Source organism: Schistocerca americana, chromosome 7 (genome assembly GCF_021461395.2).
Source record: "Schistocerca americana isolate TAMUIC-IGC-003095 chromosome 7, iqSchAmer2.1, whole genome shotgun sequence".
Taxonomy (NCBI): Eukaryota; Metazoa; Arthropoda; class Insecta; order Orthoptera; family Acrididae; genus Schistocerca; species Schistocerca americana.
The window spans coordinates 438256004-438328092 of record NC_060125.1 but is presented as its reverse complement, the minus strand read 5'-3'; positions in this window follow the sequence as shown (position 1 = coordinate 438328092).

Genomic DNA, 72089 nt, shown 5'->3' with positions numbered 1-72089 from the left:
GATAATGCGCGACCACACGTGGCACGCATTGTCCAAAGGTTCTTCGTCAATAACCAGATTGAAGTGCTTCCCTGGCCGGCTCGCTCTCCGGATCTTTCGCCGACAGAAAACGTGTGGTCCATGGTTGCTCAACGAGTGACCCAGATTACATCCCCAGCTGCCACACCAGATGATCTTTGGCAACGTGTGGAAGCTGCTTGGGCTGCTGTACCCCAGGAACACATCCAGCGTCTCTTTGACTCAATGCCGAGACGTGTGGCAGCGGTGATCTCCAACAATGGCGGCTACTCTGGCTACTGATTCTGGCAGAAACCACATGTCACAGACGTCTGTAAACGTAATCATTTGATACTTGGTCAACATGTTATCTACAAAATAAATTTTGTTGTGCTACCTCTTGTCTTTCTTGGTGTTGCATTTACGGTGGCCAGCAGTGTAATTTCAACAACGAAACTTGAAACCTGGCAGAAAATCCAAAGAGAATCTAGGCGTACGTAAATTATGCTAGCGGCAAGACACAATCACTGCCTTCTTTGCGCAATAGCAATGAAAATACTCTCAACAAGAGCGCTGCTAAAGCAGAGTTACTAAACACAGCCTTCACAAAAGAAGACTAGATTAGATTATTTTAGATTAGTACTTGTTCCATATATCATGAATACGACACTTCGTAATGATGTGGAAAGTGTCAGGTTAATAAAAGGTGTCTATACAAGATATTACTTTACACAAAATATTGCATGAAGCTTAATTTTTTTTGGGTGGGGGGTGGGGAAATTACCCACTTACTATATCAAAAAATTCGTCTAATGAGTAGAAGGAGTTGCCATTCAGAAATTCTTTTAATTTGCTTTGAATGCTATATGGCTATCTGTCAGACTTTTGATGCTATTAGGTAAGTGACCAAAGATTTTTGTGGCAGCATAATTTACCCCCTTCTGAGCCAAAGTTAGATTTAACCTTGAGTAGTGAAGATCACCCTTTCTCCTAGTGCTGTAGCCATGTACACTGCTATTACTTTTGAATTCGTTCGGATTGTTAATAACAAATTTCATAAGTGAATATATATATATTATGAGGCTACAGTGCAGATCCCTAGCTCCTTAAATAAGTGTCTGCAGGATGATCTTGGATGAAATCTAACAATTATTTTGATTACACGCTTTTGTGCAATGAACACTCTTTTACTCAATGATGAGTTACCCCAGAATATGATGCCATACGAAAACAGGCGAGGTAAGCTAATTTACTGAGATGTATATCGCCAAAATTTGCAATCACCTTAATAGCATAAATATCTCAACTCAAACTTTCCAGCAGATCTTCAGTGTGTTTTTTCCAGTTCAACCCCTTATCAATGCATACACCTAGAAAATTTGAATATTCTATCTTAGCTACCGATTTCTGATCGAAGTCTATAATTATTAATGGCGTCATTCCATTTACTGTGTTGAACTGTATGTACTGTGTTTTGTCAAAGTTTAATGAGAGCCCATTTGTAGAGAACCACTTAATGATCTTCTGAAAAATATCGTTTACAATTTCATCAGTTAATTCTTGTCTATTGGGTGTGATAAGTACACTTGTATCATCGGCAGAAAGTACCAGCTTTGCATCTTCGTGAATATAGACTGGCAAGTCATTAATATATATTAAGAACAGCAGAGGACCCAAGACCGAACCTTGCGGCACCCCATTCTTGATTCTTTCCCCGTTTGAGAAATCACCAGTTTTTTGCATGTTATGTGAACTGCTTATTTCAACTTTCTGCATTCTTCCAGTTAGGTATGATTTAAACCATTTGAGCGCTGTCCCATTCAGACCACAGTATTTGAGCGTATCTAGAAGTATTCCATGATTTACACAATCAAAAGCCTTTGAGAGATCACAAAAAATCCCAACGGGTGACTTCTGGTTACTCAGAGCATTTAATATTTAATTAGTGACAGTATATATAGCATTTTCAGTTGAGAAACCTTTCTGGAAACCAACCTGTCATTTTGTTAAAACTTTATTTTTACAAAGATGTGAAGCTACTCTGCAATACATTACTTTTTCAAGAATTTTGGATAAGGTAATCAGAAGAGAGACTGGGCGGTAGTTGTTGACATCAGATGTATCCCCTTTTTTATGCTGTGATTTAACAATGGCATACTTCAGTCTATCTGGGAAAATACCCTGCTCCAGAGAGCTATTACATATGTGTCTAAGAATCCCACTTATTTCTTGGGAACAAGCTTTTATTATCCTGCTGGAAATGCCATCAATTCTAGGTGAGCTTTAATTCTTAAGAGAGTTTATTATCTTCCTAATTTCAGAAGGAGAGGTGGGTGTATCAAATGGTGTGGGTAAGGCCTCTTACATTAACTGCCTTGCTTCTTCTAATGAACATTTATATCCTATTTTCTCTACAACATTTAAAAAATGATTATTCAAAATGTTTTCGACTTCCGGTTTGTTGTTTGTCAAGTTCCCATTCTCTTTGATGGTAATGCCGTCATCCTGTACTCTTGGTTGCCCTGTCTCCCTTGTAATAATATTCCAAATTGTTTTGATTTTGTTATCAGAGGTGTTGATCTCAGACATGATGCACATGCTTCTGGACTTTTTAATAACCATTCTTAATGTAGCACAGTGATTTTTATAATATTTGGCTGTTTCTGACGAAGTAAATATTCAGAATTCTACTCCAGAACGGCTGCCAACGTGAGTAACGTAGAAGTACGTAGATACCCCCGGAGTAGTGAAGCAACTTAAATCACTTAATAAAAGCAAGTCTTCTGGTCCAGACTGTATATCAGTTAGGTTCCTTTCAGAGTATGCTGATGCATTAGCTCCGTACTTAAGTCATATACAACCGCTCGCTCGACGGAAGATCCGTACCCAGAGACTGGAAAGTTGCACAGGTCACACCAATATTCAAGAAAGGTAGTAGCAGTAATCCACTAAATTACAGTCCCATCTCATTAATGTCAATATGCAACAAGATTTTGGAACATTTGTTGTGCTCGAACATTATGAATTATCTCGAAGAGAACGATCTATTGAAACTCTGTCAACAGACATTTAGAAAACACCATTCTTATGAAACACAACTAGCTCTTTGCTTACATGAAGTATTGAGTGCTATTGGCAAGGGATTTAAAATTGATTCCGTATTTCTAGATTTCCAGAAGGCTTTTGACACTGTACCACACATACAGCGTGTAGTAAAATTGCGTGCTTATGGAATATCGTCTCAGTTTTGTGACTGGATTCGTGATTTCCTGTCAGAGGAGTCACAGTTCGTAGTAACTGACGGAAAGTCATCGAGTAAAACAGAAGTGATTTCTGGCGTTCCACGTGGTAATTTTATAGGTTCTCTGCTGTTTGCTATCTATATAAACGATTTAGGAGACAATATGAACAACTGTCTTAGGTTATTTTAAGATGATGCTGTCATTTATCGTCTATTAAAGTTATCAGAAGATCAAAAAATTGCAAAAAATTTAGAAAAGCTATCTGTATGCTGCAAAAATGGTCAATTGACCCTAAATAATGAAAAGAGTGAGGTCATCCACGTGAGTTCTAAAAAGAATCCGTTAAAATTCGAATACACGATCAATCTATCAAATCTGAATGACTTAAATTCAGCTAAATACCTAGGAATTACAATTAAGAACAACTTAAATTGAAAAGTACACATAGAAAATATTGCGGGAAAGGCAAACACTTAGAAAATGTAACAGATCTACAAAAGAGACTGCCTACGCTATGCTTGTCCGTCCTCTTTTGCGCTTCTGGGTTTATTACCAGGTAGGATTAACGGAGTACATCGAGAAAGTTCATAGGAGAGCAGCACGTTTTGTATTATCCCGAAATAAGGGAGAGAGTGTCATGATACAGGATTTGGCGTGGTCATCATTAAAACAAGGGCTATCCTCGTTACTGAATGATCTTCTTACGAAATTTCAGTCACCAACTTTCTCCTCCGAATGCGAAAATATTTTGTGGAGCCCGACCTACATAAGCAGGAACGATCATCATAATAAAATAAGGGAAATCAAAGCTCGCACGTAAACATATAAGTGTTCGATTTTTCAAAGATATACGTGTAAGTGTTCGACTTTTCCGCGCGCTGTTCGAGATTTGAATAATAGAGAATTATTGTGAAGGTGGTTCGATGAACCCTCTACCAGGCACGTAAGTGTGATCTGCAGAGTATCCACGTAGATAGAAAGGAATGCCATTCGAAGGTTGAGATTCCTTTCATGGAAACCCCTATGTGTGAAGTTGGTTGTGGAGAGTGTGAAGAGAGATTTGGTTTTAAAGTTTTAGTTAACGTGTTTATTGGAATAATAAATACATTACTCGTATAACGTATAAATGTTATTTTCACATTTGCAAGACAGACCAAAGATATAAAACGTAGATCATTGATTTACAATTTATCGCTTTCCATTCCTTGGCATGCCCTTCCTAATTTGTATCTGACATTGTATTTAGCTGTGTTCTTCATCTATTCCCAGTTACTTCCTAGTAGAACAAAAAACATATCTGTTTACTTGACCTCCAGTGAACCTTGCTATGACCTTGAATAATGTGTCATTTTATATGGAAAATGCGCCGCTCTTTTAAAATCTTAAATGAAATATTAGGGTTCCTATTAAGAAAAGTCACTTTAACCTCCAAATCACGTTGAAAATCACGTTCAAAGTCACTGCCGTTAGTAAAAATGCTTGACTCTTTTTGTCACCTACAACTTTTATGCAAAACATTTTGCTGTAATTCATATCTGTCCCGAGTTGTTCCCCATTATGGATTAAAATGGTCCACCATGTATTATTTGACCATGTATACATGTGAACGACTGTGTCCAGTACACTATAACTCCCCGTAAAGGAAAATCTGCCTCGATGACAGTAATTTCTAGAGTCTGTGCCTCTCACTGTGTCGTTGTTACGGTGTTAGGCGTGAAGACTGGTTTGATGCAGCTCTCCACGCTATCCTGTACAAGCCTCTTCGTCTCCGAATAACTACTGCGACACACATACATTTGAACCTGCTCACTGTACTCGTCTCTTGGCCTGCCTCTGCAATCCCCACACCCCACTTCAATCCAATACTAAACTTGCCGTTCTGTGATATCCCAGAGCGTATCCTATCAACCGATCCCTTGTTTAACTCAATTTATGCCACAAATTTATTTTATTCCCATTTCTATTCAGTACCCCTAATTAGTTACACTATCTATCCATCTAATCTTCGGCATTCTTATGTAGCATCACATTTCAAACGCTTCTGTTCTCTTCTTGTCTAAACTGCTTATCGTCCACGTTTTACTTTCAGACTAGGCTACTCTTCAGAACAAATGCTTCCCTTAACACTTAAATTTACGTTCGGTATTAACAAATTTCTCTTCTGAAGAAATGCTTTTCTTCTCACAGCTATTCTCATTTTATCCGTTCTCTACATCGGCCAACGTAACTTATGTTGATGCCCAAATAGCAAACCTAATCTGCTACTTTCAGTGTCTCATTTACTAATATAATTCGCTTGGCACCGCCTGATTTAATTCGCCTGCGTTCAATTATCCTTTCGTGCTTTTGTTAATATTCATCTTATATCCTCTCTTCAAGACACTGCCCCCTCTGTTCAACCGCTGATCCAAGTCATTTGGTGTCTCTGACAGAATAACAGTGCCACCGACAAAGCGCAACATTTTTATTTCTGAACTTTAATTCCATATTCAAATTTCTCCTTGCTTTCCTTCACAGCTTGTTCAGGATACACATTGAATTTCATTGGGGATATTCTACAACCCTGTGTCACTCCCTTCTTAACTACTGTTTTCCTTTCATGTCCTTCGACTCTTCTAACCGCCGTCTGGTTTCTGTACAAGTTTTAAATAATCTTTCGCTCCATGTATTTTACCCATGGTGCCTTCAGAAATTTAAAGAATGTGTTCCAGTAAACACTGTCAAAAGCTTTCTCCAAATCTACAAATGCTGCAAATGTAGGTTTGCCTTTCCTTAGTCGTAGGGTCAGCATCACCTCGCGTGTTCCAACATTTCTCCGGAACCCGAACTGATATTCCCTGAGATGGGTTTCCGCCAGTTTTTTCATTCCTCTGTAAATAATTCGCATGAGTATTTTGCAAACATGACTTATTAAACTCATAGTTAGGTAATTTCCACATGAGTCAGCACCTGCTTACTTCGGAATTGGAATTATTACAGTCTTCTTGAAGTCTGAGGATATTTCCCGTGTCTCATATATCCTGCACACGAGTTGGAATAGTTTAGCGATGGCGGCCTCTTGCAAAGATACCAGCAATTCTGACAGAAGTTGTGTATTCCAGGTGCCCTGTTTCGCCTTGGGTCCTTTACTGCTCTGTCAGATTCTTCACTCAGTATCATAGCTCTCATCTCGTCTTCATCTACTTTCTCTCCCCTTTCTATAATATTGCCTTCATTTCCCTTGTGTTGCCTCGCGACGTATTTCTCCCACCTTACAGCTTTCCCTACTTTGTTTAATACTGGTTTTTCCATCTGAAATCTTGATACTGGTACAGCTTCTTCTACAAAGGCGTCTTTAATTTTCCTGTAGGCAGCATCTATCATTTCCCTAGTTATGCTTGTTATTATAGATTTACATTTATCGTCTAGCCACTCCTGCTTAGCCAGTTTGCCTTTCGTATCAATAAGTGTCTGTATTGTCTTTTGTCTGCTTCATTTCCTGCATTTTTAGATTTTTTCCTTTCATCATTTGAATTCAATATCTCTAGTGAAATGCCATGATACACTAGGCTTTGTCTTTTATACCTTTTTAATCCTCTGCAGCCTTTACTGTTTCATGTCTCAAAGCTACCCGTTAGTCTTCTACCTTATTCCTTTCTTTAGTTTCAGTCAATCGTTGGCTAATGCTCGTTTTTAAACACTCTGCAACCTCTGATTCTATCAACTTAAGCAGATCCCGTCTCCTTAATTACCTACCTTTTTGCATTGTTGCAAATTCTACAGTTTTAGTCTATAGTTCATAGCCGATAAATAACGGTCAGCGTCCACATCTGCCGCCGGAAATGCTTACAGCTTAATATATGGTACCGAAATGTTTGTCTTACCGCTATATAATCAATCTGAATTCTTCCAACGTCTCTAGGTTTCTTCCACGTATACAGGCTTCTTTCATGATTTTTAAACCAAGTATTAGCGATGATTAAATTACGCTCTGCGCAAAATTCTACCAGGCGGCTTCCTCTTTCATTCCTTCCCTCACTGTGTCTCTCCATGATGAAAGCGGTCTCCCACTCCTTTTCCGTTGTTGATTTCTGTCTCTGGAATCTCCCAATTCAATTCTTCTGTCAATACGCTCATTCTTCTTTGTCTTGCTACTTTCTTTCAAAATAAATCATGTCACGTTACACCTTTCTTTCTCGGATACCCTTGTCTGTATCCTTCCACGTCCCTTGTTACCACTTCTCGCAGCCCTAATTTGTCCCCACTTTTTATAATTATTTTTATTTCTAAACCTAACTAGAACGTAATGAGATTATTTTAACTTTTTATATTTCCGCTGTTAGTACAATACGTAGAATGTAATTGTTCAGCTCGATTGCAAGGAACTGTGTTTGATTTTATGGGTTGCACTATCATTTATATCACGTAATCATTGAGCGAATCTAAATTATTTTTTCATGTCTGTTGGGCTACAAACAATTTCTTAACACAAAACTGAAATGTGTTTACCTGTGTTTGTCTTGTTCTTTGATATGTATCTTACGCATTTTTATCACGTCGATTTTAAAGAACAAAAGCTGGACGAACCCTTGGTTTTATGAGTTAACTACAGTGGAATAGCGACTAAGTTCTTCAAGGTAATACGAGCACATGTACCGTACTTTAAGGTAGATTTCTCTGCTTCACAGAATGAGACCCTATGCGGAAACAGGAGGGCACAGTTTATACAGTAGTTTTCAGTGACTCGTCCTGACAAAAGCACCAGTATACAGTAACTAGGAAGACGTTATGGTGCTCATAAAGAGGAACACTAAACGCGAAACTGTATTACTGTTGCTGGTAAAAACGAGATTTCTCCTTCAGAAATATACAACATTACGTATAAGGCCTTATGAAGACGAGAATTAAAAAGTATGCCGATGTCCCGTTTAAGCTTTCACAAAGATTAAAACCGCAGGGAAAGGTAATACTGTGCTAATACGAGAAAAGAAAACAACGCCGTGTGCCGATTCGATAAATGAACTGCCGCGGGGCAGCACGAGAACACGAAACAGAAAAACTAAAAGCCGTAAACGGACACGAAAACTCACTCACTTCTGGCAGCTCTGACATTACGAGAAATTAAGAGTCGTTATTGTTGCAGCACATTTCAGTTTAGGGACACACTTTTTGCACCTCTTCAGAGTAGTTTATGTAGTTTATTCTGTGCAGGTAATTCATTTCTGCGTAAATACTCGTACAACCTACATCCCTTGCAACATCCTCACTGTATTCAGTCCTGTACGATTTTTACCACCTAAACTTCCCTACAATACAAAGGTACCTATACATTGATGCTTCCCATTAACCACCACGGAGTCAGACTGCTAAATTCAGCAAGACCTTAAGTCAACAAAACACTGAATCATTTACTATGCAATTCCAGTCTGTACTTTCTGCACTATGTGCCACACATGTTCAGTTTGGTATAGATCCCATGAGAGCACTGTAAATCTGCGATGACTTGGAAAAGTTTCACGGAAATGCCAACACTATGAAAACAGCAATTGTTCGTCATCGGAAAGCTAACCGTAAGGCTGAGTATCCTGCCATCATGCAGGGGGTGGAAAAAAAAAAAGGTATAATCCACTCTCTTCTTCCTAGTTGCGGCTATTGTCCACAATAAGCAAAAACTTTTATAAAAAATTTGAGAGGAGCGAACATTACAACAAACTGTCTAGTTTACTTGGCTTGCAACGTTGAGTTGTCCACTGTTATTCTTGTCTAGGGGTCTGATTCTTGAAGCTGAAATTCTCGTATTTTAAGTCCTCACGGTTGAATTGAAGTATATAAATTTGAAGATTGTTGTTGCAGAATTTTTGTTTTTACTGAAATATATTTTGTCACATTTTAGTATATCATACAGTCTTCTGATTTTTCATATTAATACAGCCGAAATTACATTGTCCGCACAAAATAAAAAAATACGTCCGATCACATCAGAGGCAAGCTTACGACTCTCACGCTCTCCAGAAATAACCATATTCCAAACGGTTTACAATTTTTCTTAACAAATAATTTTCTACTACTTTCAGTTACATTATTACTTTCGATTCTTATTTCAGAAATGAATCCAGAAATAAACGTAGTAACCAGTACAACATTGCATAATTAATAACAGAAATTTTAAGTGTGCCAGTAGTTCGTAATTTCAAATGTTTGTAAAAAAATAATTTTAACTGTACATTCAGAACAATGCAATTCATTTTCATAAATTTTAGCTTGAAATATAAGGTGCTGTGTATAAAATTAAATTACAGTTTTCAGAAAAATCATCTCAGATAATACTGACCTGTCTAAAATTCGAAAAATAGTACTGGTATCAGAAACTGCTGTTGAGGAAAAATAAAAATAGGGGAGGATGTCCTGTTACAATGGAAACACCAAAATACATCACCATTCCTAATACAGAGTATGAAAGCGCTGGCACACAACAGAGCTTCCATTCGTTTCGGAATGGGTAAATACAGATCCCGTATGGTTTTCAATTGAATATTGAAGATGCGAGCTGTGTGAGCAGGGGCCCGGTCATCTCGGAACACAGCATCACCACTGGGGAACAAACATTATACCATGGGGTGGACCTGGTAATGTGTAATGCGATCTCGCAGAGTAGCCCAGAGGCTCATGCAATGCCGCATTATGCCTGCACAAATCATCGACGAACCCTCCCCCGCACCATGCTTCTCTCTTGGGACGTATACTCAGTCTTCAATTGGAAACAGTGTGAAACAAGAATGTTGTTGTTTTTGTTGTGGTCTTCAGTCCTGAGACTGGTTTGATGCAGCTCTCCATGCTAATCTATCCTGTGCAAGCTTCTTCATCTCCCAGTACCTACTGCAACCTACATCCTTCTGAATCTGCTTAGTGTATTCATCTCTTGGTCTCCCTTTACGATTTTTACCCTCCAATCTGCCCTCCAATACTAAATTGGTGATCCTTTGATGCCTCAGAACATGTACTACCAACCGATCCCTTCTTATTGTCAAGTTGTGCCACAAACTCCTCTTCCTCCCAATTCTATTCAATACCTCCTCATTAGTTATGTGATCTACCCATCTAATCTTCAGCATTCTTCCGTAGCACCACATTTCGAAAGCTTCTGTTCTCTTCTTGTCCAAACTATTTATCGTCCATGTTTCACTTCCATACATGGCTACAGTCCATACAAATACTTTCAGAAACGACTTCCTGACACTTAAATCTATATTCGATGTTAACAAATTTCTCTTCTTCAGAAACGCTATCCTTGCCATTGCCAGTCTACATTTTATATCCTCTCTACTTCGACCATCATCAGTTATTTTGTTCCCCAAATAGCAAAACTCCTTTACTACTTTCAGTGTCTCATCTCCTAATCTAATTCCCTCAGCATCACCCGACTTAATTCGACTACATTGCATTATCCTCGTTTTGCTTTTGTTGATGTTCATCTTATATCCTCCTTTCAAGACACTGTCCATTCCGTTCAACTGCTCTTCCAAGTCCTTTGCTATCTCTGACAGAATTACAATGTCATCGGCGAACCTCAAAGTTTTTATTTCTTCTCCATGGATTTTAATACCTACACCGAATTGCTCAATATACAGGTTGAATAACATCGGGAATAGGCTACAACCCTGTCTCACTCCCTTCCCAACCACTGCTTCTCTTTCATGTCTCTCTACTCTTATAACTGCCTTCTGGTTTCTGTACAAATTGTAAATAGCCTTTCGCTCCCTGTATTTTACCCCTGCCACCTTCAGAATTTGAAAGAGAGTATTCCAGTCAACATTGTCAAAAGCTTTCTCTAAGTCTACAAATGCTAGAAACGTAGGTTTGCCTTTCCTTAATCTAGCTTCTAAGATAAGTCGTAGGGTCAGTGTTGTCTCATGTATTCCAACATTTCTACGGAATCCAAACTGATCTTCTCCGAGGTCGGCTTCTACCAATTTTTCCATTCGTCTGTAAAGAATCCGTGTTAGTATTTTGCATCCGTGGCTTATTAAACTGATAGTTCGGTAATTATCTCATCTGTCAACACCTGCTTTCTTTGGAAACGAGAATAGTCAGACCAAATGACTTTCTTCCATTGCTCCATAGTCCATGTTTTATGTCTCCGGAAGACAGGTTTCGCGTTATGGGCATTTACAACACTTATGAGTGGTTCGAAAATCCAGCGCGCTCTGCGATTACCTGCTTATGGAGCTCTCTTCGTGCTTTTGGTGCAAACAGGGTTCGCGAGTGTGACATTCAGTTGGGCGGTGACTTTTGTAGTTGCCGTCCTCTTATTGTTTGTCACAATCCTTTTCAATGACCTTCTGTCTCAGTCACTCAACACGCACTTTCGTCGGCGTTGTGACTCAGTGGGTGATGTTTTCCCGCTTTCCCTGGTATGCGCTGTAAATCTTCGATTCAGTGCCTCTTTAAACACCAAAAATTTTGGCTCCTTTGGTTACTCAATCACCCACCATCCAAGCACCTACAATTTGATCACGTTTGAATTCACTTAGCTACGACATTATTCACTCACAACTACACAGAACACTGTTGTCACACGACTGAAACATGCAACGTACTGAGCACATTGGACAGGTGCCGTTCCTGGTCAAATACAACAGCCCAGCCTGCTGGCTCGGATAGCATTTGCATTTGTGTGCAAGCACGCATTTCTCGCCGTGTTGTCGAGAGGTAATAGTGTCGAGAGGTCCTGGTGCCTTCAACTTTGACAACTAATGATTTATCCTTAAATCTATTGTCCCACAATGCATGAACCGAGGTATCCATTCTATGGGTTAAGCACAGCTGTTCCCAAATAAGTGGTGAACATAAACTGAGCCTGTTTTGTCTCAAAAGCAAAGCATCCAAGATGTTAAACGTTTCCCATGGACTTGGCAAGAAAACTGAGTTATTGTATTCATATCAGGGAGTGGATAATGTTCCTTCACTGACCCAGTTGGGATTCTTACATAAGGAGTAACCATAATGTTTTAATTATCATCTACAAAAAAAGTTACTTCATCAATTTTTTGCTAGTACATAAAATAATGCCAAGTAACTGCTAATTCAGGCATTATCCTAGCATAAATGGTTGCTATAATGTATGGACGACTTTGATATCATTTTGTGCACAATTAAGAGGAGCCTTTTGACAAAATGATTCAATTTATACTTTGGCTCAAAGATCAAACGTACGTTTTCATTCGCGATCAGGGATCCGTAATCGCACACGTATATTACGATAAACAACCTGTATTGCGTGCGCAGTGTTACGATTCACCCCAAAAAACGTTTACTTAAGGGTAAATATAGGGTTGTATATCTATTAAAGTACACCTTAAAAAAATAATTCCTTTAAGGAATTACTGCTTTCCACACACATAACTGTACGTTACGTAACGAGTTTCTTAACCGTGTGGAACTTTCTAAATTTAGGAAGTATAGTTGGAAGTCACGACATGAACATCTCGGGTATTTAGAGTATATAAGGAGGCTTGTAACCACAAATGATTAGTCTTCTGCTGTAGTGGAAAGTATTATCATGTCTTGCTCCAGAGTACTAAATAACCCTCAGCTATTAGAGAGGATGACACTTTATTGTATGGTGATTTTTAGACGGGGATAATCCCATTACTAACATTGGTAACAGAAATTGCGCTGATAATGGCATGTTCCTTGGCAAGAAAAATTTAAATGTCCTTCTACCTACTACAGAACCAATCTGTGACAGCACTGAAACGGTTAAAATTTGTGATCAAGTGGAACGTCAACACCAGTTGGGTAAAGGATGATCTATAGTGTTAAAGAAAGAAGTTTGCGGTGCATTTAACAATCAACTACATGGAAAATCCTTTAAGTTTGTCTCTAGAAGATACGGTGTCAAGGCGAAGCCACCATTTCACCTACAAGGGCACAACAACGTGACAGCAAGAAGTATATTAGAGAAAACTCGCAAGAAAGCACTGGAAACCATTTTAAGGAAATATAAAAAGCCTGTGGATCTACCATATAAAATGAAGTTGGCTGATGTTAAAATAGGTGTTCTAATGAACTAACTGCCCGAAATATTGCAAGAGCTTCACATGGGCGACTGTTACCTTATGAACGTGGATATAATGCAAGATTTATCTGGGAGATCTGTGTCTATCTACGATCAACCCAAAACTAACAAGAAGACTACCAAGGAAATAGCAACATTATTATAAACAATGATAAGACAGTACCAGCTCTGGAGTCAACAAATATATCGATAACTATCTTACAGACTTTATAAAATACTGTGATACACATCTACGGGAAACTTTTACATCTTCCTTGGCTAAAGAAACTGGTATTACCGGGCTGGAAGTTACAAGTTATAACTGCAGAATGGACGGTGCGTCCAACTCTATTCAAGACTAAGTGTATCAAATGCCAATAAGCGGCATTTAAAATGTACTCCTCTGTACTCTGTGGCAATTGCTTCCATGTGGTGTAAATTGTCGGAGAGCTTACGGGATAACTGTTATGTTGTATTTATTAGTGTACAGCGATTTGTCTAAAGGGGCTATAAGAATACCTGAAAGATGACTGGTGAGGACGTAAACATTCCAGACACTCATGACCACGAAAATACGTTCTGCCTGCCTATAGTTAATTACGCACCGTAAACTTCAAGGAGATTGTTGATACAGTCTCCAATAAACACGATGTAAGTATTATAAATTAAAATAACGCTTATATAAAACATGAAGAAACATATTTTTCTCAATTTCGGACATTGTTCTCTACAATACTATCACATATAGGTATTGCCAAATTAGGAATGGTTCCCACAAATAATATTATTCCACAGGTGTTAAGGAAAATAATCAATTTATCAAACAGACTTAAGCCATACCCTCTTAATGAGATTACTCTCCTAAGTACATTCTTACCTAAAGTAGAATGACCACATAACACAACTTGTAGAAAACGTATATTTCATGCTGAGAGAAATCTTAGCGAAACATAATTCATCCACAAAAGGAGTGAGTTACGAGACATTCACCCAGTTTATTTTTAGTTATTTATTTCTTGAGTGTTCAGCCTACGAGCCTTCGCAGGTTGGATTAATAGACGAGATAGACAAGTAACAATGAAAAGTGGAATGTGCGCCATCATTATTTTACTCAATGCAAGAACATGACAGTGACGCTAAGAAACGAAGTGCAGTGGCAGTCACTATAAGAGTGGCACTGCATATCGTAGGAGGGTTATTGTTTAACTTTCGAGTGTAAACATTCTGGATAACATATTATTTCCTCTCACAAATGTTCTGCAAAATGACAACAATGAGAAAACAGAGCTAATATGGAGGTTTACTATCAACCATCCTTTAAGTTCAGTCTATGGACGCAAAGCATGGTCCTATAAACATGTAGATTATGAATGGAATAATCTCATTGTTCTGTGTAATATTGCCAAATGATGCAGACCTTTAAGTATTACACGTAAATCCAGTATTTGTCCCATCTGGATCTACATGTACAGGATTTTTCACAATTCATAATAGACACTTCTAGAGGTTGTAGAGGGGACTTAGTAGATCAAGTTTTATGTGGGTACCCATGAACGGAAAGGCCATCCAACGATGCTACAGAGCGTCAGAGATATTCGCCAGCGTCTGTAGTCGTATGTATATACAGGGTGATTCCGTGATGATATTACAGATTTACTAGGATAATGGACAAGGATAAATGTATCAGTTTGAGGTAAGAGTCCTGTCCCAGAAACGAACGGGTCGAAATTTATAAGCAAAAACTGTTCTGATACTTCTGACACTGGAATACATGTACTGCTACTCTTGTTGCTAAGATTTTAGGGTACGCAACTTTCAGAGGTGATAGTTTGGACCAAAACAAGGCAAGATGTCTAGTAAACGTGGACTCTGGAATGTATACCTTAAGAGCTACGAGCACTTGTTCAGTGGAGAGGATGTGTATCACAGCAGCGAAGGCGGTAAAGTGCTCGTTGCCCCCACGTATGCATTGTAGGGCTCACGATTACTGGACATTTTATCCTTGCTTTTGTTCGTACTATCACCTCTGAAAGTCGCCTACCCTACAATCTTATAAAAAACAGTACCAGTACATGCATTCCCCTTTCTGGGGTATCAGAAGGTTTCGCTTATAGCTTTCGACTCGTTCGTTTCCAGTACAGGAACCCTTATCTCAAACATATATATATATATATATATATATATATATAATATATAATATATATATATATATATATATATATATATATATATATATATCCTTCTCCATCATCCTATAAAGTCTGTAATATCAACAAGGAATCACCCTGTATATAGATACATTTATAGGAGCCGGTGTCTATAAGTTTGATGCTCTGTAGTGTCGCTGAACGACATTTCTATACAAGGGTTCCCATGTAAAACCTGATCTACTCAGTCCCCTCTACAACCACTGGAAGTGTGTAACATTAAGTGTGAAACACCCCTGTATACCATAGATCACTGTAGATAATGGATGACACAAGTTGCAGGTTTTTGCGGTTTTTCTGCCCTGCACGCTTACTAAACAACGGAATACTGACTGTCTGCACACGCTCTAATCTCTCTTACCATATTGGGTTGGGTTGGGTTGTTTGGGGGAAGAGACCAAACAGCGAGGTGATCGGTCTCATCGGATTGGGGAAGGAAGGGGAAGGAAGTTGGCCGTGCCCTTTCAAAGAATCCATCCCGGCATTTGCCTGGAGCGATTTAGGGAAATCACGGAAAACCTAAATCAGGATGGCCGGTCAGGGGATTGAACCGTTCAAATGGTTCAAATGGCTCTGAGCACTATGGGACTTAACTTCTGAGGTCATCAGTCCCGTAGAACTTAGAACTACTTAAACCTAACTAACCTAAGGACATCACACACATCCATGCCCAAGGCAGGATTCGAACCTGCGACCGTAGCGGTCGCGCGGTTCCAGACTGTAGCGCCTAGAGCCGCTCGGCCACTCCGGCCGGCGGATTGAACCGTCATCCTCCCGAAAGCGAGTCCAGTGTGCTAACCATTGCGCCACCTCGCTTGGTCTTACCTTATTCCTATGGTCTCTAATCGAGATATACAGTGATGGTGGCTGAATCATCATGCGGTACACTTCAAATCACTGTTCCCTAAGCTTACCCAACAGAGTTTCGTCAGAACTATTTTGTCTTTCTTCCATGGAGATAAGAAACCAGCCCAGGGATTGTACATGCTAATGGACAAACTACCCTCACGTTGGCCTTTGTAACAGACAGCCTACTCGCGTAAGTTAAGAATGTTTTTTAAAAATACCTTTTTTATCTACCACCAGCAATGATTTTCTTAGGTTAAATATTGTATACGATTCATGTGGTAGGTACCCGCCACACTAACATACTCTAGTACGTGTACAGATACTTTTGATTATGATGATGATGAGCGTTTGGCGTCATTGGCCGGGAGGCCCCTCGCGGGGCAGGTCCGGCCGCCATATCGCAGGTCTTATTACATTCGGCGCCACATTGGGCGACCTGCACGCCGGATGGGGATGAAACGATGATGAACACAACACAACACCCAGTCCCTGAGCGGAGAAAATCTCCGACCCAGCCGGGAATCGAACCCGGGCCCAGAGGACGGCAATCCGTCACGCTGACCACTCAGCTACTGGGGCGGACACTTTTGATTATACTGTGTGTGCAGAATGTAGAGTTAACATCACAAGATGGTAGTAACTTCATGCGTGTGCCGTTCTCGGATGAGTTTTGTAATGAGGCATGGTTCTCTTAAGTACAGGGTGTTTCAAAAAAAAAAGAATAACCCAATTTCAAAACGCCGTATTTATTTATGAAAACATACCACAAACATGGGATCAATCGCAAAAAAATTCATAAAAATCTTAAAGTATTACTTCTACTTTTACAAATGCGCTATGTGTTCACCACGAACAACATCTACATGATAGCTAAATTCGTCACAGACTTTACACGATGTATTTACTTTTACAGAAGTTGTGGTGACTGTTTTTCTGTTCTTCACTTCTTGTATGTCACGACGGGAAAGGGAGATGAACACATTTCCCTTCACATGTCCCCACAAGAAAAAAATCACATGGAGTGATATCTGGTGATCTTGGAGGCCAATAATGCACGGCGGCGTCTCGGGGTCCCGTGCGCCCTGTCCAGCGTTAAGGCAGGGTGTTACTGACAAATTGGCGTGCGTTATTGTGCCAGTGTGGTGGACCTCCATCTTGTCGCTGGAGTGCTCATGAAGCTGGAGAGAAAGCCAATTATGCAGAATTTGAAGTAGCTCATTCCAGTCACTGTGGTTTCCTCAAAAAAGAAGGTAGCTAACACTTTTTCACGAGAAATGGTACAAAAAAAGTTCACTTAAGGTGAGTATCTTTCTTGCTCAGTAACGTCATGAGGGTTCTGGTGTCCCCATATGCGCACGTTACGTCGGTTTACTTTACCGTTAACATGAAATGTTGCGTCATCACTGAAAACTAACCGTGGTAAAAATGTATCACCTTTTACGTGCTTTAGCAGAGCACTGTTGAGATCAACTCGTTTCCTTTCATCAACAACCCAAAGAGCTTACACTGATTGTAGTCTGTAAGGTTTACAGACGAAACGACGTCTTAACACTCGTCAGACTGTCAGATGAGGCACTGCCAGTTCTCTCTTTGGACAGGGAGTAGATTTTCGTGGACTTCGCTCAAATGTTTTCCGAATTCTTTCCACCATGTCATCATAAGAACGAGGTCGACCAGGACTCTTACTTTGCACAAGCATCCTGTGTATTAAAATTGGCAATACCAACGACGAATGTTTTTGAGTGCAGACTGACCAATACGAGGACGCTGACGAGAAGCACGGGATACGAAATCACTGACTCACTCTCAGCAAACTGCAGCACACAAAACGCCTTCTGTTGAACGGGCGCCATCTAACTACAGACTGAGAAGACGTACTGACTGACATCTAAGGGCGATTTACTGAAACTCGAGGCCATGCCCATTCAAACAGTAAACATTTCCTTGCCGTCGCGTTCCATGTTTCGCCATTATTACCATCCAAGATCACGTCATTCTTTTTCAGATACCTTGTAGAATAAACTGTTGTGAAGTAGCAGCATTCGTTTAGATGCCGCCTCTGACTGGTGCTGCAAAGAGACGCATCTTATCTGTAGCTGGGGTGGGGATGAAAGGGGGGGGGGGATTGGGACTTTATATGCTTATGATATATAAACTGGCACTGCTCCCCTTGACTCGCAATGTGTGGGTGTCATTCATTCCATAGCAGATGGACGCGCCATCACTCGCACTCTAGTAGCATGACTGGGCTTCTAGCAAGAGGACCACGGCCATGATGATGGTGGCAGCAGCGAGCGATGGCGATGTGGCGCCTGAGGCCGAGCAGCCATAGCGCGTTTTAAATTAAAGCGTCGTAACTGTTCCTATCCTGTTCCAGTGGTGGTGATAACAGTACAAGTGGGCTGGCAACTAAGAGGGGGAAGTTGTTTTAGTGTGTAAGGATGGGATATCAGTGCAATCTAGCGATGTCTATTGTGTGACATGCAGTGTGTGATTTTTTAACACACATACACGTCAGCAGAAACACTCCTACTTAGAATTTTTCTTAATTTGCCGCTGATTTTGCAGGTACAGAGTAATTTCATGATGTCAAACTTCGCTTGGGCCGGCTGTTAGCGTCAACACTATAGTAATTATGATAATGGTGATGCAAATGACGATGCAGCTATGTTTCGATAATGCCATGCACAGTGTCTCATAAATTACAGTTATAAAGATAAGTGTGGCATAAATATTGAGGTAGTCATATTTGACTGTGACATTATTTTGGATCATAAAATTACAGCAATTAAGGTAAGGTTAAAGACATAAAGTGGCTATAGTAATAAAGATAAGAATCATATATGTATAGAGGCACCTATGTCATGATAATGGCTCATTAACTAGAGCTATTATGGTAACTGAATCATAAATTTAACTTAAATAAATGTCAGATAAGAGCATAAATGGCCTAATGGGGTTGAGTTTGTTTACATAAGATAACTGGCTCATAACTGTAGCTTAAATAAATTCCGGATAAGAGAGTCAGTGGCCTAATGGATTGCATTTGGTTACGTAAGAGTCATAAATTACACCAAAATAAACAGGCCAAGTGGTTGATGGGTCTGTTCTTCGAGTACACAACTTGTTATACGACTGAATTTTTTGGTAAATAGAACACAGATAACAAGAATAAAAACACAGTCTTAACTATGTTCTCCCCTAAAATAATTAGTACCACAAGCTCATTAACATCGGGTGTGCTACTACGGATCTAGTTTGCCCTACATGTGCAGTGCATAGGGAGGGTGGTATGTGACAAAGGCAACGGAAACAATTCACTCGAACTCTCAAAACTTAGTGTTCTAGGATTCAGTGGTAGACCTGCTTGGAATCCATGGGTGTTCAACTGTTACAATCGAAACCACTGGAGTAAAATCAGGGTGATCACAGTCATGAAAGAAGAGGAGAAATTCTTGATGTATATCGATAATCGTTAAGTCTGTAATTTTACATACAACAATATGAAATACAGTATTGCTTCCTGGATGCATAAAATCCCTGAACTGGGGTAAAATATTCCCAAAGAGATGGATGCAAGTAACTAAATGTGATTTCTGAAGTTGATGGTATTCTAATGTAACCAACGCGGGATGCGCTTCGACTGAAGAAAGCGCCTCGTAGAATGGCTACTGACACAGGATAAAGACTAAAGCATGAATGAAAATTTTAAAATCACTCAAATTTCAATAGAAAGGGAACTTAAAAGTTTCATAAACAAACGCGTACTTAATTTAGGAATAAAATAACTGCACATACAAGTAAGATCATAAACACACATCAGAAAGAGAGTATTCCAGTCAACATTGTTAAAAGCTTTCTCTAAGTCTACAAATGCTAGAAACGTAGGTTTGCCTTTCCTTAACGTATTTTCTAAGATAAGTCGTAGGGTCAGTATTGCCTCACGTATTCCAGCGTTTCTACGGAATCCAAACTGATCTTCCCCAAGGTCGGCCTCTACCAGTTTTTCCATTCGTCTGTAAAGAATTCGTGTAAGTATTGTGCAGCCGTGGCTTATTAAACTGACATCTGTCAACACCTGCTTTCTTTGGGGTTTGAATTATTATACTCTTCTTGAAATCTGAGGGTATTTCGCCTGTTTGATACGCCTTGCTCAGTAGATGGTAGTTTTGTTAGGGCTGGCTCTCCCAAGGCTGTCAGTAGTTCTAATGTAATGTTATCTACTCCCGGGTGCTTGTTTCGACTTAGGTCTTTTACTGCTCTGTCAAACTCTTCACGCAGTATCATATCTTCTATTTCATCTATATTCTCTTCCATTTCTATAATTTTGTCCTCAAGAACATCGCCCTTGTATAGACCCTCTATATACTCCTTCCACCTTTCTGCATTCCCCTCTTTGCTTGGAACTGGGTTCCCATCTGATCTCTTGATATTTATGCAAGTGGTTCTTTTCTCTCCAAAGGTCTCTTTAATTTTCCCGCAGGCAGTATCTATCTTACCACTAGTGATATGCACCTCTACATCCTTATATTTGTCCTCTAGCCATCCCTGCTTAGTCATTTTGCACTTCCTGTCGATCTCATTTTTGAGAAGTTTGTATTCCTTTTTGCCTGCTCACTTACTGCATTTTTATATGTTCTCCTTTCATCAATTAAATTCAAAATCACTTCTGTTACCCAAGGATATCTATTAGCTCACGTCATTTTACCTATTTGAACCTCTGCTGCCTTCACTATTTCATCCCTCAAAGCTACCCAATCTTCTTCTACTGTATTTCCTTCTCCCATTCCTGTCAGTTGTTCCCTTATCCTCTCCCTGAAACTCTGTAAAACCTCTGGTCCCATCTCCTTAAATTCCCACCTTTTCCCAGTTTCTTCAATCTACAGTTCATAACCAATAGATTGTGGTCAGAGTCCACATCTGACCCTGGAAATGTCTTGCAATTGAAAACCTGGTTCCTGAATCTCTCTCTTACCATTATATAATCTATCTGAGACCTTCCAGTACTCCATGCTTCTTCCATGTATACAACCTTCTTTCATGATTCTTGAACCAAGTGTTAGCTATGATTTAATTTACCCTCTGTGCAAAATTCTACCAGGCGGCTTCCTGTTTCATTCCTTACTCCCATTCTATATTCACCTACTACGTTTCCTTCTCTTCCTTTTCCTACTGTAGAGTTCCAGTCACCTATGACTATTAATTTTTATCTCTCTTCACTATAATTTCTTTTATCATACATTTCATCGATCTCTTCGTCATCTGCAGAGCTAGTTGGCATATAAACTTGTACTACTGTGGTAGGTGAGGGCTTCGTATCTATCTTGGCCACAATAATGCGTTCACTATGCCGTTTGTAGTAGCCTACCCGCATTCCTATTTTCCTATTCATTATTAAACCTACCCCTGCATTACCCCTATTTGATTTTGTATTTATTGCCCTGTATTCACCTGACCGGAAGTCGTTTTTCTCCTGCCACCGAACTTCACTAATTCCTACTATATCTAACTTTAACCTATCCATTTCTCTTTTTAAATTTTCTAACCTACCTGCCCGATTAAGGGATTTGACATTCCACTCTCCGATCCGTAGAACACCAATTTCCTTTCTCCTGATAACGACGTCCTCCTGAGTAGTCTCCGCCCGGATATCAGAATGGGGGACTATTTTACCTCCGGAATATTTTACGCAAGAGGACGCCATCATTTAACCATACAGTAAAGCTGCATGCCCTCAGGAAGAATTACGGCTGTAGTTTCCCCTTGCTTTCAGCCGTTCGCAGTACCAGAACAGCAAGGCCATTTTGGTTAATGTTATAGGGCCAGATCAGTCAATCATCCAGACTGTTGCCCCTGCAACTACTGAAATTGCTGCTGCCCCTCTTCAGGAACTACACGTTTGTCTGGCCTCTCAGCAGATACCCCTCCGTTGTGGTTGCACCTACTGTACAGCTATCTGTATCGCTGAGGCACGCAAGCCTCCCCGCCAACGGCAAGGTCCGTGGTTCATGGGGGGGACGTTTACTTTAATACCAGTAAATACCACGTCACACACGTATTAAGAATGTGCCGGTAGCTGCCAACCATAAATCTTATGAAACAGAACCGAGAGCAGGTCCTTTCGACTGGCCTTTCTCCCGTTTTATTTATCCGATCATACAGAGAAGTAGGGCTCTATGGTCAGTGAGACTATTAGAGAAAGTTGACAGTTGTTGTGATGCTGAATTTAATAGTAGGTTGATGCATGACGTCATTAGAGGTGGAGTAGCCGAGGGCTTGTTTTCTCCGACGGCCACGGCTGAGGAAGCTAATGCTTAAGGATTCTGGTTCCGAGAATACGGCAAGTCGCAGTTATAGGGCGAGACCCGGGATGGCACCTTTGCACAGCGTCAGCCACTGCAGAGGACATGGAGTCAGTCAGGCGGTCACGTATTGTCCTTGAAGACAAACTTTTTGCGACTGCTTTCGCCGAGGTGCGATGGTCTGAGGGAGAGGTAATTGTTCCCAGCCGAGGTGAAGCGCATTACGCCGTGTGGCAGGGGTCCACACATGTTGTTTTCTGGGAAGCTTCCGTAAGAATGATGTCAGGTAGGTCGGCAAAAACATTTCGGCGGAACGAGCAAAATGGGGCATCACTGGAGGGGGCCAGACACTGGGTGGCCGAGAGAACTGTGGCGTTTTTTTGTTTTTGAGGTCACATAGACGCACGAGGCGCGCTGTTTCCTGCGCACAAAAAAATATGGACTGGGGCACGAATCGTGGAGTCATAAAACATAAAAGACCACGCCTGTAGGACGCCTCAAGAAGTGTTGGGATTGGAGGAACAGTTTCTTTCCGATTTGTACAGGGAGCCTGTTCGGTACACAAAGTGATAAATAATTAGTGTAGAAGTGCTTTACTAGCTCTCAGTTGGTGGGTTTAACTTTTAGGCAGAAACTCCATGTGTGGCTTTTGGCAGAGTTGGAGGTAATGTATCGAAGCAGGGTTCTGACAACGAACTGCGGAGAAGAGTAGACGATTCGATCTTGGAGAAGAGATTTGGTTTTGGATTTGGAGCCCGGGCACCAAGGTGGATCAGAACGGGAGGAAGCTATGGAGGTCAACAGTTCAACCTGACGCCAAGGCAAACTGCGCACACATCTCGAGATTTCTATGTGTGCATGGTGAGCATTTTGCAGCACTGGCACTAGAAATCTTTAGAGTGAATTTGTGTTACTTCATCACGTGCTCAGAGCAGCAGCAGTCGCTGTTTGATTTAAGCGTGCAATGGACGTTTCTTTCAGAGTACAGTTCAGTCACAATCATTCGTATAAACCGTCAGGTCGTGTTATCCTTGTTCTTAGAGACAGAATTAGAGTCAAATCACAAACACTTCGTTCATCTTGCCAACTGTTTGTCAGAAGTTGTCACTTTATGAACAAGAGGAAAAATATAATCGATGTTGACTAATTATCCACTTAATTCATGTCTTTCTGGGGTAAATCTGTTATGATATTGAATTCTGTCAGTAATTCAAGTAGACAAGATACGTGGATGACCTTCATTAATTTTAGCTATCTGTATGCGAATATCAGGAGTAGTCTTGGAATAAAAATACAATTTTTCATCTTCAGTTTCACAACACGGGGGCACATTTCTCCCTATTCGAGTTTAAAATCCTTTGCGTTTCATTTTAACCACAGTGTCACTAAAGGGGTGATGCTGTACCTTAGAGATATTGAGAGGCAGGAGTTAATCAGAGGTACCCACATACCAGCCCACTAGAGCGACTTTAGTACAGTATCGTTTCAAAAGCGTACGCTGGGGAACTCTGTAATTGTTCACAGAGTAAAAAACGTTATGGATGAGCGCCTCCACTATTGTCAATAACGACAGAGAGAATAAACTTTATGTACGCGTCGATGGTTTGGAAATACTTACGCTTGCTCTGTCGTGAAACTGACGCTGGCCCAACTCATTACTTGGTGGAACTAGAGATGCGACCCAGACAGAGCTGTCGCTGGCGCGAGATGCCACAGCGCGCCAATTAGGCGCAGGCGCTCAGCTTTACGAGCAATTCTCTCGCGACTTCGGCTCCGCCCGTCTTCCCATGAATTTGTAACGTCATTACGAGGACTGTTCATTCCACATCCCTTGTGAGCAACAGACTGCAGTAATACCGTTGCTCACGCCCTTTGACTTGTAAATGTGTTCCAAGGTTATCTACAGTGCGATCCATATAAACCTGACTATTTTAAAGAGTCATAACATTTGAACCAATAATGGGACACATTTTCAATTTTGGGGGATAACAATACACAACTGAGAGATCACATACACATATTAGAAGTCCTCACAGCAAATGTTCAAAGTGCCCTCTGCCAGCATTGATGATCACCTGTAATCATTTCACCATATTCCTCGACGTTCTGTGAAGTGTGTCGCTTATTTGGTGTATAATGACCTCACGGGTTTCTGCAGTTCGTCATGGTCTGTTATTGTATATTCGGCTTTTAAAATACCCTACAAGAAAAAGTTCCGGGGAAGGTTTTTTGTATTTCGTGGTGGTGTGTGGGGGGGTGGGGGGCGGGGGGGGGGGGGGGTGAGGGAACACAGTCGAAGTAACGATTTTCTTGGAGAGTTATTCAAGCGTCTTCGAACATTATCAATAACCTCTGTACTCAGTGATGGTTTTGTTTACCACTGCCACTGTTTAATACATTAGTTGTCACCACCTTCCTTCCAATCGATGGAATTGTTGCCTTTGTTGGAAAATGGTGCACATTCTCTCCGAAATGGCCGTCGTGTTGTAACCAATAAGTCTCAAGTAATAAAATGTTACGGGCTGTTATGCCGTGGTCGAATCGATTTCACCTTAAAATCCAAAGTCTTGTCCTCATTCGCGGAGGACGTTTTCAAGGGGGATCGTAGATACTTTGAATGTCCGATTCACAACCTGTCTCGCCACTGACTGCAGCAAAATTCCGCCTCCGCGTGGTTCCGCGAGGTGGCGTGGCGTCACAATTTTTGAATGCCCGAGCGCAATTGGCCGTTGTAGACTGCTATCGTCTGCTGTTGCTATCACCCCATGATGGAAGACTGGCACACAACTTCTTTAGCACTCAGACGTTATTCAATTTCAAGCCCTCCTCCTTACTACTGAAATTCCTGGGGTATTTGACAATCTCTAGGGCCTCTCCGTATAACATTTCACGGTATCCGGTTGTGGCTGCCAATACTTGAACCCTACCGGAATAAACTTGATGGCCTTCTGGCTGCAAAACTTGTTCCGCAAAAGCTGATCCGTCAATTTTCCCTCTGCTGCAATTGCCCTTGTGCTCTTCTAGTTGTTTTTTAACCTTTCCTTTTGTAGTACTCACGTACACCTCCCCACAACTACAAAGAATCCACTAAATTCCTGCTTTTTCCAGAGTTGACAAGCATCCTTGGCCGATTTTAGGTGACCTTGTATCTTTCTAGTAGGTTTGTACATTACACCAAATGTTCCGCTTGATGATTTTCCTATGCGGTCAGTAACATCCTTAAGGCAGAAAAATTTTAGATTTCACCGGTGCTTGAGCATCGCTATGATTTCTACGCGGTGGTCTTAACGCTTGTTTCACCTCAACGAACGAATAAACATTCTTGAGCAATGCCTTTGTGAGATGTTTTAATTCTGCGTCAAGCAGCGCTACGGTTGGTGGTGCGAATCCCGGAGTAAGGTAACGGTCTGTGTGCGTGGGTTTTCGGTAATCTGTGTGACCCAAGCTACAATCTTCTTTCCTAAAAACTAGCACGTCAAGAAAATTTATCTTCCGCCTGCCTCCTCCATGGTAAACTGAATCTTCAGACTGTTCCCGTTGAGATGTTTGTAAAAACGATTCAATTCCTCCCTGCCATGCCGCCACAGAACGAACGTGTCATCCACCTACCGTAACCAGATATCCGGTTTCTTGTTCGTAGTTTCCGATACCTGCTCCTCGAAATTTTCCATAACGAAATTCGCTATAACTGGCATTAAGAGGGTCCCCATAGCGACAACATCCATCTGTTCAAAGGACTCATCTTTGCAGAATTGTTAAATGTTTAGAATACGTGGTTGCGAGGCAACATTTAAACAGTTTTGCAACTTCGGGAAGAAAAATCCGATTCAGCTGTGGCAACACTTCGTTGAACGGAGCCACAGAGAATAGCGATAACACGTCAAAACTAACTAACGTCCGGCTGTACCACTATGCCGTTTAAATTACTGATAAAAAGTGCCCAGTTCTGGATATAGGAATCCGATTGGCCCACATACGCTCCTAATAATGTCGTGAAGATCTGATTTGATCCATTATAAATGGTTGTGAAAGCCTGCGACTGTGAAAACAGTAGGTTTGTTTATAAATAACTCATCTGCTACCAGTCACGATTTTCTTTATTTTATTTTTTACACGACGCGTTTCGGGAAATGATTCCCATTTCCAAGTGCGTTTTTTTGTGTTTGTTATGCCATTTCTTTGTGATGTTGTCGATGTGCGAGAGTCTGCTTCATTTCGTTGACTTTCCTGCAATATATAAGAAAACGCGCGATTTTTAGTTGGTTGTCGATCTTTTTGTGAAGTTAGTTGCGAAATTTAGAAGATCCAGTGACCTTGTTGGCCAACTTAGCAGCAGAAAATGTTACAATGTGTTATTGGGCATTATCTTGCTGAAATATAACCCTACGATGGCTTGCCGTGAAGGACAACGAAACTGGACGTAGAATATCGTCGAGGAACCGCTGTGCTATAAGAGTGCCGCGGATGGCAACCAAAGGGGTCCTGCTATGGGAAGAAATTGCATTCGAGACCATCACTCCTGGTTGTCGGGCTGTATCGCAGATGGCAGTCAGGTTGGCATCCCACCGCTGTTTGTGTCGGCTCCAGACCCATCTTTGGCCTGAAATATTATTGACTGGAGTGGAATTGTCTTCAGCGACGACTCCCGCTCGAATAAAGCTCAGATGACTAGTGGAGGCGTGTCTGGAGACGCCCCAGTCTGTGGTGGGATACAAGCCTAGTGGCGCCCACCATACGGCATACAAACATGAGTAATCTGTAAGTGCCTCTTTATACCGGTACAAGATGGTCGGAGAACCTCAGCTGTTCAATGTCAAATTTTCAGTTTTATTTTATTTTTGGAACAAATTTCGGCGTTACATTACGCCATCGTCAGGTCCCCTGAACGACGGGTAGGAAGAATCCCACCTCTTGTGCACTCGGCAAGCGACGATCGAAGGGATCGCCGTGTTAAGAAGAAATCTACAGGTAGAACCCATTGAATGCTGACCCCTATTTCGACTCTACAAGAGGTAGGATTCTTCCTACAAGTCGGTCAGGGGGCCTGAAGAAGGCATAATGTAACACTGGAAATTGTTGCACAAATAAAATGTCCGTAGCTCATGGTCTAATGGCTAGCCTTGCTACCTCTGGATCACGAGGTCCTGGGTTCGATTACCGGCCGGATTGGTGATTTTTCTCTGCCCAGGGACTGGGTGCTTGTGTTGTCCTCCTCGTCATCATTTGTGACACTGGCTGGATTGTACTGTGTAAAAATTAGACTGCGTAAAAGCTGGGACTTTGTATGGGCGCTGATGACCGCTCTGTTGAGCGCCTCACAAACCGAATATCATCATCAGCAAACTAAATAAAACTATAAATTTAGACAGCTGAAGGTATTTTAGTTTGACATTTTCCGTGAGTAGTGGTCTGGAGACCCACATCTTTTCCTTGTCATTCGCGGCACAGCGGTAGGTCGACGATGTTGTCTGCCCCTTTTTGTTGCCCTTCCTGTCAAGCTGTGCTGCGATTACATTTCAGCAAGATAATGCGCGCCCGCACACAGCGAGAGTTTCTCCTGCTTGTCTTCGTACTTGCCAAACCATACCTCGACCAGCGATGTCTCCGGACATACTGTCATAACACAAAAATTATAATACGCAAACTATCGAAATATGGTGAATCCAATATGGCGGCTCAAACGTAGCGACGAAGGGACATCACGTGAGCGCTTTCCTACTTCAGCCGACTGCCAGATGTACTTCCGATTTCTAGCCACTCGCCTCGCGTAGCTGTGAGCGGCTGGCGGCGAGCCTGATGACGTCTGCGGAACGCCGTAGGTTGTTGTGTGATGTAATGGGGTGGGCCCACTTATTCAGGACGCATGAGTATTAACCAAGATGTTTATTTCAACATTCTCTGTGACCAAGTTTTGCCAATTCTCCTACACTTCACGATGACCGTGTTCCGAATAGCGCCGTCTTTGGTCAAAATTATACGAGGTATCGTATGTGTGACACTGAAAAGTTCCTTTCGTTGGTGGGTCACAGCTCCTGTTGGTTCGCATCAAGTACCACCTGCGGCCGCAGCCAGAACTCACGCACTGCTAACAATGTGCACGGTGAGAGGCAAATTAAGCGACGTACTGCTCCGTGGAGTTAATCGGAAACGCTTATTGGCGAGTCGGATTAATTCTCTGTTCTGCTACACTATCAGATCAGTGTACGTAAGAGTCGTCAGCCTCACTTTCACCCCCGGTTGAGGGTTTACCTCCTCACAACTCCAAAGTCATTAAGTAAAAGATGTCGTTTCAAGAAAGTTTCCGAGATTCGACTGGAATGTTCTTTACACCGCCTGCAACTGGCTATTAACAACTCTCACCGACCGTCTCCACAAGACCAGGAATACAGTTATGAGTCGATAGAGAAATAGTCACAGAAAAATATCAGTCTAATTTGAAAGGAGAATGAGTCGTGCACGGGTTCCTATCGTTTGGTTTCGAGTGCGGCCGGAGGCTTTGTCGCTTTGTTGTTGGGTGTCGGGTTTCACAGCGTCCCGATACTAGGCACAACAGGAGCTGGCGAAGGAAATTTAGCTCTGGACGTGCCTCTGCTAGCTGTGGCTTGCATGGTTTTGATGGCCTGACTACTGAAGCTGTGTGTTACTCGATGGACGAATCCTGCTCAGCATTTATAGCCACATCTGGGCTGGGGTGTGGCATACCACGAGGAAGTGTGCAACTTCGTAGTAATCGTTCCTGTGTGTGTGGTGCATCACAATGAACGGCAGATTACCTCCGTACATTGTAAGGTACTCCTTACAGGGTTATTACAAATGATTGAAGCGATTTCACAGCTCTACAATAACTTTATTATTTGAGATATTTTCACAATGCTTTGCACACACATACAAAAACTCAAAACGTTTTTTTAGGCATTCACAAATGTTCGATATGTGCCCCTTTAGTGATTCGGCAGACATGAAGCCGATAATCAAGTTCCTCCCACACTCGGCGCAGCATGTCCCCATCAATGAGTTCGAAAGCATCGTTGGTGCGAGCTCGCAGTTCTGGCACGTTTCTTGGTAGAGGAGGTTTAAACACTGAATCTTTCACATAACCCCACAGAAAGAAATCGCATGGGGTTAAGACGGGAGAGCGTGGAGGCCATGACATGAATTGCTGATCATGATCTCCACCACGACCGATCCATCGGTTTTCCAATCTCCTGTTTAAGAAATGCCGAACATCATGATGGAAGTGCGGTGGAGCACCATCCTGTTGAAAGATGAAGTCGGCGCTGTCGGTCTCCAGTTGTGGCATGATCCAATTTTCCAGCATGTCCAGATACACGTGTCCTGTAACGTTTTTTTCACAGAAGAAAAAGGGGCCGTAAACTTTAAACTGTGAGATTGCACAAAACACGTTAACTTTTGGTGAATTGTGAATTTGCTGCATGAATGCGTGAGGATTCCCTACCACCCAGATTCGTACATTGTGTCTGTTCACTTCACCATTAAGAAAAAATGTTGCTTCATCACTGAAAACAAGTTTCGCACTGAACGCATCCTCTTCCAATGAGCTGTTGCAACCGCACCGAAAATTCAAAGCGTTTGACTTTGCCATCGGGTGTCAGGGCTTGTAGCAATTGTAAACGGCAAGGCTTCTGCTTTAGCCTTTTTCGTAAGATTTTCCAAACCGTCGGCTGTGGTACGTTTAGCTCCCTGCTTGCTTTATTCGTCGACTTCCGCGGGCTACGCGTGAAACTTGCCCGCACGCGTTCAACCGTTTCTTCGCTCACTGCAGGCCGACCCGTTGATTTCCCCTTACAGAGGCATCGAGAAGCTTTAAACTGCGCATACCATCGCCGAATGGAGTTAGCAGTTGGTGGATCTTTGTTGAACGTCGTCCTGAAGTGTCGTTGCACTGTTATGACAGACTAATGTGAGTGCATTTCAAGCACGACATACGCTTTCTCGGCTCCTGTCGCCATTTTGCCTCACTGCGCTCTCGAGCGCTCTGGCGGCAGAAACCTGAAGTGCGGCTTCAGCCGAACAAAACTTTATGAGTTTTTCTACGTAACTGTTAATGAATGGAGCTACAGTGAATTTATGAAATCGCTTCAATCATTTGTAATAGCCTTGTATTTGGAGATTAGAGAACATTTTACTATATTTTCAGTTTTGCTATTTCACATACGTAAAGTGAGTGTATCAGTACGTAAGTACGGAGTAAGTAGCGCGCGGTAGGATCCCACGCCGGCCGGTGTGGCCGAGCGGTTCTAGGCGCTTCAGTTTGCAACCGCGCGACCGCTACGGTTGCAGGTTCGAATCCTGTCTCGGGCATGGATGTGTGTGATGTCCTTAGGTTAGTTAGGTTTAAGTAGTTCTAAGTTCTAGGGGACTGACGACGTAAGATGTTAAGTCCCATAGTGATCAGAGCCATTTGAATCATTTTTTGGTAGGTTCCCACGCTGGCTAGCAGAAGCAGTTGGCCATCCAGCGCTTTCGAAGCCAGTGGGATGAGCTGCCGATGCAGAAATAGCTTTTGACGTTAGCAAAGAGGTAAGTAGGGAAAGTACATTTATTCTGGCGTGTATCAAGTAATAGTTATTAATGAACATTTGCTAACAAAATTTGCCTTTTGCCACTCACACATTACTAGCCATCTATGGGTTATAAATACTATCTTTCAGTAATTTTAAATTGCCAGGAAACGTTGATGTTAATAAATAAATGAATGACATTGGCATAACCGAAGATGTATGATCTTATACGAACTGTACCAATTGTATGCTGAAGTTACAGACTGGGCGCCATAGTTGGTAGTCATCGATAGGATGTCTTTCGATCTAGCAATGCGGTGGACCATGCTCTCGTACCGTTAATGGTTAGCTTATATTCAGTGTGAACAGGTTCATTTTAATGTGTTTCTTAAACAAACGCACCATAATAGCATTCCGTGTAAAAATTATTTGCACAAACAACTTCTTCCCACTTCATTACATAAAAATAGACAGTCGTATAGGCATTTCAGAAACTGACAACGCTACTACAGCTCTGCAAAGGTACATGAAACTAGGAGATCATCTTCACATGACAAGTGGGAAGAATTCCTACGCAGTGGCTCACTAAGTCAGTTTAAGGACGGACTGGCTTAATTATCACAAAACTCGGGTGAGAAAGCGTGGGCAGTTATAGTGTAGGCCTCTCACATCATCATCCTCAGACTCACCGACTAAGCTGAGAATTTTTAGAGGTTTAGTACGAGTGGGGGGTTCTTGCAACGGCTCTTAAACTATTGGTTGCAGGTTACTGTAACAAATTTCACTGATGATGTGCGGGGGTGTTTAAGCCGACCATTTTCTTGCATGTCTGAAATATTGTACAACAAAAATCACGCGAGTGTAATCGGTTTCTGTTTCTGAACGATGGTGCCTGTCAACCTACTCATCAGCCTTATATAACAGAAAATAGAGTAAATAAGAGGTTGGGTTACACGTTGTAATCTGAGTAGTAAGTATTGTAGAAATTTCAATACGCTGTACTGCAGCGTCCATTTTTGCACACGATAAACATCGCCAATTTGGGTCGACTTCATGTGGCGGCTGTACTACTGCGCCAAGTTGCACAAAATGCAAGTCGTTAAATTATGGCCGCACCTTTGAGTAAGCTTTAACTTTTTAAAATATCATTACGAGACAGGAGAGCAACGCCGCTTCTGGCGCCCAAAACGTGGGGCGACGAAAAATTAGCTGTCAGTATCCATTGTTTGTTGATTACATCTTGTGTCTTGTCTTTTTCATGTTGGAAAATTTACTCTGGAGCAATAAGTACTGATATTTCAAGGAAGACCGATGGAACGAAATCTGTATTAAGAAAACGAGAAAAAAATGTCTAAAGACAAAATTTTGTTGTATGGTATAAGGAAGCTATAACACATCAAGGAAGAAAAAAAGAAAAACTAAAGATAAAAGCTATCCTTGTCTACTGCTTGCATTTCATCTACATCTGAATCTACAAGGATACTCTGTAAATCTCACGTAATTGTCTGTGTGACGTCTCGTTTTGTCTCGGCTCGATGGTGATGGTTGTCCCACCCGAGATGACGTGGAACGGCGTCCGTCGATCACGACAACGCCAATCTGTAACTGTTATAAACACAAACTCCTCGCGCGGCTTGGTTGTTTTTCAGATACTGTCCCACAAAACTGATATCAACGTCTCGATGGAGCAGCGCGCCGGATTGTGTACGCCGCCCTTGCTTGTAATTAAAGCAATGGTGTTCCATGTCTATCGATCTTCTCCACTCATAAGTATGGCGACTGCACCACTCGATAACGCGATGACTCCCTTGATCTGAAATGATAACCAAAAGTCCTTTGGGTGTTCGCGACAGACTTTTCAGTTTACGCGAACTTGCTACCTGTAGTTCTTATGCCCGGTTTGAGAATGGCTATTCAAACGTTCAAAATATGTCTGAATCATTAATCCATCATCCAAGCCGATGTCACATCATCATTTTTGCTAGGATATTGAGTTGTCAATTATTATTCCGTCGTCAAGGCGTCGCTACGTCGGGTATTCAACAACTACACGACGTAATTCCAGAGATAACATACCCTTGAGCACTGTTCAGAATGCGTCGTATTTCGGTGTAAACTTATTACTATTTACAATTAAATTGCCACTAAATCACTTTTAACTTTTATGTTATCCGAAGAATCATTTAATTCCAGAAACACCCTTTAAATGTCCATTAAATGATGTATGCAAACCGAAGAATTAAAGTTGAATTGAAGTTTATTGTTCTTCGTAATTATTTGTCGCTAGACTGAGCAAACACACCGATGTTTCATTCAGGGAATTGCGTCTGTTAGCATCAGCTACTCTGACTTTGACGATAGCTTCAGACAACATGGCGCAATTGTAAGTTCTTCGTGATTACGTTTATCTGTTGCCTAGTCAAGTCTAACAATTGAGTTTATGTCGGCGATCAATCTCTTTCTATGTCCTTCGATGCTCGTGACTATTAAGTATAACGAAGGCTAAGTCCCATCACAAATCAGCAATCACACGACTTATTTTTCTGTCAAATATATCAACTATCCCCTTATCTGCCTAAACGGTAAAAATGATTTTACTTCAGTCCGACTTCTGACTAATACTTCCAACCGTAAAACTTTTAAACTTCAGATCGGTTTTAAAACAATCTAGTAGCGCTTAACACTCGTACTACTATTGCAAGAGTACAAGAGAGAAGTGAACATCTCCATTGCCGAGTTACATTGTAGTCACAGCCAACTTACAGCTCGATGCGGCTACAACTCTCTTCTAGGATAAATATTATCTTTGGTCAGTTTATGGTCTGGGCTTTAACCTTCGTAAATAATAATTTTTTTGAATTCTTTCTTTAAAGTTTCTGTTTCGTATCATATGGTATTCTTTCATTCAGTTCATTCTTTATGATAAACATTAGTATTTACATAACATTATTGTTAATCAGACTGTCAATCTTGTCGTCAATAGTTGTCAGGATGACTGATTTTTCTATTTCTTTTTGCAACAAAAGGGTGTACATTATGGGTTCTATAATTGGGGTGTTACATCTGGCAGAGGGTTCATCGAACTACCTTCACAACGATTCTCTATTATTTCACGCTCGAACAAGCGCGCGGAAGAAACGAACACCTATATCTTCCCGTGCGAGCTCTTAATTCTCTTATTTTGTTATGATGATCGCCTATGCGCGTTGGCGTCAGCAAAATATTATCGCTTTCGGAGTACAGAGTTGGTGGCTAAAATTTCGTGAGAAGATCCTGCCGCAACGAGAAACGCCTTTGTTTTAATGTTGTCCACCCCAAATGCTGTACCATGTCCGTGAGACTCTCTCTCTCCTATTTCTCAGTAATACAAAACGTGCTGCTTTTCTTTGAACGTGTTCGATGTATTCTGCTAATCCTACCGGGTAAGGATCCCACACTGCGCGACAGTATTCCAAAAGTGGAAGCACTAGCGTAGTGTAGGCAGTCTCTTTACTGCTCTATTGCATACTCTAACAATAAGTGTTCTGCAAAATATAGCGCAGTCTTTGATTCGTTTTCTACACATTTTCTATGTATCCTTTCCAATTTAAGTTGTTCATAATTGTAAATCCTAGGTATTTAGTTGAATTTACGCTTTTAGATTTGATTGATTTATCGTGTAACCAAACTTTAAATGAATTTCGTTTAGCACTCATGTGGATGGCTTCAATCTTTTCATTATTTACGGTCAATTGCCAATTTTCGCACCATATCTTTGTTTTCCAAATATCTATTTGAGCAATCTACATCTACATTTATACTCCGCAAGCCACCCAACGGTGTGTGGCGGAGGGCACTTTACGTGCCACTGTCATTACCTCCCTTTCCTGTTTCAGTCGCGTATGGTTCGCGGGAAGAACGACTGTCTGAAAGCCTCCGTGCGCGCTCTAATCTCTCTAATTTTACATTCGTGATCTCCTCGGGAGGTATAAGTAGGGGGAAGCAATATATTCGATACTTCATCCAGAAACGCACCCTCTCGAAACCTGGCGAGCAAGCTACACCGCGATGCAGAGCGCCTCTCTTGCAGAGTCTGCCACTTGAGTTTGTTAAACATCTCCGTAACGCTATCACGGTTTCCAAATAACCCTGTGACGAAACGCGCCGCTCTTCTTTGGATCTTCTCTATCTCCTCCGTCAACCCGATCTGGTACGGATCCCACACTGATGAGCAATACTCAAATATAGGTAGAACGAGTGTTTTGTAAGCCACCTCCTTTGTTGATGGACTACATTTTCTAAGGACTCTCTCAATGAATCTCAACCTGGTACCCGCCTTACCAACAATCAATTTTATATGATCGTTCCACTTCAAATCGTTCCGCACGCATACTCCCAGATATTTTACAGAAGTAACTGCTACCAGTGTTTGTTCCGCTATCATATAATCATACAATAAAGGATCCTTCTCTCTATGTACCCGCAATACATTACATTTGTCTATGTTAAGGGTCAGTTGCCACTCCCTGCACCAAGTGCCTATCCGCTGCAGATCTTCCTGCATTTCGCTACAATTTTCTAATGCTGCAACTTCTCTGTATACTACGGCAACATCCGCGAAAAGCCGCATGGGACTTCCGACACTATCTACCAGGTCATTTATATATATTGTGAAAAGCAATGGTCCCATAACACTCCCCTGTGGCACGCCAGAGGTTACTTTAACGTCTGTAGACGTCTCTCCATTGATAACAACATGCTGTGTTCTGTTTGCTAAAAACTCTTCAATCCAGCCACACAGCTGGTCTGATATTCCGTAGGCTCTTACTTTGTTTATCAGGCGACAGTGCGGAACTGTATCGAACGCCTTCCGGAAGTCAAGGAAAATAGCATCTACCTGGGAGCCTGTATCTAATATTTTCTGGGTCTCATGAACAAATAAAGCGAATTGGGTCTCACACGATCGCTGTTTCCGGAATCCATGTTGATTCCTACATAGTAGATTCTGGGTTTCCAAAAACGACATGATACTAGAGCAAAAAACACGTTCTAAAATTCTACAACAGATCGACATCAGAGATATAGGTCTATAGTTTTGCGCATCTGCTCGACGACCCTTCTTGAAGACTGGGACTACCTGTGCTCTTTTCCAATCATTTGGAACCTTCCGTTCCTCTAGAGACTTGCGGTACACGGCTGTTAGAAGGGGGGCAAGTTCTTTCGCGTACTCTGTGTAGAATCGAATTGGTATCCCGGTAGGTCCAGTGGACTTTTCATAACGCTGATTAAATTATTACACTGGAGAAACTGGTATAGGAAAGCGTATTCAAGTACAGAGATAAGCTGAATACGGCGCTGCTGTCGGCAACGCCTATACAGGGTGTTACAAAAAGGTACGGCCAAACTTTCAGGAAACATTCCTCACACACAAATAAAGAAAAGATGTTATGTGGACATGTGTCCGGAAACGCTTAATTTCCATGTTAGAGCTCATTTTAGTTTCGTCAGTATGTACTGTACTTCCTCGATTCACCGCCAGTTAGCCCAATTGAAGGACGGTAATGTTGACTTCGGTGCTTGTGTTGACATGCGACTCATTGCTCTACAGTACTAGCATCAAGCACATCAGTATGTAGCATCAACAGGATAGTGTTCATCACGAACGTGGTTTTGCAGTCAGTGCAATGTTTACAAATGCGGAGTTGGCAGATGCCCATTTGATTTATGGATTAGCACGGGGCAATAGCCGTGACGCGGTACGTTTGTATCGAGACAGATTTCCAGAACGAAGGTGTCCCGACAGGAAGACGTTAGAAGCAATTGATCGGCGTCTTAGGGAGCACGGAACATTCCAGCCTGTGACTCGCGACTGGGGAAGACCTGGAATGACGAGGACACCTGCAATGGCCGAGGCAATTCTTCGTGCAGTTGACGATAACCCTAATGTCAGCGTCAGAGAAGTTGCTGCTGTACAAGGTAACGTTGACCACGTCACTGTATGGAGAGTGCTACGGGAGAACCAGTTGTTTCCGTACCATGTACAGCGTGTGCAGGCACTATCAGCAGCTGATTGGCCTCCACGGGTACACTTCTGCGAATGGTTCATCCAACAATATGTCAATCCTCATTTCAGTGCAAATGTTCTCTTTACGGATGAGGCCTCATTCCAACGTGATCAAATTGTAAATTTTAACAATCAACATGTGTGAGCTGACGAGAATCCGCACGCAATTGTGCAATCACGTCATCAACACAGATTTTCTGTGAACGTTTGGGCAGGCATTGTTGGTGATGTCTCGATTGGGCCCCATGTTCTTCCAGCTACGCTCAATAGAGTACGTTATCATGATTTCATACTGGCTATTCTACCTGTGCTGCTAGAACATGTGCCTTTACAAGTACGACACAACATGTGGTTCATGCACGATGGAGCTCCCGCACATTTCAATCGAAGTGTTCGTACGCTTCTCAACAACAGATTCGGTGACCGATGGATTGGTAGAGGCGGACCAATTCCATGGCCTCAACGCTCTCCTGACCTCAACCTTCTTGACTTTCATTTATGGGGGCATTTGAAAGCTCTTGTCTACGCAACCCCGGTACCAAATGTAGACTCTTCGTGCTCGGGAATCGGACCTGACCCCGTGGTCCAGAGGCGGCAACGCTAGCCACCAGACCACGAGCTGCGGACTGGGCTGCCACAATGGCAAGTTCTCAAAATTTAAGTGTGTGTCAATGTGCCGTTATAGCCGGCGCACGAACGATGGGACATAGCATCTCCGAGGTAGCGATGAGATGGGGTTTTCCCACACGACCATTTCAAGAGTGTATCGTGACTATCAGTAATCCGGTAAAACATCAAATCTCGGACATTGCTGCTGCCGGAAAAAGATCCTACAAGAACGGGGCCAACGACGACTTAAGAGAATCGTCCAGCGTGAGCAGAAGTGCAACCCTTCCGCAAATTGTTGCAGATTTCAACTCTGGGCCATCAACAAGTGTCAGCGTGCGAACGATTCTACGAAACATATCGATATGGACTTTCTGAGCCGAAGGCCCACTCTTGTACCCTTTCTGACTGCAGGACACACAGGTTTACGACTCGCCAGGGCCCGTCAACACCGTCATTGGGCTGCAGATGACTGTAAACATGTTGCCTGGTCGGGTAGGTCTCGTTTCAAACTGTATCGAGCGGGTGGACGTGAGTGGGTATGGCCACAATCTCATGAATCCATGAACTCTGTACGTCAGCAGGAGACTGTTCAAGTTGGTGGAGGCTCTGTAATGGTGTGGGCCGTATGCAGTTGGAGTGATATGGGACCCCTGATACGTCTAGATACGACTCTGACAGTTGACACGTATGTAAGCATCCTGTCTGATCACTTGCATACATTCATGTCCATTGTGCATTTTGACGGACTTGGGAAATTCCAGCAGGGCAATGCGACACGCCACACGTCCAGAATTGCTACAGAGAGGCTCCAGGAACACTCTTCGAAGTTTAAAAACTTCCGCTGGCCACCAAACGCCTCAGACATGAACATTATTGAGCATATCTGTGATGCCTTGCAACGTGCTGTTCAGAAGAGATCTCCACCGCCTAGTACTCTTGTGGATTATGGACAGCCCTGCAGGATTCGTGGTGTCAGTTCTCTCCAGCACTACTTCGGACATTAGTCGAGTCCTTGCCACGTCGTGTCGCTGCAGTTCTGCGTGCTCGCGGGGGCCCTACAGGTGTACCGTTTCCTTGGCTCTACAGTGTGTAAGCAAATTGATGAAAATTAAATGACTAGAAAATAAGTGAAATTAATCTCAAGATCTAAACCAGCAGGTAAGTTAGCAATGCGACCAGTAATTCTGAGACAAGCGCTGACAGGTTTTATGCTGTCTTTTCTAGCAAAATTAATTGTAGTAGCACTCACGACAATTTTCCGTCGTCGTGATTCACAATATTTTATATGGTCATTTGACTGTTCAGATTTACACAAAATTATTTAAAAGCAATGACAAGGGGCTTGAAAGATAATGAATTTACAGAAAACTTTTAAATATCTAATCCTTTTCAGTAATGGCATATGAAGTGTGGATAGTAATGTTCAGTACAGTTCTAGACATTTAGTTTTAGTAGAAGTTCTTGCCTTTTTTATCGTACTGTTGTGCTACTGTAGTTGAAGATTGCAGAATGACATTTGGCGAGGCTCTTCACGTCTCATTACAGATGGCTTTAATTTATTACTATAGTATCACGGTGCTTGCAGTTGCCATCTGAATGCTGCGTTCAAAAATGGTTCAAATGGCTCTGAGCACTATGGGACTTAACTTCTGTGGTCATCAGTCCCCTAGAACTTAGAACTACTTAAACCTAACTAACCTAAGGACATAACACATATCCATGCCCGAGGCAGAATTCGAACCTGCGACCGTAGCGGTCGCGCGGTTCCAGACTGCAGCGCCTAGAACCGTTCGGCCACCGCGGCCAGCGAATGCTGCGTTGTTTCACAGATTAATGTTTGATAATCTTGCTTTCCAAAACCCGCAGTTTCTGGAAACGACTTTAGGCACACATGCCCTTGCCACACCAATTTTCACTAAAATATGCACAGTTTTAGCACTCAAAATATATTAACATCGCCAGACATGACACAGCAAGGTACGCTATCAGCCCCCCCCCCCCCCCCCCCAAAAAAAGGGAGGCGCAGTAAACGCTGTGCAAAAACAAACGCATTTGTGCCGTGGCGTCAGAGAGAAACATTTCGCGCCCTTATTTGTATGATGGAAAGTGTGTGACTTCGTGAGTTGGTTGGGGTTGTTTAGGGGAAGAGACCAAACAGCGAGGTCATCGCTATCATCGGATTAGGGAAGGACAGGGAAGGTAGTCGACCGTGCCCTTTCAAAGGAACCATCCCAGTATTTGCCTGGAGCGATTTAGTGAAATCACAGAAAACCTAAATCAGGATGGCCGGACGCGGGATAGAACCGTCGTCCTCCCGAATGCGAGTCCAGTGTGTACCTAACTACTGCGTCACCTCGTTCGGTACTTCGTGAGTATTGTCGTTTACACTTAGTTGCTTTTGTGTAGTGAGTGACCTGCAAGTGAATGTGTTTTGAGTGTGCGAAAACAAAAACCAGGTTCAGCTGTTGTTGGCTGTAATTCTCACAATCGCGACATGAACGGAACTGAAGTAGTGTTTCGTGTTTCCCTACACGACGAAAGTCTGCAAAAGATTTGGCTGTGGAAATGCTGTAGAAAAGATGCTGTGAATGTTGCAAATGATAGAATATGCTCTCTTCAATTAAAAAAACTTATTATGTTAGAGATTTGCGTTTGCAACTGACAAATTTACCGCGGAAAGGAGTGCATAAGAGCGATGCTTTCCATCGTGTAATTTGCCTGGTAGAGGTGGCAGCAGTGACAGCACACCACGTGCAACAGAGCAGCCTTCTACACACCAATGTGAAAAGTCGTTTTGTTGCCACGTCCCCTAATGATTTTAGAAATTCTCATGGAATGTTATCGATCTCTTCTGCCTTGTTTGATCTTAAGTCCTCTAAAACTCTTTTAAATTTTGATTCTAATACTGGATCCCCAATCTCTTCTAAATCGACTCCTGTTTCTTCTTACGCCCTCACAGAGGCCTTCAGTGTACTCTTTCCATCTATCCGTTCTCTCCTCTGCATTTGATAATGGACATCCGGTTGCACTCTTAATGTTTGCCATCCCTGCTTTTAACTTCGCCAAAGCTTCTTTTGACGTTCCTATATGCTGAATTGATGGAAGATTAGGTGGGTAGATCTCGTAACTAATGAGGAGGTATTGAATAGGATTGGGGAGAAGAGAAGTTTGTGGCCCAACTTGACGAGAAGAAGGGATCGGTTGGTAGGACATGTCCTGAGGCATCAAGGGATCACAAATGTAGCATTGGGGGGCAGCGTGAAGGGTAAAACTCGTAGAGGGAAACCAAGAGATGAATACACTAAGCAGATTCAGAAGGATGTAGGTTGCAGTAGGTACTGGGAGATGTAGGAACTTGCACAGGATAGATTAGCATGGAGAGCTGCATCAAACCAGTCTCAGGACTGAAGACCACAACAACAACAACCACATATGCTGAATCAGTCCTTCCGACTATCAATTCTTCTTCGATTTCTTCACATTTCGTCTTAGCTTCCCTGCATTTCCTGTTCATTTCATTCCTCAGCGACTTGTAATTGTGTATTCCTGAACTTCCCTGAACATTTTTGTGCTTCCTTCTTTCATCGATCAGCTGAAGTATTTCTTCTGTTCTCCATGGTTTCTTTGCAGTTGCCTTCTTTGTAAGAATGTTTTCTTTCCAGTTTCCGTGATTTTACTTTTTAGAGATGCCCATTTCTCTTCAGCGGAATGTCCTTAAGTTAGTTAGGTTTAAGTAGTTCTAAGTTCTACGGGACTGATGACCTTAGAAATTAAGTCCCATAGTGCTCAGAGCCATTTCAACTATTTTCAGCGTCTCACTTGATGCCTCCCATCAACTCTTATCAGCTCCGAGCGGTTCTAGGCGCTTCAGTCCGGAACCGCGCTGCTGCTACGGTCGCAGGTTCGAATCCTGCCTCGGGCAAGGATGTGTGTGATGTCCTTATGTTAGTTAGGTTTAAGTAGTTCTAAGTCTAAGGGATGATGACCTCAGATGTTAAGTCCCATAGTTCTCAGACCCATTTGAACAATCTTACCAGGGTGTAATCATGAGTGATCTGACGAAGCCACCGTTTTCCAGTCGTCTAGGGCCCAACTGATATGGTCACGAGCCCAGGAGAGGCGCTGCAGGCGATGTCGTGCTGTTAGCAAAGCCACTCGCGTCGGTCGTCTGCTGCCACAGCCCATTAACACCGAATTTCGCTGCACTGTCCTAAAGGATACGTTCGTCGTACGTCTCAAATTTAATACTGCACTTATTTCATGATGTGTTGCCTGCCTATTAGCACTGACAACCTTATGTAAATGCCGCTGCTCTCGGTCGTCAAGCGAAGGCTGTCGGCCATTGCGTTGTTCGTGGTGGGAAGTAATGCCTGAAATTTGGTATACTCGGAATACTCTCGACACATAGAATCTTGGAATACTGAATTCCGTAACGTTTCCAAGGCAGAATGTCCAACGCTTCTAGCTGCAACTACTATTCCGAATTCAAAGTCTGTTAGTTCCTATCGTGTGGCCGTAATCACGTCAGAAACAATTCCACACTAATCTCCTGAGTACAAATGACTGCTCTGTCAATGAACTGCCCATTTACACTTTGTGTACGCTATACTACCGCCATCTGTATAGTGCCTGTCGCCATTCCACGCCATTTGTCACCTCAGTGTAGCGTGCTGCAGATTTCCTCACAAACATTTCCTTTTACAATCAGATTAGAAAAAAAAAAAAAAAAACCAAAGCTGCTGGGCAAATAAAAAAATTTAAAAAAATGACATTTACGGGGCGTAAACTTATAGACAGTTATTATACTACACAGTAAACATTTCAAAGTGATGCATTTCATTAACAATACACACTGCACAATTTCACAACGTAGAACTCACGGTTCAGTAGTAAAGATACTACCTGCTTCAGCTAACCGTGCAACAGTTACGGCTGTATTCTAGGCTTCGGAAAAGGTTACTTGAAGTGTACGGTTTCTGGAAATGCAAGCCCGGGGACGACAGTATCGTGGTAGGCCTCTGCGGATGGCGCCGTCCGACGACCTTGACCCAGACCCGCCGACTTAATTAAAGGCGGAGACTTTGTGGGATCTACGTGATGAGACTCGGGCAGGCGGCCGGTCGTCACCGCCTCAGGGAGAGAGCAATCACTGCTGTAGCGCAGAGCACGCCTCCAGGGACCGCAGAGATGGGCAACGAGTGTGGAGAACTTTAGCTTACTGCAGCCACTACGTCTTGCAAATATACTCTCCTTTCGTTTCCCTACTTGAAACGGTGAAAGCTGCTGTGTCTCCAGCTGTACATTACCGCAATTTGCTAAAAAAATGGTTCAAATGGCTCTGAGCACTATGGGACTTAACTTCTGAGGTCATCAGTCCCCTAGAACTTAGAACTAACCTAAGGACATCACACACATCCATGCCCGAGGCAGGACTCGAACCCGCGTAGCGGTCACGCGGTTCCAGACTAGCGCCTAGAACCGCTCGGCCACTCCGGCCTGCCGCAATTTGCATCTTACCATTAAAATCAAATGCCATTTTTACATTGACAGCCTTTAAATTTGCCTCATCGTTGAGACGACATGCAAAAAACTACAAGTTGGCTTAAAACTTGGATATGCAAATGATTAGTACAATCGTAAAAGGTAGCTAGTAGCAAAAGTATCTCGACACACCTACGAAATTGGGAATTCACCGTTACATGTCACTAATGGACCCATCAGTATAAAAAGCTGAGGGTAGTATTGCGTTTTCAGTCGAGAAGCAATCATATCAGAACGACCAGTCGGGAGTCCTCGGAGACTTCGAACGTTGAATAGTCAATGGATGTCGGCTGATTAACAAATCCAACACGGATATTTCAGGTGATGTTGTCAAGTGGAATCATCAGGGATGAACCACAGTTAAATTGAGACCAAGCAGACCTCTTAGACTGAGGTGACAAAATTCGTGGTTTAGCAATAGGCACAAATACGGATGGTGGTAGTATTACGTACACGAGGTGTAAATAAACGAAGTGAAAAAGGGCAGTACATTGGCGGAGCTATCGTTTGTACTCAGATGATTTTTGTGAAATGATTTCCCATGTGCCTATGGTCGTACGGCGGGAATTAATAGACTTTGAACGCGGGATGGTAGTTGGAGCTAGCCGCATGGGAAATTCCCTTTCGGAGATTGTTAGCAGTTTCAGTATTCTGAGGAACCACAGTGTGAAGAGTGTGTCGAGAACACCAAATTTCAGGCTTTACCTCCTACCACAGACAACGCAGCTGCCGACGGCCTTCACTTACTGACCGAGAGCAGTGGAGTTTGCGTACAGTTGTCAGTGGCAACAGACAAGCAACACTGATTCAAATAGCCGCAGTTATCAATGTCGAACGTACGACGGACGTATCCGTTAGGACAGTGCTGCGAAATTCAGCGTTTAGTCTACGGCAGCAGACGACCGGCGAGAACGCCATTGCTAGCGGCACGACATCGCCTGCAGCGTCTCAAAATCGATTGGACCCTAGGCGACTCGAAAACCATGACCATGTCAGATGAGCCCTGATTTCAGTTGGTAAGAGCTGATAGTAAGGATCGCGTGTGGCGCAGATCTAATAAAACCATGGACCCAAGTTGTCAACAAGGCATTGTGCAACCTGGTGGCGGTTCCGTAATGGTGTCAGCTTTTACATGAAATGAAATGGGTCCTCTGGTCCAACTGAACAAGTCGTGGACTGGAAATGGTTATCTTCGGCCACTTGGACACCATTTGCAGCCATTTATGGACTTCTTGCTCCCAAATAACCATGGAATTTTTGAGGACGACAATGCGTCATGTCACCAGGCCACAGTTGTTTACGATTGTTTTGAAGAACATTCTGGACAATAAGAGCGAATGATTTGATCACCCAGATCGCCAGACATGAGTCCCATCGAACATTTATGGGACATAATCGAGATGTCGGCTCGTGCACAAAATCCTGCACTACGTCTTTCGCAGTTATGGACAGCAATAGAGGCAGCCTAGCTCAATATTTCTGCGGGGGACTTCCAAGAACTGGTTGAGTGTATGCCACGTCGAACTGCTGCAGTATGCCGGGCCAAAGGTGGTCAGTTAGCAATGGAACAGAAACTGGGGACTCAAGATTAACTATCGGAAAACAGAACACCTTACTTGTGATACAGATGACTTATACATAGAGGGAAAGAAAATTAAGAAGTATTTGGGGTGGAGGGAAAATCAGACGTAGAAATTTATAAAAGAATTAGCAGTGGAAGAAAGCTCAGCTCATTCTTATGGAGCAGAAATGTAATACGCCGTGCCCAAACAATCAAATATAAATCGACACTAGAGAGCACAGTTATGTATGGAGCGGCTACTTGGACTACAAAGAGAATGAAAGTAAGAGGCATGACATGAAGTATAGAAGGAAGTTACAATGGTACGGACATGTAAGAAGAATGGAGGAAGCCAGAATACCGAAAATGATCCTGGAATGGGAACCGGAGGGAAAGAACATAAGAGGACGCCCTATGATCACCTGGGTAGTCTGAATATCGTCGTGGTATTCCTGCTAGCCCTAAGAAGTGTTGAGGGAAGAATGTTAAGTTTACTCCAATAAATATAATTGTAAATTGGATTTTTAATCATGTATTATTTATAGTTAATCCTGTAAATAGTGGGTATCATTGAATAACATCTCCTATAATTGCGAATACTGCTCCTATAGATAATACATAATGGAAGTGGGCTACTACATAATATGTATCATGTAATACAATATCAAGTGATGAATTTGCTAATACTAATCCTGTTAGTCCACCAATTGTGAATAGAAAAATAAATCCTAAAGCTCATAATAGTGGTGGATTGAACTTGAATTTAGTTCCATATAGTGTAGCTAATCATCTGAATACCTTAATTCCTGTAGGTACAGCAATAATTATTGTTGCTGATGTAAAGTATGCTCGTGTGTCAACATCCATTCCTACTGTGAATGTGTGATGTGCTCATACAATAAATCCTATTAGTCCAATTGATAATATAGCATAAATTATACCTAATGTTCCAAATGATTCAATTTTTCCTCTTTCTTGACATACAATGTGAGAGATAATCCCAAATCCTGGTAGAATTAAAATGTAAACTTCTGGGTGTCCAAAGAATCAAAATAGGTGTTGATATAGAATTGGGTCACCCCCTCCTGCAGGGTCAAAGAATGATGTATTTAAATTTCGATCTGTTAATAGTATAGTAATAGCTTCTGCTAATACTGGAAGTAGGAGAAGGAGGAGAAGGGCTGTAATAGCTACAGATCATACAAATAAAGGTGTTGGTCTAGAGTTATACTTTCTAATCGTATATTAATTGCTGTTGTAATGAAGTTTACTGCACCAAGAATAGATGATACACCTGCTAAGTGGAGTGAGAAAATAGCTAGGTCTACAGATGCACCCCCGTGTGCGATAGCTCCTGCAAGAGGGGGGTAAACTGTTCATCCTGTACCAGCACCGTTATCTACTATAGAAGATGTAAGAAGAAGGGTTAATGAAGGCGGCAGTAATCAAAAACTTATATTATTTATTTGTGGGAATGCTATATCTGGTGCACCAATTATTAATGGTACAAGTCAATTACCAAATCCACCAATTATAATAGGTATTACTATAAAGAAAATTATTACAAATGCGTTGGCTGTAATAATAACATTATAAATTTGGTCATCTCCAATTAAAGATCCTGGTTGACCAAGTTCAGCACGAATGAGTATTCTTATTGATAATTCCTACTACTCCTGCTAATCCTCCAAATAGGAAGTATAAAGTACCAATATCCTTATGGTTTGTTGAGAATAATCATTTTTGCGGTAAGATGGCTGAATTTTAGGTGGTAGACGGTAAATCTACTTATGAGATGTTTTCTCTCTTACCATGTTTTAGGTCTTATATTCAATTATGATTCTAGACTGCTATTCTAGAAGTGTAAAATTTTACTAAGGCCTAAAAGATTATTCTTTTAATTATAACTTTGAAGGTTATTAGTTTAATTAACTTAAGTCCTTAGTATTATGAGATTAAGGTTGATGTTGAGATCAATCCTATTGTTGAAATTATTACTGTTATAGGAAGAATAATTCTTGATTTTTGAGACTTCATCTTTATAAATCATGAATTTTCTATCTATGACATAATTAGGGCTGAGAATCTAATACGTATGTAATAATAAAGTGTAATTGTAGTTAATACAACCATAATGGTTATAATAGTTGTTATGTTGTTTTCTGTTAATGATTGTATTACAATTCATTTTGGTAGAAATCCAAGGAACAGCGGTAAACCACCTAGGGATACTAAACACCTTTTTCCAAAGCTGTTTCACAGAGGAAGACCGCACTGCAGTTCCTTCTCTAAATCCTCGCACAAACGAAAAAATGGCTGACATCGAAATAAGTGTCCAAGGAATAGAAAAGCAACTGGAATCACTCAACAGAGGAAAGTCCACTGGACCTGACGGGATACCAATTCGATTCTACACAGAGTACGCGAAAGAACTTGCCCCCCTTCTAACAGCCGTGTACGGCTTGTCTCTAGAGGAACGGAGGGTTCCAAATGATTGGAAAAGAGCACAGATAGTCCCAGTCTTCAAGAAGGGTCGTCGAGCAGATGCGCAAAACTATAGACCTACATCTATGACGTCGATCTCTTGTAGAATTTTAGAACATGTATTTTGCTCGCGTATCATGTCATTTCTGGAAACCCAGAATCTACTATGTAGGAATCAACATGGATTCCGGAAACAGCGATCGTGTGAGACCCAACTCGCCTTATTTGTTCATGAGACCCAGAAAATATTAGATACAGGCTCCCAGGTAGATGCTATTTTTCTTGACTTCCGGAAGGCGTTCGATACAGTTCCGCACTGTCGCCTGATAAACAAAGTAAGAGCCTACGGAGTATCAGACCAGCTGTGTGGCTGGATTGAAGAGTTTTTAGCAAACAGAACACAGCATGTTGTTATCAATGGAGAGACGTCTACAGACGTTAAAGTAACCTCTGGCGTGCCACAGGGGAGTGTTATGGGACCATTGCTTTTCACAATATATATAAATGACCTAGTAGATAGTGTCGGAAGTTCCATGCGGCTTTTCGCGAATGATGCTGTAGTATACAGAGAAGTTGCAGCATTAGAAAATTGTAGCGAAATGCAGGAAGATCTGGAGCGGATAGGCATTTGGTGCAGGGAGTGGCAACTGACCCTTAACATAGACAAATGTAATGTATTGCGAATACATAGAAAGAAGGATCCTTTATTGTATGATTATATGATAGCGGAACAAACACTGGTAGCAGTTACTTCTGTAAAATATCTGGGAGTATGCGTGCGGAACGATTTGAAGTGGAATGATCATATAAAATTAATTGTTGGTAAGGCGGTTACCAGGTTGAGATTCATTGGGAGAGTGCTTAGAAAATGTAGTCCATCAACAAAGGAGGTGGCTTCCAAAACACTCGTTCGACCTATACTTGAGTATTGCTCATCAGTGTGGGATCCGTACCAGATCGGTCTGACGGAGGAGATAGAGAAGATCCAAACAAGAGCGGTGCGTTTCGTCACAGGGTTATTTGGTAACCGTGATAGCGTTACGGAGATGTTTAATAAACTCAAGTGGCAGACTCTGCAAGAGAGGCGCTCTGCACCGCGGTGTAGCTTGCTCGCCAGGTTTCGAGAGGGTGCGTTTCTGGATGAGGTATCGAATATATTGCTTCCCCCTACTTATACCTCCCGAGGAGATCACGAATGTAAAATTAGAGAGATTAGAGCGCGCACAGAGGCTTTCAGACAGTCGTTCTTCCCGCGAACCATACGCGACTGGAACAGGAAAGGGAGGTAATGACAGTGGCACGTAAAGTGCCCTCCGCCACACACCGTTGGGTGGCTTGCGGAGTATCAATGTAGATGTAGATGTAGATGTAGATGTAGAGATAGAAATATTATGAATTTAATTTCAGTTTTTATATTTCTGGCTGAATAAATTTGGTTTATAAAAAATAGATTTATTTGCTTAAATAATAAGACCATAATTAATCTTAATAGTGAGTAAATAATAAAATATAGTTCTCAGATGTTTTCTCTGACTGTTAGGGATCTAATTATTCACCCTAAATGTATAATTGAAGAATATGCTAGAAGTTGGCGTAGAGATGTTTGATTTAAACCACCTATTGCCCCAATAATAATTCTTAGAATGATAATTGTTCAAATGAAAGTTCTTAGTTGAATACAATAAGATAATACCATTATTGGGGCAATTTTTTGTCATGATATTAGTGTTGAACAGTTATTTCATCTCGAAGATCCTATTACTTCTGGAAATCAGAAATGAAAGGGTGCAGCCCCAATCTTTAATAATAATCTAGATCTAATTATTATTGAGGGAATAAATTCTGTTTCTCACCCTATTGGATACTTTATTTGAATCAGCAAAATTGAAAATAATAGTATTGTCGATGCTATTGCTTGGATAATAAAATATTTAATTGATGACTCATTTATTATTATATTCTTATTTCTTGTTAGGAGCGGAATAAATGAAAGCAAGTTGATCTCAAGTCCTATTCAAACTCCAAATCAGGAGTTAGATGAAATGGACAGGATCGTTCCTATCATTAATGTTGATAGGAAGAGAAGTTTTGTAGAGTTGTTGGTCATTAAAAAGGAGAGGATTGATACCTCTATAAATGGGGTATAAACCCATTAGCTTGTTTAGCTTACCTTTTTACATTAAAGTGTATGATGCACGTTAGTTTTTGACATTAAAGGAGGTAGTTTAATTCTGTCTTATGTAATTTTCAATGAAGGTAATTTTTATTTACTTGATTTACCCTATCAAGGTAACCCTTTAATCAGGCACTTCATTTATATTTAATATATAAATTAATTTTTTTAAAAATTTGTTTATGTATTATTTTGGTTATTTCTAATTAATTTATCGTGATTCGGATAATTTGAATATATATATAATATATAATAAATGATTTATATTAATATATTACATTTAATTAAATTTAAATACCTATAATGTTATTTTATTATTATTAAATGATTATTTTAATACATTTATTTACCTAGGATTATAGCTACTTACGTTTTTAGCTTAAAATAGGTTATTATATTATAAATTATATAATAATATGTAATTTGATATTAAGTATTATTATAATTGGATATAATAAATATAATTAATAATATTAAATATAAATTATTATATTAATATAAATAATTATATTAATTATAATAATATAATTATGTAATTTTATATAATTAGATTATTTAACTAATGAATATTATAGTTAATTTAATATAAACTTAATTATATATTTATAACATATTACATTAAATTACATAGTTGTATAAAATATATTTATTATATTATTTAATCTTTCTTTATTATTAGTGAAAAGAAAGATTAAATAAGAAAGAATATAATACATTTATTGGTATACATGTTCCATATTAATCTTTATTTATATACAATAGAGAAGTTGTTGTGGTCATACGTGGGCATGTTTCTTTTTTTTGTCATTGTTTGTGGGTTTTTCTTTTTTTTTTTCTTTTAATATTTGAATCTTTTATTTTTTCTTAATTTTATAAATTTTCAAATTTCTTATTTTTGTTTCCAAAAGTTTTATTCTTGCTTGTTTATTCACTTTTTCTTTGTATTATATGTAAGTTTCGTTAAACTAAATGTTCTTTTTGCAGTAATTTGATTTAATTATCAAGTGATTTTGGATTTAGCAATTGATTTAGTATCGGCATAGTTCGTGCCAGCAGCCGCAGTTATACGATTGATACAAGTGAATATTATTGGTTAAATCAGTTGTTTATATTTTTAGGTTTAAAATATAGATTTGTAAGATGAAATGTTAAAATTTATTTATAGCTCTTTTTATGAATATGTGAAATTTAAATAATAAACTAGGATTAGATACCCTATTATTTTAAATATTAATTATATTTACCAGGGCACTATTAGTTAAGGTCTTTAAACCCAAACAATTTGGCGGTATCTCATTCCATTCAGAGGAACCTACCCCGTGATTGGTAATACACGATTTACTCTACTTAATTTATTTGTTTGTATATCTCCATTATCAGAGAATCTTTTTAGAGTTATAATTCTCAAGATTTATAATTATAAAATATTTCAGGTCAAGGTGCAGCTTATAGTTAAGAGGAGGTGGGTTACAATAGATTTTTGTTTATAATGGATTTTATGGTGAAATACTGTTAATGAAGGTGGATTTGATAGTAATTTAATTTATTTAATTTAACTGATATTAGCTCTCAGGTGTGTACACATCGCCCGTCGCTCTCATTATTGATTATTCTATTTTATTATTTTAAGGTAGCTTCAATTTAGATGCAAAATGTACAATTAACAATGAGAAACTTGGCACAGCGGAAGAAGATACACAAGGTCGAAACACCTGGAAGGATATCCTGAGGAGATAAATTAAGATCTTACGTAACAGATGTAATAATTTCCGGGAATTTGTTCTGTTGGAGATAAACTTTTGTCATGCTAAGTTTGAAATGTCTCCTTTTGAAAAATTATACATGACTGTGATTAAACTGACACACAATATTTTTTTAGCGCAACGCAATCTGACTTTCAGAAATCCCTACAAAAGAATGGCCCTGACTAACATTAACCTATACCTTTCACAAATCACTTACCTCACAAAAATCTTTGTTACTCAAGCTACTGCAATACAGCGAGTGCCACTACTGCCAGCTAAATAAAAGATTCAAACTACTGAAGGCACTAACTACTGATAGGCATAGTTAGCAAATGAAAGATTTTGATAGAGAAGAAACAATGTATTTACCTTATAGTGTTCAAAGGTCATAATATATATAGCAGTTCATGACATCCAGTCTTACAAATTTCAAAACTCCGCAATTTCTCTCCCCACATCCACCACTGCTGGCAGTTCACCTGCAACTGCACAATGCTATGCGCTGTTCGCATCCAGCTGCCCAACACTACAATGGCAGACAACAATGCAAATTAGCCACAGACTGCACACAGCACAGCCAGTGATTTTCATACAGAGCACTACATGGCATTACCAATAAGAAAACCTAAACAGCCTACTTACATCGCCCCCATGCTCCCCACAAAAAATTTTACAAATTGTTTTGGGCAGTGGCCAATAATGATTTGATAAATTTTTCATAATTACAATAACAAAGATATCAAATGCACACACTTATTGATACAATGTTGGTCAAAAGCTAAAATTTTCTCACAGTCCATAAAGACAGTCCTGATCATTCATCACAGTAAAATTGCAGTGTTTTTTTTCAAAGTCTGTGCAGTAAAAGAGAATGCACACGGAAGTAGTGGATTTCCATGCAGTCTTGAAGAAGAAGTGTTGTCCTTCCAATGGAAAGACAGTGCTGACTCTTGACATGCAGACAGGTAATGGGCCACAACAGAGCAAACCCACCACAGAGTCAGTCGAAGTTTTGAAGAATATTGGTAGGTAGGTCATCACAGAGTAGACCCACTGTAGTCCTGGTAGAGATTACAGTATTGGTGGGCCACCAGAGCTGCAGATCCACTGCAGTCCTTGTAGAAATAATGGTCTTGGTGGGCCACCAGAGATGCAGACCCACTGTAGTCCTTGTAGAGACGGCCAGCAGCCATCTGTTGCGACTGTGCAGGTGCACTATCACCATCGAAGAGTCTTGTGGAGAATATAGCAAGTCCATAAACCACCACTTGTGCGCTCACAAAACTTTTTGGAATGTCCTTAGAACCAGCATTGCTGTTATCCAGTCCCTTGCTGAATTATCAACACACGTGCAAAAACTAACAGTCCCTACTTCTCACATATTGTCCATATACTATGACCAACAGAAATGTGTGCAGTGAAATGTAACTTACAAGTTACTTTATTTGATGAACTGGTGTCAATTACAATTTTATAACATAAGAATACAATAACAGAGGTGCAAAATACATCATTAAAGAACATAACAATACAGATAACATTTGTGGTAATGCAGGCTTTACAAAAGAATAGAAATAAACATGTACACCAGTGTTACGAGAATTATGACGTAAGTACATACATAAAAGATCAGAATAACTTTTGAAACATCAACTTCACACATGACCATTGAAACAAAACAGAATAAATAATGTCTAAACATCTTTACAAAGTAAATAACATATTATTAGAAAAACTCTACAACATAACTCTTATTAGCTCAACACATAAAGACAGGAAAAACACAAATTCACATAGCATAATAACACAGAAGTACAGGACAGGGTTTGTTTTCAGTGTGACATTTGGTACTGCAGTCCAACCCAAAACTTCATTCTGTAGAGCTTTCCTCTTATTTCAACATTTGTTTCCACCAAAAAAATCCTATCCAAGCATGCTTTCTGTATTCTGTTCACATCCTGCTTCAAAAATAGTTTTTCTCCACTGTACAATACTTTTTTGGCCAAACCATTTTCTTATAGCTTCTCAATGCATTTCTTCCAATTCATCATAGTTAGTTTCTTATATAGTCTACCCCCTCTTAAGCTAACTTAAATCTACTGAGCTCAGATGCTAAACTAAAGGATGAGGCAATGCAGCAGCACAAAACAATTAACACAAACAGCAATGATAAAAAATACAAATGGCAAAGCAAGCAGCATAAATTAGCAAAGCAAATGCAATATTACAACTAATATAAGGCAATGCGCAGCAAACAAGAAAAATAAATCAGTAGTAAAACTAGCTTAACAGAGTAATACAAAGTGAAACTTAGTAGCACTATGCCTGGCAAACAGCAGCAGCAAATGTAATAACTAATATCTAAATATGACAAAGCCCAAGCAAAAAAAAAAAAAAAAAAAAAAATTACACTAAAGATGGCTATGTCTAATACCTATGTCACATCTTAAGACTAGAGTGATGCATCACAATTTATTCTACAGAAGAAATTACCAAGTACTTGAAAAGAAAATTCTGTATGCAATTCCTGTGAAGGGAAATGTCTTTTTGTGCTCCTTAGTTTTTTTGAAGTACATCATAAGGTTATTCTTTACTGGGTCTGTAGGCATAAAATATTTATATTAGTACATCTACAAAATTTTATTTTAACCAATACTGCAGGGCAGCTAGGAACTAGATATTAAACAAATTGAGCAATGTCTCAACTAGAAAGACAATAGATGTAAAAATGTTTCTCATCATTTCATTAGGCATTTTAGTCAATATCATAAATTAAGAGCTCCACAGTGTAATCATATGTTTTCAAGTTTGAGCGTGTCGTATTTGCGATGCTTTCGACAAAGAAATGTCAATAGCGAGGATAATGGCCTCTTTTTTTTTTTCTACCTGTGCCTCTGAAAAGGCACACTCAAATGGCTTTTTCTCCAGGCGTCTGACAGCTGGCCGCTCAAGACACATTACGTCAAGGTCACTTGGCTTTCCTACCGAAATATTTACACCAGTTTGCACTACAGTGACAGTCTCATATAAAAATTTTACAGGTCGAGAATTTGCGTTTCAAATCTGTAGAAACAAAATCCTGTAAATATAACAGTGTCCAAAAAAATTTCGCCTGCATAGTGATACATTCATAACTCTTAAAGTACGATTCTCGGTTTCCAACATCCTTTTCCACAAATCAGAGTCCCTAACCACTACTCATTATTCCTTACCTTATTATACATATACATATTCGTCAACACTTCTTCAATATTTCATCATAAGAAATATGTAGCCTAATCAAATACCTCATATACGGTAGCATCATCTTATTGATTATAAACATATCTCAACAGCATAATACACATCGTTGTCATAATAATATCATAACATCTCAGTCAATTTTCAAAATTGTCGTAGCTTCCTCCAATAATTTCAAAACCTAAAAAAAATTCTCTGCTCATTTCAATAGTGTCATCTACCTCAACGTACTTTAAAAATCATGATCCCATACCAAATACATCATTCAAAGCTCTCATAGTATCACAATGGTTCTGAAAAAATATGAACAGTTCACAAAGTACAGACAAAATACAATTTCATAAGTGTGAAGTTACCCAACTGTGTAACTGCGTAAACATGTGTCACTGATGTAGTAAAAAAATGTTTATCTCTCAGTTAAATGATCAGATAGCTGTGTAATTTGTGTGTTAGAGAAATATGGTACCGATTTGTAAAGTTGTATAAGCAAATACCATATTAGCTAGGGCTCCTTGTGCTTGCTAAACATATGGTACACAAAGTAAGCGTATACCCCCCCCCCCCCCCCCCCCCCGAGGATTAATGTAATTATACCCTCAGGTGTTACAGATTACAGCAATGGAATGAAATGTATCACGGAAAACTTTCTTTGTAATTCAAAAATCTTTAAAAATAAATGTTTTAAGTATAAAATTAATCACTCAAATACGTGTACTGTAGCGCTAAACTGTGCGTCTTGCTGCAACATAATCTCTGTGGAAGTGTCGTAGTTATCGTCCTCCGAAAGCTAAGTTCTGCAGAAGTCAATGTACTTACCTCATGATAAACAAAAGTGAAATGCTTTGCGTATAGATATCGTAGTTATTATGCTTACTGGCGTGATGAAGAAAGTACTGTACAGTAATGTACTGTTGTGCCACGAAAAAGGCTGTCTCATTGTTGCTATACCACAAAAGTTACTACTAAAACATGTTTTACTTTCCAGAATAATGCAGAAAAACTGTGCAGATATAAAACAGAAACACCGCAAAAGCAACATTGTAAATTGTCACTCATTAGTAGCGTCGTGATAAAACCGTGTAGTTGTCACATAAACTAACCACTGTGTCGTCTGGTATCTCACAGAAAGTACTTTAAATCCAGAATGTATTTTCAAGTAAACCAAAATGTTGCATTAAAATCTCATTAGCAGTACCAGTATATGTTCTAAGTATGTAAGCCTTATAGTTGTTACGTAATCGTGCAACTAACAAGCAAGAATGTACACACACAATAACACTGTGACATCTATTCACTATAACAATGCATTCGTAATTTCTGTTTCAATAAGTTCTCTTGGTTCTTGACTGGATATTTAACTTCAAACATTGTTGCATGTTAACAGATTCTAAGTCTGACACACATACTAGTAATGTAAAGTGAAAAGTTATATGGCAAAGACAAAGTTAAAAAGCAGATTATCTTTCAATAAACGGTTTTACATGTGAAATGTGGTGCAATCCTTTACTCTTCCTAGTACGCAGAATTTCAGCTTCAACGCAATTATCAAGTGGTATACGTCGGATTCTGTAAGGTCCATTGTAAACTAGAAAGAGTTTGTGACTCAAGTGTTTCTTCTTATGTGATAATGAATGAGCTTTAATGAGAACTTTCTGACCAATGTATAATTTCTTTGCATTTGCTTTACCGTGTAGTTTTCTCCTTTTGTCTGCTGCAGATTTTATATTTTTAATAGGTAAATCAATTATGTCCTTGTGTCGAAGTTTACGTGTATTCGGGAAAGGTACAATCTCTCTGATTCTGTTCGGTGGTTCTTCATTCTTCAGTACAAGAATAGCTGCTAAAGCAGTGGAGTCATGAGGCATTTCATTCAGCACGTTTTGAAATAAGTGTAAATATCTGTCCCAATGCTGATGCTTTCTGTGACAATAAAGTCTGCAAAGCTTATTGATTTCTTTCATAATCCTTTCAGACGGGTTACAAAATGTGGTGAGTACAATGAAATAAAAACAGGTTTGATTTTATGATTCCGAAGCATGCGTGACCAAACAGCAGATCTGAATTGCGGTCCGTTATCTGAAATGACTTTAGCAACGTGGCCAACTTCACGTAAGAAATTTTTAATAAAGGCGTTGGATACAGACTGTCCAGTAGCTTTACGTAACGGAGTGAAAGAAACAAATTTTGAAGTAAGTTCAACAGCGAGTAGAACGTACGAAAATCCATTCGATGTTCTGACAAGGGGTCCCAAGAGATCAACAGCAGCAAATTCTTTTAATTTAGAAGGAATAATAGAAAACAACGGAGCACGATGTGAGATAGTAGATGGTTTCGCCTTTTGACAAAGTTTACAAATAGACAAGACTCTTCGAATTCTCTTTTCCATATTGTTAAAATAACAAGTCGTCCGAAGAATATGATAACATTTTCGTGGACCAAAATGTGCATAGCTGAAATGAATGTACCAAATGAGCTTATTAACAAAATCGTCAGGAATGCAAAGTACCCATAGCCTGTCATCAACAGTGCAGCGTTTGAAGAGTATGTTGTTTCTAACCAGATAATAATGCCGAATCTGAGTGTGCGGCTTTTCATGCCATTTGCTTTTGATGTCTTTCCAAATCGGATCTTTATCTTGTTCATGAGCAATGTCCTTTAAAGATGTGGTCATGAAGTTTTCAAAGGTGACTTTCTGAGTGTAAAGAATACGGAAATTTATCTCGAGGTTGCCTTCTGTGTTAATTTTCTCAAGCCCAGCCGGTGCGCGTGACAGTGCGTCCGCAACAATGTTCTCCTTGCCGGGAATGTAGACTGTTGTGAAGTGGAATTCTTACAGAAACAATGCCCAACGTTTTAACCTGTCGTGATTTAATTTTGAAGACATAAGAAATTGTAAGGCACGATGATCACTGTATACTTATACGTGCTTACCAGAAAGAAAGAAACGGAATTTGTTAAATGCCCAAACGATAGCTAAAGCTTCTAATCCAGTAACGGAATAATTTTTTTCAGATTTTGTTAGCACTCGGCTAGCAAAAGCAATTGTTTTCTGAACAGTAGTGTCATTTTCTGTGGCTTATTGAAATAAATGGGCACCAAGGCGGACTTTAGAAGAATCCGTGCTAAGGCAGAAATCTTGTGACAGATCTGGATGAGCTAGTATTAGCGTGTTCAGTAGCGATTCTTTCAAAGAATTGAATTCCAACTGTGCTTGTTCGTCCCAGTTCCAAATAGTATTTTTTCCAGTGAGAGAACAATGTTTTGGTGTAACTAGAATTTGCGTATTCAGAAAACGACGGTAAAAATTTACGAGACCTAGAAAACTGCGGACTTGTCTTTTTGTGGATGGAACTGGAATGGCTCTGATTGCTTCTAACTTTTCAGGATCCGGCTGAATGCCTTCAGGAGAAATAATATGTCCCAAAAACGTCACCTTTGACCTACCGAATTCAGACTTTTCCAAGTTAACTGTAATTCCAGATTCTGCAAAAATACGTAACAAACTGTTGAGGATGCGATTATGTTGTTCCCATGAAGCTTCTGCTATTAGAATATCGTCCACATATAAGGTGATGTGACGTTTTAAGAACTCAGGTAACATGGAATTTAGCGCGCGAATGAATGCTGCCGAAGAAATGTCCAAACCAAAAGGAAGTTTCCGAAACTGGTAACAAACGCCGAAACAAAGGAAAGCTGTGTATTTTCTACATTCTGGATGAAGTTCGATCTGATAAAAGCTGGATCTGAGATCAATGGAAGACAACACTTTTACACCATTAATATTTTGAAGAAGTTCTTCCAACGTTTGCGGCCTGTCTGTTTCAGGAATGATGATAGTATTGATTTGTCTCGAATCTAAGACAAGCCTGATCGATCCATTTTTCTTCTCAACAACATGTAATGGATTGTTGTATGAACTTACTGCAGGCTCAATAATGCCCTCGTCAAGCATAGATTGTACTTCTGTTCTAACACGGTCCCTATAATGCGCCGGATTACGTATGGTCTAACACAAAATTTAGTATGCTGACGAACACAAAATTGGTATTGAAATCCCTTGATTGTTCCTGTTTTGTGAGTAAAAACTGTGGAATGTGCTTGTAAAATCTCAAAAAGGTCCTGCCTATCAATGTCATTACAATTCTCAGTTGTTTGAATTTTATTCTGAATTAACTTACTAGTATGAAATGCGCCGTCATCCCTGTCAGTACTTGCAGAGTGATTGTTAGTGTCAAGTTCCGTCGAAAATTCCTATTATTTATTTATGTAGCGTATGGTTAATACAGACATATCATGAAATTACATATATATATGTACATATTGGCACACAAGAAACTTAAGTTTGTTTTTACAACTGAATATCCAGTCCTTCAATCCAGCGCACTGCATCTGGAGTTGCTAGCAGGAAGTCCTCTTTGGCGCCGTGATAGGCTCGAATCCTGCATTCACTGACGATGTGGTGAACAGTCTGGTATGGAGCCCCGCAGTCACAAGCTGGATCAGGCAGCTTGTTCCACTTAAAGAGAGCATCCCTGCATCGCCCATGGCTGGTACGGATTCTGTTGAGAGTAGACCACGTCTTGCGTGGTAAGTCGAATCCACTTGGACGTTTAGCACCTGAGAAGATGTTATGCAGGTGCACATCTGTCACTGCTTCCCACCGACCTTTCCATTCTTCAAGAGGTTTGATATTCTTAGCCACCATGTCAGCAGCATCGCACAGAGTTGGATGACGTGATTTCAGTCTATTGCGATTTAAAAGTGGCAGGTCGCTATGCACGGGTAGGTTAGAATTCCTGGAGATCTTGTGGAATTCTCTCATAAGGGCAGTACATCTGCGTAGATCAGGAGACATTATACCAGTTAACAGTGGAAGCCAATAAACTGGAGTAGATCTGATTGTGCCAGATATTATGCGCATTGTCGTATTCAGCTGGGTATCAACAAGCCTTGTATGATGACTATTCATCCAAACAGGTGCACAATACTCAGCACTTGAGTATACCAAGCCCAGAGCCGAAGTTCGGAGGGTGGTTGCTGAAGATCCCCAGGTAGTTCCGCATAGCTTATGGAGGATGTTGTTTTGAGTCCTCAGCTTTTGAGCTAAGTTAAGAAGGTGTTGTTTGAAGCATAGTGTACGATCCAGGGTGACACCAAGATATTTTGGGTTCCAGTTGTGATGAAGAATTCTGCCTCTGAAACTTACCTCCAGTTTTACGTTCGCCAACTGGTTATTTAGATGGAAGCAACACACTTCTGTTTTACTCACACTGGGTTGGAGTCTCCAGATTTTGAAGTATTTGTCTAATGCAGACAGGTCATTGGCTAAAATCTCTTCTGTTGTCTTCATTTCCTGGTGTTTGACGGCTAGAGCCAGATCATCGGCATAGCAGTATTTTCTGGACGAAGTGTAAGGTAGATCAGATAGATATAGGTTGAACAGTAAGGGTGAGAGAACTGATCCTAGAGGCAATCCGTTGTTCAGCTTCCTCTCCTTACTTATGTTGCTTCCAGTGATTACCTGGAACTTCCGATCACTTAGCATGCTGTTAATCAGTCGAGCCATTGTTCTGCAGGGTATGATGCGGAGAAATTTGTAGATAAGGCCTTCTCTCCACACAGTGTCGAAGGCGGCAGTTAGATCAACAAATGCCACAGATGTTTTCTGCTTCATTTGGTATCCTGACTCTATGAAGGATGTGAGAGACAATACTTGGTCGCAGCAGCTACGCCCTGGTCTGAAGCCTGCCTGATCAACTGGAACGTTCTCTAAGATAGCGCTACTTATTCTGTTATACATTAGCCTTTCAAAAAGCTTGTAGCAGCAGCTGAGTAGGGAAATGGGGCGATAGTTTTCTACCCTGTTGCTGGGTTTGCCAGGTTTCAGAACAGATATTATCTTCACCTTTTTAAACTCAGATGGAAGTTGACCAGTCAGCAGGATGTCAGTGAAGAATTCTGCCAGCCATTTCTTAGCTTTTCCTCCCATATGGATCAGGAATTCTGGGTGGATACCATCGAATCCAGGTGCCTTAAGAGGTTTGAGGTCCTTCAGTCCAGAGTCAATGTCTGAAACTGTGAAGGGATGGGTATACTCAGATGTGGGAGATGCCTTCTTTTTAAGGTCACGAAGCTGTCGTCTGATATGTCTTGTATGTTTCTTGTCAGGAGGTACTCTTGAGGTGGTAATGATGTGGGAAGCAATTTGGTCTGGTGTTACTTCGGAATTTTTTCTGCATGCTGGTGCACTTCCTCCCAGTTTTCTCAGAAGACTCCATGCTTTCCTGCTCGAGTGGGTAAAGTCCATAGTTTTGACTGTTTCTGCCCATTTCTGCCTCCGAGACATGTCCAAGCTGGACAATAGTTCCGTAGCTATCTCTGGGTAACCACTTTGCTGAAAGTATTGGTACAGTGTTTCACTTTCCTCATTCCATCCTGGAACATATGCTTTTCGGTATCCTCTTGGCATACACTTTTTAGCTGTTGCTGTTACTGCACCAATGAAGCGTTGATAGTTATTATGTGATGGAGGTATCCATCGAATGGTCTTATCCAGTTCTGTTGAAAACTTCATCCAGTCGGCTTTCTGGAAATTCCATCGAGCATGCCGAGTTGATCGTATGACAGGAACAGTGCAGCCAATTTGTATTATTACAGGTCTGTGTTGGCTGTGAGGAAAGGCATCTATCACTTTCCTTGTGGTGTTGATGGGAAAGCCAGTTTCGTTGCAGCTAACAAAGCATAAGTCAGGATTTGAATCTTTGTCCCAAGCAGCTGACCTGAAAGTGCCTTGATCTTTGGCATCAAACACTAGATGAAGATTATTCTCTTCGATCCATTCTGCAAGCATGCTCCCATTTTCATCATTTTGAGAGTACTTCCAAAGTTCATGGTGACTATTGAAGTCTCCTATGTAAATTGCAGGATGTTCTGCTGTGTGTAGGACAAAATCGGGCCATGTTGTTTTGGGTGGTTTGTAAACATTTGTAATAGTAATGCCGTGCAATTGTATGACAACTGTATGTATATCTGCCTCCACACTTACAGAAATCAGCGAAGCTTCGTTTATGTTGTTACGGACATACGTAGCAATTCCATACACCTCGTGGTAAGTTACACCAAGTGCAGAATATCCAGGAATTCGACCTCGGCTTCGGAATATTTCTTCGCTGGAAACACGAGTTTCTTGAATGGCGACGACATCGATATTGTTGTCCAGCAAAAATTTTGACAGGTAGTCACACTTTGCCCTGCTAATGCTTTCGATATTCAGTTGAAGGAGTCTGATAGTTGGTCCAATGTTTCTTGTTAATGAGCTCTGAAAAGAACTGTTTCTGCTATTTAGTTGATATGTCATTGCCAGGATAGTCTGGCTGCCTGTAATCACTGTTGCTTAATTAGCACCACCCAGGAGGCACGTGTAGGGTATTTTAAGGTTAAACCTACGGACGTGAGAAACGCTACCTCCCGAAAATTCCGAACTGTTGTCTAACAGGAGGTAAAGCCAATTAATTTCTTCGTCATGGTTTGAGAGCCAAACTTCAAATTTCAATGCTACTGACTTACCTTCTTTTTCTAAACTTATTTCAGCGTCGTGAAAGTTTAAGATTGCTTTGTATTCATTCAAAAAGTCTACTCCCAGTATAATTTCCGTCGACAATAATGGAACAATAAGGAAGTTCATAGAGAAGCTGTGGCTTTGACAAAAGAATTCTAAGTTGGTTTGTTGGCGTACATCTACACTTTTTCCAAAGATTGCACCTTGTAATTTAATCTTATGTAACGGAAGTGTGGGACAATCGTTCGATTTGTTGCATTTGGTAAAGGCTGTTTCACTAATTACTGAAATGGGACTGCCAGAGTCAAGTACTGCCGTAAATTTTACGTCATTTATTGTAATGTGAATCACAGGATACGCAATGTTGTTATGTTTTACGTCGTGTTCTTGGAGTAAGATGTCCCTAATGTCTTCCATTTTTACGTAATTACTAGCTACGGCAGCTGCGTCGTTAGTTTCATACGTACGTTTTGTGGCTGCCAGCGGTATGAGTCACTGCCTATTGTCTCTTTGTTGGCATGCGTCGTTATTGGGGTTTGGAGACCTAACTTCTACAAATTCACCTTGTCGAGAGGGCCCTGCCCTGTTTAAATCCCGCCAGTTCTGATGCAATTCAGGTCTGTCGTTACGATCATATCGTCTGTCGTCATGTCGGTAGATTCCATAGTTTCTTTCTTGTCGGTCACATGGTGGAGAATTTCTCCCTGAATCGTAACTGCGCGCTGGACCGTTGCGTCTAAAGTTATTCTGTCTCCCTTGATAATAATTATTTTGGTTCCCAAATTGTCTGTTTCTCTGATTGTCTCTGTGATAGTCATTACCGCGGAGAGGTGATCTTTCCCTGTAATTATTACTACTCTGCCAACGGTTGTCAAACGGGTGGTGTCTGTTTTGGTCACGATTTGTGTTGTGAGAATAGCCTTGTCGTGTCCAGTTATTATTTCTTTCATCGTCGAATTGCGACGGATGTGACCTGTAATTGTTGTGTTCCTGTTTTCGCGTTCTGCGATTGTCAGTGTCAATTTATAATTCTTGTAAGAGTCCCTGAAAAGCTTCAATGTCGTCTTTGCAACGTCCTGCTAAAATAATATGTCGTAAATGTTCAGGTAATTTGATTAAGCAAATGCGGATGAGTTCTGAGGGGCTGTATGGGTTTGACAGGTACTGATTCATGTGCAAATATTTCACAAGACTGGAAAATTCAGATTGTTCGAAATGTTTCATCACTATGATTCTATGTTTTACTTGGTCTTGTGTAGCTTGAGACCAATATGCTGAGAGGAAGGCATGATAAAATTCTCCTTCACTGTGACAATCGTGAATGACCGATCGCATTCTTACAGCTGGTTCATTCTCTAAGTAGCCACACATAAATTCTAATCTGTGTTCTAACGACCAGTTGGGAGGAAAACAATGAGAGAATTGATGGAGCCATGCTTGTGGATGAATGTCGTTGCCAGAATTCTTAAATGTTTTGAATTTACGTGTAGTAATGAACAGCTTATAGTCAAAATCATCATGTCGGCGAGTCGCATGTCGGTCATTGTTACGTCGTTTCGGCGGTTCCATCTCAAAATTCGGTGTGCCTTGCCAATTCTTTCATAATTTCCGAAGTGTCCTGTGTTATTATTTTGTGGTTGTTCTGTATTTCTAAGTCCCTCTTCCCGTGTTGGAGCACGAGTGTCCTCTGAAATATGAAATTTTTGTATTACTTGTGCCAACTGATCTTATACTTCCCGGATTTCTCTTTTGTGTTGCGTATTAATTTGATTCTGATTTTGTGTGAATTTCTTAATTTGTTCATACTCTTCTGTGTCAGTGATGGCTACAGCTCTTGTGCCATTCAGATCATCATCTACCTTTGTAGATAAGTTAGTGAACTGATCCGAAAGTTCGGCTACTTTCTCCGATAGTGTACTTATTTCCTCAGTGTGTTGTTCGGAACCAAGTTTCAGAGTATCTACTGTGTCCTTTAAGTTTTCCCGAGTTTTTGCAAGTTGCGTAACCGAATCGGTAGATGCAACTGAGTCAATCTTAGCTTGCAAGGTGTCGTGATTTTCATGAACAATGGTTTGCAGTTCTTTTATGGCTGCTTCGTGATTCTGTAATGCATTTTCATGCCGCGAAAAAATAGGTTGAAAATGCTCACAAATTTGTGATTTTACTTCATTACAGACTTTTTGACATTTCGATTCAATGTTATGTAACTCAGTAGTTAAATCTTCACGTGTTTGTTCAAGTGTGGTGTCTAACTTTTGAAGCTTTTGCTGTGTTTGTCTCTGATTTTGTTCCATTGTGTCTAACTTTTGAAGTTTTTGCTGTGTTTGTCTCTGATTTTGTTCCATTGTGTCTAACTGTTGCTGTGTTTGTCTCTGATGTTGTTCCATTGTGTCGAACTTTTGAAGCTTTTGCTGTGTTTATCTCTGATTTTGTTCCATTGTGTCCAACTGTTGCTGTGTTTGTCTCTGGTGTTGTTCCATTGTGTCTAACTTTTGAAGATTTTGTTCCATTGTGTGTAACTTTTGAAGCTTTTGCTGTGTTTGTCTCTGATTTTGTTCCATTTGTTGCATTAGCTGTAATAACAATGCATTAGTGTCTGGAATCTGTTCCTCTGCGCTTTTCGGCAGTGAATTTGCACCGGCAACATTCACATTTTGACAAGCAGAAAATGTGTCTTGACTTATTTGAGAAAACGGTGAGGACGCAAAACCTGAATCTACAGTATCTGAAAAATTGTGTCCTGTCATTTCGGATTCCTGAGGCGAGCTGTTGCTGAGCGATCGATCGATAATGCTTCCCTGTTCACTAATTGTTTCACTGCCTACGTCATTGTTTGCCGCCTGATCCATTTCCCTATGCACAATTACCAAATTACTATGTTGAACATTAGTTAGTTCATTACACGGTGGCGCTAACACACTGCTTTCGTCTTCACTGTCATTTCTCAGTTTACTTTGGAGCCTAGTATTACGTTTTTCACACGCCATAATTGTCACAATATTTCACACGATAACACAGAAAAGCACAATTTGAAGAGCAAAATAAGATAACACATTAACATGGCAATGGAAATAATGTCTACTTAATTGCAAGTGCAGCCGCGAAATACTTGGTGCTAATCTACATGCATGTCACAACTGTTTTACTGTACAACAATGAAAAACTACAATTACAAAGGAAATTCTCTCTATGATTACGCGCTAGCAATAAACAAAGGCTACACTAATTACACAAACTACAAGAAAAAAATCAGAAGATTCCAGTGAGGTATCCTCGGCTAAGGGTCGACATATGAAACGTCCCCTTTTGAAAATTATACATGACTGTGCTTAAACTGACACACAATATTTTTTTAGCGCAACGCAATCTGACTTTCAGAAATCCCTACAAAAGAATGACCCTGACTAACATTAACCTATACCTTTCACAAATCACTTACCTCACAAAAATCTTCGTTACTCAAGCTACTGCAATACAGCGAGCGCCACTACTGCCAGCTAAATAAAAGATTCAAACTACTGAAGGCACTAACTACTGATAGGCATAGTTAGCAAATGAAAGATTTTAATAGAGAACAAACAATGTATTTACCTTCATAGTGTTCAAAGGTCATAATATATATAGCAGTTCATGACATCCAGTCTTACAAATTTCAAAACTCCGCCATTTCTCTCTCCACATCCACTACTGCTGGCGGCTCACCTCCAACTGCGCAACGCTACGCGCTGTTCGCTTCCAGCCGCCCAACACTACAATGGCAGACAACAATGCAAACTAGCCACAGACTGCACACAGCACAGCCAGTGATTTTCATACAGAGCGCTACGTGTTGTTACCGATAAGAAAACCTAAACAGCCTACTTACATGCTAAGTTGTTTAAGTTGTTTTAGGTTCACGAGAACGCCCCAGAAGTTTCTGCAAAGATCAGTCATACATGTTGCATTTCTGGGCTATAAAACTTTGCTTCTCATCCCTGTATTCTCCTGCAATGTCACCCAATGACTTCTTTCTCCATCATAGGGCGAAGAACCCTGTGTGACAACTATTAGCAGAACGATGAAGAGATGATTCTCGACCCGTTAAGTGGAGAGCGCTAATGCGCTGCTTCCTCGACTCGGGTGGGCCCGCCGGCCCCGGATCGAAGCCGCCCTGCGGATTAACGATGAGGGTGTGTGCCGGCCACCCTGGATGCGGTTTTTAGGCGGTTTTCCACATCCCCTAGGTGAATACCGGGCTGGTCCTCACGTCCCAGCTCAGTAACACGACTCGTAGACATCTGAGCACGTTCACACTATTCCTTGGATTACACAAACGCAGACAGCTGGGGTACTCTAATTCCGTCCTGGAGGGGGGTGGGGGTGGGGGGTGGGGTTCGGGGTGGCGTCAGGAGAAAGAAAGAAAGAAGAGATGATTCTCGAAGAAGAACATTTCCTGAGCAGGTAGAGTATAGATTTACACAGCAAAATGTGTGTCGGATAGTATGGTGAATAAGTACAAAGGACTAAAGTTATCAGCGTCACAGTTTGATATTGTCGAAGTGTTAATTAAAAGTGTGTGAGTACTTCGTCTGACTGCTCAGGATTACCGGAATACATCGAGAAAGTTCAAAGAAGGCAGCAAGTTTCGTACTACCGAGAAATAGAGAAGAGTGTGTCACGGACGTAATACAGGATTTGGGGTGGAAATCATTAAAACAGGAGTTTTTCGTTGTGGCTGGATCTTCTCGAGAAATTTCAGTCACCAACTTCCTCCTCCGAAAGCGGAAATTTGTTGTTGACGTGTACCTACATAGGGAGAAATAATCATAATAAAATGGGGAAATGAGAGCACGCACACGAAGATGTAAGTGTACCTTTTTTCCACACGCCGTTCAAGAGTGGAATAATAGAAAACTAATGAATATTGTTCGGTGAACCCTCTGCCAGGCACTTAAGTGTGATTTGCGGAGTAGCCACGTAGGTGCAGATCTAGGTGTAGATGAAAGATCACCACCTCTATGAAGATTTCCTTTTCTGTTTGACTATAATTCCCTCAAAATCACCTGTTTCAATTTGGCTACGCCGGCCGTAGTGGCCGTGCCGTTCTAGGCGCTACAGTCTGGAGCCGAGCGACCGCTACGGTCGCAGGTTCGAATCCTGGCTCGGGCGTGGATGTGTGTGATGTCCTTAGGTTAGTTAGGTTTAATCAGTTCTAAGTTCTAGGCGACTGATGACCTCAGAAGTTAAGTCGCCGTCACTTTTTCATACCGTTCAAACGATCCTCTTAGGCCTATTATCGTATAAGACTCAATTACAATTTCACCGGCAAATGTTAAAGATTTAATTTCCTTTACCTGAACTTCAATTCCCTTTCCAAATTTCTATGCGTGGTCATTTACTGCTTGCTCAATGTACAGACTGAATACCTTTGGGGATAGGTCACATCTGTCTCTGCCTTCCTTTCATGTCCTTCGTATAGCTGCTGTCTGGTTTCTGCACAAGTTCTAAGTAACCCTTCGTACCCTGTATTTTATGCTTGTAATGTCTATGATTTCGAATACTATATTCCAGTCAACACTATCAAATGCTTTCTCTAAAACCAAAAATCCTCTAAACATAGGTTTCCCTTTCATTACTTTATCGCAGAGCGACTGTTGTCTCACAAGTTCTTCCATTTTTGGGATACCCAGATTGATCTAACCCCAGGTCGGCTTCTACCAGTCTTTTCAGTAGCACACAATTGCGTACTTTCCTTTATGACGAAAACACTCTGGTAACAATATCGCTATGTGTTTTTAATGATCGTAAGTATCATTTTGATATCTGGACGAACTATGGGAACTTTGTTAGCATGAACGAATTCGAGTGTAAAATCGATACTCAAACCACTTTCCCAAGGTGACGACTGCGTAATAGAGCAGGTGTATGTTACTGAAATGTTACTTGTTTATGCATATAATTGTGATTTTTACAACTACACTATTTCCTGTTTACTACATAGATACTATGCGTTTTAATTCTCGTTAAGCTAGTACCGGTAGTGAAATGTGTTTTCCTCATAACCATTCGATACAAGCAGTACTGATACTCCGAACTATCTCAGTTACTATAATGAATACACCAGTAAATTAAAGTAACGGTATGACACCTCATGTACAGTGAAGAACAGATAGAACAACTATAGTCTGTTTGTTCAAAATTACAGCTACGGCGGAAGTAGTAGGGAGGGGTGGGGCCCCTTTCCGCCATCCCACGATACCAATAGCCACAGCAAACTCCCAAAGTTGCCAAACCTCCCTACCCCCACCGCAAGACTTCCAGCTTTCACCGTGATTGAGTTCAGGCAGCTAGCTCTTCTGCGTGACGGGTGCCCGCTCTGATTTCGTTCGCTGTCGTTTTTATTGTTGCAGGAGTAGTTACTGTTGTTTCTGTTATTTACAGTGTGGTACTGAAACCAACCAGGAGATTGCCATACGAGGTCAGTCGAGATAAATGGTTTGCGCTTTACGTGCTTGTTGTGAGACTATAAAACTTAATGGTGGCGCGCTGCTGTCCTTTAACAATGTAATGGACAAAAATACTGCGTCTTTGAAATAAACTTAAACCGTGTTATGAAGACTGGCAAGGAAATGTCCGAGAAGTAAAAGGAAGCTGGAAAAACATCGAAGCTTCAAACTCTTGGGTAAAAAACGTTCTCTGAACAGGCAGGTTACCACTACAGAGTCATTTGCTGAATATGCAGTTCGCTGTCACGTTTATGATTATTATCGCAGAAACAAAATTCCAGCACTCGGAGAGTTATTAATCATCCTTAATGAATCATGTCTCTTCTTTATTTCATTACATAACAATAGCTTGATACTTCAAGCATCTTTCATCGCAACGAGACTGATATCAGTGGAGCTTTTCCATCAGCACCACAGAAATTTTAGCAGTGTGCAGCACTTGTTTTTTTCTGTTTTACCTGAAAACATAAATCATAATCTTGTCACTTGGTCTGCTGGTGTGAATAAGGTGTCTATGCCCCTCACGAATACCAAGAATGTACCTACGTAATACTCCATAGGTGAAGCTGACGGTGTGAACCACTCAAACGGGTGATCGTGTAACTAATGATTGACGCAGAAAATGTTTTATGTGTACTTAGTTCTCAGTCGCAGGCCTTATCATGCAGTCTTTAATGGGCAAAATAATAATTTCTTTTGTAGGGTTCGTGGATAAGATTGTTGCGTTTTTGTTTTTCGCGTTGGTGTTATGATTGCTATGAGTTTATTCATCGATTGACAGTTTTTAATTCTAGTTCACAGTTGCTGTTTGCATTTAGACATTTGTCATTTGTCATTTGCAGGTAGTGAATGCAGCTGTGGTCTTTAGAAAATGGAGTGCCAAGTGGAGAAATTGGAAGATTTCCGACAAACGGAAGACTTGAGTTCAATACAGGTGTGACGGCAGCGGAGGCAGTCGGAAACATTTGCACCGTTGAAACGTCTCTGTGAAGTCGTTTCATAAGACGCTTGTCGAATTCGGTACAACTTATTCACTTTACTACCTGATTTTAGCTCAATTCATGAGCTCTTCCAGAAAGACTGAGCATTCAATTAAGGCCTATTGAATATATATGTGTGTTTTAACGTAGGGTTTCGGTTTTGTTTTGTGGGAAACGCTGAGTTGGTCATCGTCTGCTGGGAGCAGACGATATTGCTTTTCGTTCGAAGAAGAGCACAGGATGACCAGCTTAGGTTTCCAATACCTGAACAGAGAGCTTTACCCATCTTAGTCGAAGGCTGTGTCGAAGGCTGGTTATGTGTGTGAGGTTGGTGACGGAGGGCTACGCCTCTGATAGCTTCCGCTGCATGGGGAGCTAGGTAATCTCGAAAGAGAAAGGGCACTCTTCGGTGAACGCTTGGTGAGTACGGATCGTAGCTCTTAAGGGGGGTTTCGGGTGATAGGAAGCAGATTGAGTTAGGACTTCGTTATGTTTAACTGGTGAAATGCTTAAGAACTGGTGAAATACTTAAGAACTTCAGCTTAACTGAAGCGTGTGAAGCGAGTTATTTTTTAAAATGATTTTTAGTCTTATATTTTGTGGAAATTGCTTTTGTCTTTGTGTGTCGATTTTGTGCCACGTGTTTGGTAATCAGTGACCCTTCTGGTCCACCACGGCACCGCAATAGGCTTTATTTTAACAGTTTGCTTGTTTAATGAGCTACAATTTCTGCAAGAATATCTGTTCTTTCATGCGCTTTCTACAAAGCACCACAACAGTTTGATTCGGAATGCACCACGTGCTCTAGTTCGGCCGTTTACAAGCAGCAGACGCTGTTAGTATGTTGAACAATTATCGCACAACCTCTGTCCAGAATAGTGCATGTGTAGAATAGTAATGCGAATCCCACTGAGATATTTTTATGGTATGAATGCAAAGGAGATGATAGTATCATTGTCTCCCACCCCCGTTTTCTGTGTTTCTTCTTGCTGTAGTTAAATTGTGCACTGTTTCATTCTCACGTAATTCTTACTTAAATACAGTCCTGGAAATGGAAAAAAGAACACACTGACACCGGTGTGTCAGACCCACCATACTTGCTCCGGACACTGCGAGAGGGCTGTACAAGCAATGATCACACGCACGGCACAGCGGACACACCAGGAACCGCGGTGTTGGCCGTCGAATGGCGCTAGCTGCGCAGCATTTGTGCACCGCCGCCGTCAGTGTCAGCCAGTTTGCCGTGGCATACGGAGCTCCATCGCAGTTTTTAACACTGGTAGCATGCTGCGACAGCGTGGACGTGAACCGTATGTGCAGTTGACGGACTTTGAGCGAGGGCGTATAGTGGGCATGCGGGAGGCCGGGTGGACGTACCGCCGAATTGCTCAACACGTGGGGCGTGAGGTCTCCACAGTACATCGATGTTGTCGCCAGTGGTCGGCGGAAGGTGCACGTGCCCGTCGACCTGGGACCGGACCGCAGCGACGCACGGATGCACGCCAAGACCGTAGGATCCTCCGCAGTGCCGTAGGGGACCGCACCGCCACTTCCCAGCAAATTAGGGACACTGTTGCTCCTGGGGTATCGGCGAGGACCATTCGCAACCGTCTCCATGAAGCTGGGCTACGGTCCCGCACACCGTTAGGCCGTCTTCCGCTCACGCCCCAACATCGTGCAGCCCGCCTCCAGTGGTGTCGCGACAGGCGTGAATGGAGGGACGAATGGAGACGTGTCGTCTTCAGCGATGAGTGTCGCTTCTGCCTTGGTGCCAATGATGGTCGTATGCGTGTTTGGCGCCGTGCAGGTGAGCGCCACAATCAGGACTGCATAGGACCGAGGCACACAGGGCCAACACCCGGCATCATGGTGTGGGGAGCGATCTCCTACACTGGCCGTACACCACTGGTGATCGTCGAGGGGACACTGAATAGTGCACGGTACATCCAAACCGTCATCGAACCCATCGTTCTACCATTCGTAGACCGACAAGGGAACTTGCTGTTCCAACAGGACAATGCACGTCCGCACGTATCCCGTGCCACCCAACGTGCTCTAGAAGGTGTAAGTCAACTACCCTGGCCAGCAAGATCTCCGGATCTGTCCCCCATTGAGCATGTTTGGGACTGGATGAAGCGTCGTCTCACGCGGTCTGCACGTCCAGCACGAACGCTGGTCCAACTGAGGCGCCAGGTGGAAATGGCATGGCAAGCCGTTCCACAGGACTACATCCAGCATCTCTACGATCGTCTCCATGGGTTTCCAATCCTGAATTAATCAAGTTGCTTCATGCACGACGTGGAGTGCTATTCATCTGGCTGCTTAAAGAAATTTGCGTACTTGTAATTAAATTATTAAAGTAAGTAAACTAATAATTTTCCAGCTCTGTTTTGTTCTAAATGGTTAGGAAGGGCTTGGGCTGGTGGCGACCCTGAATTTCTGAAATGTTATCATTATTTGTGAGAGAGAAGCAGCGAGAAATGCGAGATAACGTACGTGGCTCGATGAGCAACGG